At 42.2% G+C, this 72,089-nt stretch overlaps 2 protein-coding genes and 1 long non-coding RNA gene across 8 annotated transcripts; all 3 read left to right on the forward strand.

Annotated features, from left to right (window-relative positions):
- The first annotated feature begins 37,854 nt into the window (after positions 1 to 37,854).
- On the forward strand, positions 37,855 to 47,175 carry LOC105033188 (GTP cyclohydrolase 1). 6 transcript variants are annotated; one of them, XM_073261194.1, is made up of 3 exons: positions 37,855 to 38,491; positions 42,714 to 42,819; positions 45,585 to 47,175. In XM_073261194.1, exons 1-3 carry the CDS (start codon positions 38,257 to 38,259, stop codon positions 46,822 to 46,824), a joined length of 1,581 nt encoding a protein of 526 aa, XP_073117295.1. In that variant the 5' UTR covers positions 37,855 to 38,256; the 3' UTR covers positions 46,825 to 47,175. The 6 variants fall into 6 exon arrangements, with proteins under 6 accessions (XP_073117295.1, XP_019702130.1, XP_010906179.1 ...); XM_019846571.3 differs by having other exon boundaries at positions 37,856 to 38,491; positions 42,714 to 42,770; positions 45,578 to 47,175; XM_073261196.1 differs by having other exon boundaries at positions 38,359 to 38,491; positions 45,578 to 47,175.
- Positions 47,176 to 69,881: 22,706 nt separating this feature from the next.
- On the forward strand, positions 69,882 to 70,426 carry LOC140859423 (uncharacterized). The gene is made up of 2 exons (XM_073261130.1): positions 69,882 to 70,071; positions 70,155 to 70,426. The coding sequence occupies exons 1-2, from the start codon at positions 69,888 to 69,890 to the stop codon at positions 70,409 to 70,411; spliced, it is 441 nt and encodes a 146-aa protein (XP_073117231.1). The 5' UTR covers positions 69,882 to 69,887; the 3' UTR covers positions 70,412 to 70,426.
- A 635-nt stretch (positions 70,427 to 71,061) lies between these two features.
- LOC140859436 (uncharacterized) lies at positions 71,062 to 71,775 on the forward strand. The gene is made up of 3 exons (XR_012142926.1): positions 71,062 to 71,138; positions 71,232 to 71,590; positions 71,692 to 71,775. It is a non-coding gene; the product is annotated as an uncharacterized lncRNA (long non-coding RNA).
- Positions 71,776 to 72,089: the final 314 nt, after the last annotated feature.

A 72,089-nucleotide genomic window follows, 5' to 3' on the forward strand; every position in this document is an offset into this window, starting at 1 on the left:
CTGTACCCGATCCACGTGATCGAGAGATCCATGGCTGGGCCTGTGGACCGCATGGGCATTTTTCATGCATTTTTACGGTCCACGACACTATTTCATGGACCGATCACGATCGGATGGCTCGTGGAGTTTCCGATGATGATCCAACAGTTCAGGGATTGATTTGGATTGATTAAGGAGTCTTAAACCTAATCTAATTGGGTTTTTTAGCCTTTAAAAGGCCTGTGCCTCGTAGAGAGAATTGTGTGGTCTGCTGTTTTGCCACAGGAAACGCCGTACAAACCAGTGAGGAGAGAAACAAGAGCGCGCGTCACTGAGAGAGAAAGAGCAGGAGGCTCCTGGATAGCGGATGCGATTGCTTCAGTGTTCAGGGGGGTCTTCCAAGAGAGAGCTTTTGTGAGGAGAACTTCTAGTGAGAGAGAAATTGGGTGTACGAGGTTGAGGGTGAGATCTCCTCTTGTAAATTTTTTTTTCATAGTGAATTTGTATGCCTGTGGAGGCGAGCCCTTTTGTGACTGATCCATGTATTTTGATTATTTTTTTTTATTTCTTCTATCTTCCTGCTGCATCACATGGTACTGAAAAGGTCCTGGGAGGGGTCCTGGTCAACATCCACCCAACAACTGGTATCAGAGTGAGGTGGTACAAGAACGCAGATTGCAGCGGTGGTGAGCAAAACTAAAGATAGAGAAGACAGGATCAATCAAGATGGAGATCAACAAGTTTGATGGTAAGAGCAATTTCTCCTTGTGGCAGGCAAGGATGAAGGACGTGCTCATCCAACAGGGGTTGATCGATGCTCTCTTATGCAATGAGAAGCCAACCACCATGGAGATGCACGATTGGAAACGGCTACAAATACAGGCGGTGAGTACCATCTGTCTGTACCTGACGGATGAGGTAGTGATCCATATGCTGAGCGAGACTTTTTCGACGGTGCTATGGTCGAAGCTCAAGGAGTTGCACATGACGAAGTCTCTCACCAACACTCTTTTCCTCTCAGGTAATTTTACCAACTACGGATGGCTGAAGGACAGAGCGTACAAGAGCATCTGAGCCACTTTCAGAAGATCCTCACCGACCTCTTCAGTGTTGGCGAGAATGTTGAGGAGAAGACCAGGGCGCTGGTTTTGCTAACATTGCTTCTACCTTGTACGAGTCCTTGATGACCGCTCTTCTAGTGGGGAAGAGCACTATCAAGATAGATGAAGTCACCGCGGTGATATTTCAGAATGAGGTCCTCAGGAGGGAGAACCCAGCTTCGCGCTCAGGTGGCGGTAGCTCAGCTTTGGTGGCTTCTGGAGGAGTAGGAGGTAGTAGATGGAGCGACAGGAGATCGCGACGAGGGCGATCCAAGTCCAGGAGGGACTTGAGCAAAATCAGGTGTTATCGGCGTGAGGAGTTAGGAATCTAGCCAGAGATTGCCCTCAACTCAAAAATCGGACGGTGGCTACTGTAGCAACGGTCGGCAGCAATTTAGATGGAGATGTCCTGGAGATATCTGATGAGGTATCTACTTCTTTCTAGCAGTGGATATTAGATTCTACATGCCCCTATTATGTATGTTGCAGAGAGGAGCAGTTTGACTTCCTGAAGAACAGTGAGGGCACTGTATATCTGCCGAATAGATCAAGCTGTGCGATCAGAGGCATTGGGACGGTCGGCTGGAGGACACATGACGGTGCAATGAGGAGATTGGGGGAGGTCCGATACATATCCGATTTCAGGCGAAATCTTATCTCACTTAGCAGACTGGATTTGAGAGGCTATAGGACGGTAGCTGGTGGAGGAATCCTGAGGGTGTTACGCGGCGATAAAATTATGCTAGAGGGGAAGAAAGGGAGCAGAGAACATTATTACCTGACGGGGAGCCCAGTACGAGGTGCAGCTTCGGGAGCCAGGTGGAGCCCAGAGTGAGGTAGAGCTCTAGGAGGTGGATCGGGCATGAGACAGGAGACTCGAAAGGATGAGAGGCGGCGTCGCAAGGTGAGATTTCTATTACCGCAGGACGATACCCCGAGCAGGTCTCAAGTCAGGAGGAGCACAGCATACGATGGACATGGGATCAAGCGGTCTGGCTCGACTCCCATGTTTATTCATCCATGATCAGCAGGCGATTGCCCTAGGACATGGGGGCGAGGAGATTCAGAAGCTCTCGGAGTTAGGAGGAGGCCAAATATCGAGTCGAAGTGGAGATTATTAGGATTTGACACCTCAAAATTTAGCCCACATTGAGCTCACAGCAAGATCTATGGTGAAAAATGGAGTCCAACAAGACCAAGATCATCCTAAACGGAGCTCGGATGGAGGAGATACGAGCTTTTGAAATCGATACGAGATCTGAGGCGGTGGAGAACCGCTGACGACCGACAGTGGGCCGGGGGAGCAGCGGCGGCGTGGCCGCAGGCGGCGGAGCGTGGCCCAGGCAGGGCCAACGTGTGGGACATGCGACCCAGGTGCATGGTCCAAACGGGCGCACGACCCAGGAGGGCGGGTCCGTGGGTCGCGGCCCGGGCCCAAGTGCCCGACGCGGGAGAGGCCCAGGCCCGCGCGCGTGGGCCAGCCCAGGCCCAGGCACTGTGCCTGGCCCTGTACCCCCATCCACCATGGAGCGGGAGGTCCACCGTTGGGCCTGTGGACTGCGTGGGCATTTTCTACGTGTTTCTCATGGTCCACGGCACTATTCTAAGGATCGATCGCGATCGGATGGCCTAAGGAGTTCCCGATGATGATCCAACGGTTCAGGGACTTGATTTGGGTTGATTAAGGAGTCTTAAACCTAATCTAATTAGATTTTTTAGCCTTTAAAAGGCCTGTGCTTCACAGAGAGAATTGTGTGGTCTGCTGTTTTGCCGCAGGAAATGCCGTACGGAACCCATGAGGAGATAAACAAGAGCGCGCATCGCTAGAGAGAAGGAGCAGGAGGCTCCTGGACAGCGGACGCCGATTGCTTCAGGAGTTCAGAGGAGTCTTCCAAGAGAGAGAGCTTTTGTAAGGAGAACTTCTAGTGAGAGAGAAATTGAGTGTACAAGGGTTGAGAGTGAGATATCCTCTTATAAATTTTTTTTTTCATAGTGAAGTTTGCATGCCCCATGGAAGCGAGCCCTTTTGTGTCTGATCCACATATTTTAATTATTTTTATTTTATTTTTTTTTCTATATCGTATGGTACTGAAAAGATTCTGAAAAATGATGTTCTGACCAGACATCCATCCAACATAAAAAAAAGATCAATATTCCACTTTTGGGTTAATTAAAGATTGAAGATGGTACCTAAGAATCAATTCCTGCCTCACCCTCAAATTGAGCCCTCCAAGGCAGCGTGTGAACCACTTGGGCACCAGTTTTATTTTTCTAAAAAATGAAAATGAGGCCCACAGGCATAGGAGACGAGTATGGGTATGTACGGAGCCTTAAGGTGGTTGTTTTTTTTATCCGTTTTTGACTCACATACTTAAATTCAAATATTTCTTTAATTTTTAATTTAATTTTTGAAAATAATTTTTTATTTTATTAATTTTCCACCCTTGGGACCAAAAAAAATTATAGAAAATCATCTTTAAGAGAGATTAAATTTTGGAATTTTTTTTTATGTCAGCTGGGGTTTGATATAGTGGGATGAGGTTTAGAATGAGCAAATCAAAGCTTCTAGATACCTAACTTAATTTCTTCATACTAAAGTGTAATAAAATTTAATTATAAAATTAAATTTTGTGATTTGTTGGATCATAATTTTATTTTCAACATATAATATGATATCTTAATAATATTTTAGCATGTCATGAGTATTTTTGTTAATGGCATAACATGTGTTATTCTTGATCCATGTCAAGTTGTGCTTATTAACATAAAAGTATTCTTTTTTTTTTGTTAAATCATGTCAAGATGATGATCATAATTTATACAAAAATGCCTTTGAGGTTTGTTCAATATCTATTGGAGCCCATCATGAACTATAAGATGGATCCTAATCATGACATAAAGAAATATATTAATATTATTAATCAAATCAATTGAGCATCACAATTATGTCATTGATGAGTGCCGGAAGATGTCTTTGCGTAAAAGAATTTTACTTAAATGTTGAGCCACAAAATTACAAGAAATAATGACTAAACATCAATGGAGGCCCTATCGCACCTTGGCATCAGACATTACATACGAGTATGATAAACATACTTGTTTTGTGAAGAGAGTTACTAGATGCACTGCTATATTGTCTAAGCTCCAAAATCTCCATAGTGTGAGATATGCTATAGATGGCCAACATGAGGAAGGTCTATGGCTATAAAGAACTAAGCTAAAAATTGTGAGGGAATTGAACCAAGGCATAATTGAGTATTTTTTAATATATTATAAAAATATGTTTCTTGTCTAGTAGAAAATGTTGGCTTATGATGTAGTTATATATTAATGTGTTAATTATGAGTGATGTGATTATATATTATGAACATATTGTGGAGATTAAATGTTAATTAGTGTTCATGATATTAGCATATATTTATATTATATGTATCGTTTAAGTAATCATTATATATTTAGCATACATAAATGTCGCTATCAATTGGGAGTTCATGGGTTGGTAGAAATTAGGAATTTCTTACCTAAAAACTAAATCTTATGAAATTAGTGTTAATTAATAATAATTATATATTAGAATGTGGATGATGTTTGGGAATTTTACTAACATTTGATTCTATATCCAATGTAGAGTTATTATTAATCAACTTGTAATTTGCAACAAGAATGACATAAGTATAAATTATATTTAATTCTAATTAATTAAATATGTAGATTTCTCTATATATTTGTTTCATTATGGCAAGTGCATCTAAAAATATTGTGACTGAATTAAACAAAGGAGAAAAAAATTGAATGATGATAATTATGATATATGGCACCATAAAGTTTAGTATATTCTCAAGAAGCAAGAGGTCAAAGAGACCGTAATCCATATCATAGTTTAGTTTGATAGGGATAATACTGCCCAGCATAGGAGAGACAGTGAGGTAGAAGAATGGAAAAAGAAAAACAGTGGTGCTCGCATCACATTGCTGAGCAATATAAAAAATGATATCATGTGTGGATATAAGAAATATGAAACGGCTTATGAGATATGGTAAGCTCTCAAGGAAGCCATTGGAGGTACCTCTACTTCTAAATTAAGAAGACCGACTGTAAAGTTTAACAATTATAAAAGCACCCAAATATTTTAATGAGGCAGCATCTGCGAGAGATGTCAAACATGATAAAAAAGCTTAAAAGGCTGCTAAAAATACTGTTATTGATGAGCAACAAGTGCAAGTAGTTATCCATTCCTTGAGAGCTAGGAGCATATGTTCATCAATATGATGTACAATAAAAATGTCAAGAATTTTTAAAAATTAGGCATTATTTGGACCTAGAAGATGAGCACTGAGAAGTGACAAAATCTTTTGAACAAGTTTATGTGGCTGAGACTAGTTCAAGCAAGGCTTTCAAAAACAAGCACAAGAGAGACTGAAAGTTCTACAAGAAAAATAAAAGAAAGGGTAAGGGATCCAAAAAGGCTAAGAAATACCAATGCAAGAGAGAAAAGCATGGTGGCAAGTCCTTAGATGACCTATTATGTTTGTGGCAAGTTGGATCATTTTGCTCGTGAATGTCTTAAACAAAAAACAAGTATTAGTTTTATCTAATTCCACAAAATTGTATTATGCTTGTGTCTCTACTAGCGCATTGTTATTTGAATCTCATTTATTATAGACTATACACTTAAGGGCGATAAATCATGTAGCTAGAGATTGAGGAGCATTCGTACAGTATCATCGAATTAGTCCAGACACAAGATAGATATATGTTGGGAACAACTTAAGGATGGAGGTCAAGGGTACTAGCACCTGCAAGTTGGTCATATATGCTGGCTGTATCTTATTCCTATATGATGTGCTATATATTCCAAATTATTCAACGAAATTTAGTATCTATTCTAGTCCTTCTTAACTTAGGTTTTAGTTTGAACTTTTATAGTTCTAGTATGAATGTTTATTTGGAAACTACTTTCTATGGTTCTGATTATGTATTAGATATTTTTGTAGTATTGGATATTAATGATAGTAGTTATGTTAATTATCTAGAAAGTTATGTTTCTTTAACTACATCTTCAAATGATGTGAATGTATGGTATGCTACATTAGGACATATTAGGTATAAAAGAATGAATAGATTAGACAAAAAGGGATTATTATGTATCCTTAAAAAGGTTAACTTGCCCACTTGTGAGCATTGTCTAGTTGAAAAAGCAATAAAAAAAACCCTTTGGTAAAGAAACTAGAGCTGAGATGCCATTGTAATTAATCAATTCTGATATTTGTGACCCAATGAGTGTGAGGGCAAGGCATGGTGCTGTCTACTTTATCATACTTATAAATGAATTTAGATGTTTTAGTCATGTTTATTTTATCTCCTACAAATATGAAGCATTAAATTACTTCAAAAGATATGTGAACTTGATTGAGAATCAATTAAGTGAAACAATCAAAACTTTAAGGACTAACTAAGGACATGAATACCTTTCTGAGCAATTTAAGGTATTTTGTGATGAAAAGAGAATTGATAGGTAACAAACCATTTTTGGGACTTTGTAACAAAATAGTGTTGCTGAGAGAAGAAATAAGACTTTGCTGGAGATGGTTCAATCTATGATGGCAAAAGCATATATATCCATTTCTTATTGGGAAGATGTATTATTGACTACTGCTGATATACTCAACCACGTGCTTTCTAAATCAGTCACATTACCTCTACATGAGTTATCGATAGATAAAAAATTTGATCTGGCAAACTTACAACCATGGTGGTCTGCAAGTTAAATTTATAATTCTTTCCATAAATATAGAAAGTTAGGTTCAAGGGGGAAGATGTGTATCTTTATAAGATATTCTGAATACTCAAAGGGATACATTTTCATTAGAGAGTATCTAGATGAAGATGTGACTAAAATTGAGTCATGAGATGTTCATTTCTTAGAAGATTTTTCTACCAGGGATAAAATTGACAAAGATCTTATTTTTATGAAATGGAAGATCTTGATGATTTCTTCCTCCAAGACAAATAGTTGAGGAAAAGTGAGAACTACCTTAAACTTCTGAGCATAGTGGGAGTGACATACTTCCTCATGATCAGTTTCACAAGATTTACAATTGCATAAAAGTACTTATAAAAGTGTACCTCATCGTTATTTTGACATTAAAAGAGAAGCTTTTATGGTAGCTCTGCATGATAAACCTTAGCAAAAAATAGTAAAAAAGGCTCTTGTATGCCCTGCTAAAGAATAATGAAAGAAAATAATGAAAGAAGAGATGGAGTCTATAAAAATTAACCAAGTATAGGACGTGATTGGTCTTCCGCTAGGTTGTAAGGTCTTTGGAAATAAATGGGTCGCAAAATTAAATAGAAAGCTAATAGATCTATTGGAAGATATAAAGCTGGCCTCATAGTGAAAGATTATATTCAATAAGAGGGTATAAACTATGAAAAAAAATCTTCTCTTCCATAGATTTAAAATTACATCAAATAGATGTAAAAATAGCTTTCCTTATTGGGGATTAGATAAGGAAATCTACATAGAACAACTAGTAGATTTCATAGTATAAGGCCAAAAGTGTAAAGTTTGCAAGCTCAAATAATTAACATATGATCTTGAACAATCATCCAAGCAGTGGTACTTGAGATTTCATTGAGATGTGACTTCATTTGATTTTATAATCATCAATGAAGATCATTGTATATATGTTAAGTGAAAAGAGAAAATTTATGATCTTGTCTCTATATATAGATAACACTCTATTAGCTATGAACGATAAGGAGTTTTTGATATCCATAAAAGAATGGTTATTTACTAACTTCGAGATGAAGGATATGGGAGAAGCATCTTACATACTTAGAGCTATCAAAATGGGCCAGGGCCCATGGGCCAGTCCATTTGGCCCTAAAAATGGGTTGGGCCGGTCGGGCCAAAAAATTTTGGCCCATTTTTGCAAGTGGGCTTTCTGGCCCAGCCCCTGTAGCCATGGGCGACTGAACCGGGTTAGGGCCGAGTCAGCCCATGGGTCGGCCCACTTGAATTTTTTTTTTTGGGATTTTCTTTCTCTCCTCCGATCTCCCCCTCCTTCTTCTGCTTCGGCCACGATACAGCTGCAGCGATGTGTCATGCCCGACCTCCTCCATGCCCTCCCCTCCCTCTCCGATGGTCCCACCTCCTTCGCACCTCCCCCCGTCGGCGTGGCATAGAAATTTCAGAAAAGCTTCAAATTATTCGAGGGCTTTGGAAGGATAGATCATCATTTTGAAGTCTTCAAGAATATTGATGAGATTCTCAATCTCAAGGAGGGCGGGCTTCTTTTGCTTAGTCCTCTCCATGTCCCCTGTCTCAGCAGCAACAGCCACGACGATCGTGCTAGCCTTGGAGACAACAGTCTAGGCCCAGGAGAGGAAGCGGAGTCCGACCGTCTTCCTCCTTTTGTTGTGGTCACCACCAGGAGAGGGCAGCAAGCCAGAGGCAAAGAGGTAACCCAAGGCGAAGCATCCGGCACTGACAAGGAGGGTGGCAGAGACAACGAGTAGAGAGATGGAAGACCCCATGAGGAACGACGTAGCCACTATCGACGGTGGTGGATTCGCACCGCCGGCAATCACAAGATGGGGAGGTGAGGGCTTGATTACTGGAATGGAGAGAGATCTAGTTGTTAAGTAGAGAAGTCAAGGGTCGAAATGTATCCCCCCCCCACCGGCACCTCCCTCTCCGATGCCACCGCCACCTCCTCCCCACAGGTGGCATGCCGAAGAGGGGTGGGTGCGGGTCGGCCACCAGCAGAGAAAGGTGAGGTGAAAGATCAGCCGGGGTTGGAGGGGTGGGACTTGGAAGAAAGAGAAGGGAGAAATCGAGAAACGAGAAAAAAAAAAAGAAAAAAACAAGTGGACTAGTCCGGCCCTAACCCATAGCCCACGTGGACTAGGGTCGGGTTGGATTTTTCCAGCCCATTTTAACAAGTGGGCCGAGCCTAGCCCGGCCCCCATACTCACAGCTCACATGGGCTAGAGTCGGGTCAGACCAGCCCGGCCCAGCCCATTTTGACAACTTTATATATACTTAGAGTTAAGATCCAAATAGATCATTCAAGAAAATTAATTGCTCCTTCACAAGAGCCTTATATTAGAAAAATGCTTAAACAACTTAACATGCAAGACTACAATCCCATTGATACTTTTATAGCAAAAGGTGAAGGTCTTAGTCTTAATATGAATCCTAAAACTCTAGAAGAAAAGAGTAAGATGGCAAAAATTCCCTACTCAAATGTTGTTGGTAGTCTTATATACACCACAATGTGCATAATACCATATATATGTTATGTCTTAGGATTGGTGAGTTGTTATCAATCAAACTCTGGAAAAAAGTATTGAAAAACAGTCAAGAGGATCTCGAGATATTGGAAAGGCATAGCTGACTATTTCTTGTGTTATCAAGGAAATGAATTATGCCTATGGGATATTTTAATGCTGATTGGGCTGGATATTTGGATGAGTGCAAATCTACTTCTAATTATATTTTCTTGCTTAATAAATGTGCTATTTTAAGGAGCAGCAAGAAACAAAGTTATACTATATTATCTATAATGGAGGTGAAGTTTATAGCTTGTTCGGTCATAGTGTAAGAGATAGTTTGGCTTAAAAAATTCTTCCAAATTTAAGAATCGCAAAGAATGCAAATGAACCTATGACTATTCATAGTGATAGCCAAGCAGCTATTGCCTATATCGAAGATCCAAAATATCATGGGAGGACAAAGCACATTGATATTAAGAATAATTTTATTTGAGATATTATTGCACAAAAGTAGTTCTTAAATATATTTCTACACATCTGATGTTATTAGATCCATTTACTAAGCCCATACCTAGAGATGTATATTCATCTCATGTTGAGTCTTTGGGCTTGCATAGAATATGACTTGTAACATATACATTGTGAAGGATCAGTTTGTTAATTATTATTGAAGTATTTTTTCATTTGATGTAATATGACATGAATACTATTGTTAACATAAATATACATACTTTAAAAGATATGTCATCAGGTTCATCAGTTAGCTTTCTCACATTAACGACTGCCTCAAGCACTAACATAGCAAGCCGAGTTAGGATATTTAGTATATTATTTAATTAAGAGAGAGTTTGAAATGCACATATTTTGAAATAATATATTGTCTTGATGTACATCAAGATGAAGTCAAATTCTAAGATCGAGCATGAGATTTCCACTATCATGTGAATCTGTTTTAGCCAGATATGAGATCTTTAATACAAAGTAGGCACTTTGAGAAGAACTTGAGCTAGGCACCTGGTGGGCAACTAAACTGAGATCTGTACATTGTTTATAATTAAATGTAAGAGATAATGCTCTTGGTTGGAGATATTACATCATAGCACATGTTCAATACCATGTGTGCTAAGCATGAGGAAAATGAGTAAACGCTATACGAGTTCTTAAGGAAAAAATATTATTTTATCTTTTTTGTGCCTTTTGTCACTTTTGACTCTCTTTTGATGTGATGGGCTAATATCTACTACTTTAATATATTTTCGATGGTGATGAAATAATTTAGCCTTAGGATACATATCTACAAAAGCAATTAGTTCAAAATTGAAAACCATAACGCCGGAAAGGAAGGCTATTTAGATTACACTGATTATGTATACACTGATTGATCAATTATATCATTTAGTATCAGTTATGATGTAATTGTGAATACATAATATGTGATTAAGGGTTAAACATAATATTTTAGGGATTAGATTTGTTTAATCTAATATAACTAAACATGTCTAGGGCATAATGAAATTTTATTTTAAAAGGGTAGCGGCCACTATGTTAATCATAATAGATACATACAAGAGCCCCCAATAGAAGATATGTGCATGAGTTGCATGACTTATTTACCTATATGAAATCATAGAGACTATATGTATGCTTATCCATTATGTGCGAGTCAGAGATGTTGGATATAAACTACGTTGGGCACCCATGATAGGCAAAATCCGACCCATGTCCATTTGAAAATAGATGCAAATAACTGCTACTTACAAATTATATAAGATTTAATAACCACCCAATCAATTAGAAGTTTTTCATTCTTTACACCATTCTCAATATTCTTCTAATATAACAAGGCACAAATCTCTCTCCTATTTTATCTCTGTGAATTGGTACTTAAGTTGTGGTATTTGTGTATTTTTTACATTGTGATTATACACACGATCCATTGGAAATATTGGTATGATTAATCCTTGAACTTGTGGATTAACAAAGAACAAGAGGTTTTCATAAATCCTTGTGTATCTCTGTTTTCACATAGTTTTTGTTGGGTATAAAAATACCTCCCAGCTGAAGTTCGTGACAGGAGTGACCCTCCGGGGATTCTATCGACTTCCGACCTTCGGCGGTATCTTTTCGAACCTCTCTGACGGTCGAGCCTCCGCAACACTCCCAAGTTTTGCCGACGGATAAGCCCCCACCAGCGTCAACTGGATTCTTCACGACGGATGGACTCCACCCAAGTTTCTACGATGATCGACCACCTTCTAGACTGCATCCGGACTCCTACGTGAGCCAGACTTCGTCTCCGACTCCGACTGCAGGAAGACTTCATCCGGACTCCTACGGGAGCCGGACTTTGTCCCCGACTTCAATTGCAGGTAGACTTCGTCCGGACTCCTACGGGAGCCGGACTTTGTCCCCGACTCCGGCTGCAGGAAGACTTCGTCCGGACTCCTACGGGAGCCGGACTTCGTCCCCGACCTCAATTGCAGGTAGACTTCGTCCGAACTCCTAAGGGAGCCGGACTTCGTCCCCGACTCCGACTGCAGGAAGACTTCGTCCGGACTCCTACGAGAGCCGGATTTCGTCTCCGACTTCAATTGCAGGTAGACTGTCCGGACTCCTACGGGAGCCGGACTTCATCCCCGACTTCAATTGCAGGTAGACTTCGTCCGGACTCCTACGGGAGCCGGACTCCATCCCCGACTCCGGCTGCAGGAAGACTTCGTCCGGACTCCTACGGGAGCCGGACTTCGTCCCCGACTTCAATTGCAGGTAGACTTCGTCCGGACTCCTACGGGAGCCAGACTTCATCCCTGACTCCGGCTGCAGGAAGACTTCATCCGGACTCCTACGGGAGCCGGACTTCATCCCCGACTTCAATTACAGGTAGACTTCGTCCGGACTCCTATGGGAGCCAGACTTCATCCCCGACTCCGACTGCAGGAAGACTTCGTTCGGACTCCTACGGGAGCCAGACTTCATCCCCGACTTCAATTGCAGGTAGACTTCGTCCGGACTCCTACGGGAGCCGGACTTCGTCCCCGACTCTGACTGCAGGAAGACTTCGTCCGGACTCCTACGGGAGCCGGACTTCGTCTCCGACTTCAATTGCAGGTAGACTTCATCCGGACTCCTACGGGAGCCGAACTTCATCCCCGACTTCAATTGCAGGTAGACTTCGTCCGGACTCCTACGAGAGCCGGACTTCATCCCTGACTCTGACTGCAGGAAGACTTCGTCCGGACTCCTACGGGAGCCGAACTTCATCCCCGACTTCAATTGTAGGTAGACTTCGTTCGGACTCCTACGGGAGCTGGATTTCGTCCTCGACTTCAATTGCAGGTAGACTTCGCCCGGACTCCTACGGGAGCCGGACTTCATCCCCGACTCCGACTGCAGGAAGACATCGCCCAGACTCCTACGGGAGCCGGACTTCATCCCCGACTCCGGCTGCAGGAAGACTTCGCTCGGACTCCTATGGGAGCCGGACTTCGTCTCCGACTCCGACTGCAGGAAGACTTCACCCGGACTCCTACGGGAGCCGGACTTCGTCCCCAACTCCAGCTGCAGGAAGACTTCGTCCGAACTCCGAGCTTCTATTGCAAGCGACCCACTCCGAGTTTTCGCTGCAAACGACCTACTTCAAATTTCTACCACGAGCGGTCCGTACCAGATTCCCACCGTAAGCCTTCACCTGAGCTTCCATTATGGACGAATTCCTTTCCGATCTTTGTTGCAGACAGGCCTTGGCCGAGACTCCTCGACAAATGATCCCCATCCGAGCTTCTACGGAGATCGGACTCCGATCGAACTTCTACAAGCGGGCAAATACCGTGCTCACGGGATCCAGTAGCTGGACCCCTCCGACGGATGAACCTCTCCAGCGCCATCCGACATCTACCGTCAGTCGACCCTCTGTCGAAGTCTGCACGAAACCAGACTGCGTCTGCAGAAAGCCTCTGACCGAGCTCCCACGGCAAGTGGTCCTCGCCTGCAGCCTTAACGCCCAAGGCACCCAACAGGATTTGCAACATCCGAGCTCCTCTCGGATGGATGGCTACCTCTCTCCGCTAGGCACCTCAACCGAACTTCGGTCGGCAGGCCCGGACCCCCTGGCAGCCTACAGTAATGGCCACGACTTTGCTCCACTTCCTGCGATGGATCCCACGCGGCCCCATCACTCCCTGGCAGGCCTCAGTAACGGCCACGACTCTGCTCCACTTCCTGCGACGGATCCCACGCAGCTCCATCACTCCCTGGCAGACCACAGTAACGGCTATGACTCTGCTCCACTTCCTGCGACGGATACTGCACGGCTCCTCCACCCTATGGCAAGTCGCGACAATGGACGCCGCTCCACTCCCCACAACAGACTCCACGTGGCAGGTCCCGGTGATGGCCACGATTCCACTCTACTACTCTTCACAACAAACTCCTCCTGACCCCGAGCGGCCCACTGCTAGACGATTACAAACATCGCTATCAGTCTGTTGCACCCTCCGCCTATAAAAGGGGGACCCCAGATACATTATTCTCTAAGCTCTAATTTCTATCCCAAAACTCTGCTAAAATTTTCGTTCGAGCACTCCATTCTTGTTGAGGCAGAGAACTGACTTGAGCGTCGGAGGGTCTTGCCGGAGCACCCCCAACTTCGGTTTAGACTTCTTTTGCAGGTCCCGACGGCGACCGTGACTCCCTCGACTCTAGCTTCTCCAACGCAGGCAAATTTTTGCACCAACAGGATTGACGCTAGAGGAAGGGCTGTGTCTTCGCAGTACCCTTGTTCTTAAAGGAGCGCTCAACGGGACCGCCTCCAGTCATCTTTTCCGACATCCACTCCTCCTTCCCCCACTAGGTCTTCGCCTGATGCCTCCCCGCAAAGCATCCACCACCTCCGCGGCCAGATCTCAGGCTCCGGCCTCACCTCCAATTTTCCAACCTCTTCCCCCTCCTCCGGCAACGGCGGTTGGCGCAGAGTAATTCGACCTACTGGTGCAGCAGGTCAGAGGCCTCACTGAAGCTGTGCAGGCATACAACAGCAGCAGCAGCCGTAGGCATCAATGCAACTGGAGAGAGCATCACCAGAACTCCAAAATCCGACGGTAGGACGGGCCACTTGGGCCAGCCGCCCCGTCTTTCCCGAAAAGACGAATCCAAGGGTGGAGAGCCCTCAGTCAGATCACGATTCCATCCCTGGAAGATCTCTACCTCCATTCTGCCAGAAGACCCTCGAGACCCGTAGTCGAGAGGATTTCCTGGACCGAAGGCTCCAGGAGATGAACCGACGGATCGAAGAACTCCGCCACGCTCCCTCCGCTTATGGTGAGGACATTGTACTGACCCTTTCTTTTCTCAAATGATCATGCAGGAACCCATCCCGTCGAACTTCAAGCTCCCTCAGTTTAAGAGTTATGACCGGACTTCGGACCCAGTTAACCACCTGGAGGCCTTCCGGACAATGATGCTACTTCATGGCGCACCCGACGCCATCCTGTGCCGAGCTTTCCCATCCACCTTGAAGGGAGCGACGAGAAATTGGTACTCGACGCTGAAGCCGGACACCATCTTTTCCTTTGATTAGATGAGCCACCAGTTTGTGGCCCATTTTGTTAGCAGCCGGCTTCTCCGGAGGGGTTCGAAGTCCCTCATCAACATCAAGCAGAAGGAGGGGGAGTCCATTCGGGCTTACGTCAACCGTTTCAATATCGCTGCATTGGAGGTCTGGAACTTGGACCAATCGATCGCGATGGTCGCTCTAAAAAGCAACCTTTAGAAGAACGACCTTCTATTCTCCCTGGAAAAGAAGTACCCCAGAAATTTTGTTGATTTGTTGGCCCGGGCTGAGGGGTACGCCCGAGCAGAAGAAGCCTTCAAGATGAAGGACGAGGAGACTGCGAGAGAGCGGCAGGCGGGGGACTCGAGTAAGCCCACAGTCGAGAAAGGGGCGAGAGAAGCTCGGCCGCATTCTCGGACTCCCCCCGGGCACAAGCGCGCCCAGACTCCTCTCCGAGCGTGCAAATAGAGAAGCCCGGAGCACCGAGTCCGCCGGGGGTCTCTCCTAGGGAGATTCTGCAGCTATGCCCCCCTCAACGCATCGAAGACCCAGGTGCTGATGGAAGTCAGAGAGCAGCTCCCAAGGCCAGAAAGGATGCGCACGCACCCTGGGAAGCACAATCCTAATAAGTTCTGCCTCTACCATCGTGACCACAGCCATGACACGGAGGAATGCATTCAGCTCCGAGATGAGATCGAGGAGCTCATCAGACGAGGTCGGCTCGACAGGTTCATTCGACGCCGGCTTAAGGATAGAGAGGATCGACCAAGGGTCCTGCCGCAGCCTGAACCATCGAGGAGGGAAGAGCAGCCCGGAGATCGGCCTCCAATTGGGATCATCAACTCTGTCTCCGGAGGACCTTGACAGGAAGCAGACCTTCTACAGCCCTGGAATTTGAAAAACTTGTAAATGTATTACGAACGATCCCGCTTTAAATCAAGATTCCTTCCATACTTGCACATCTTTCCCTTTTTGGCATAGACTTGTAACGACAGGGGATGACCCCATCGGACAATGAAAACAAACCCTTATGTGGGCAAAGTTGAAAGTCCGGTTACTTTTAGACCGGATGGGGGGAGAGGCCACACAGTGCCCATATGCGCCCCCACAGTCATGTTAGGGACAGGAGGAGAACCTCGCCCTAACATGAGCAAGGTCGAAGGCCCAGTTACTTTTAGATCGGATGGGGGGAGAGGCCATACAGCGCCCATATGCGCCCCCACAGCCATGCTAGAGACAGGAGGAGAACCTCACCCTAACATGAGCAAGGTTGAAGGCCCGGTTACTTTTAGACCGGATGGGGGGAGAGGCCACACAGCACCCATATGCGCCCCCACAGCCATGTTAGGGACAGGAGGAGAACCTCGCCCTAACATGAGTAAGGTCGAAGGCCCGGTTGCTTTTAGACCGGATGGGGGGAGAGGCCACACAACGCCCATATGTGCCTCCACAGCCATGTTAGGGACAGGAGGATTCGCCCTAACATGAGCAAGGTCGAAGGCCCAGTTACTTTTAGACCGGATGGGGGGAGAGGCCATACAGCACCCATATGCACCCCCACAGCCATGTTAGGGACAGGAGGAGAACCTCGCCCTAACATGAGCAAGGTCGAAGGTCCGGTTACTTTTAGACCGGATAGGGGGAGAGGCCACACAACGCCCATATGCGCCCCCACAGTCATGTTAGGGACAGGAGGAGAACCTCGCCCTAACATGAGCAAGGTCGAAGGCTCGATTGCTTTTAGACCGGATGGGAGGAGAGGCCACACAGCGCCCATATGTGCCTCCACAGCCATGATAGAGACAGGAGGAGAACCTCGCCCTAACATAAGCAAGGTCGAAGGCCCGATTACTTGTAGACCGGATGGGGGGAGAGGCCACACAGCGCCCATATGAGCCCCCGCAGCCCTGTTAGGAACAGAAGGAGAACCTCGTCCTAACCTGAGCTGAAACCGATCACATCAGAAATAGGGAAGAACCTCGTCTCGACACCAATTAAGGTCTGACCGTTCGAGACCCAGTAAGAAAGAAGAAAACCTTCTCGGTGATCCTTCTACGCTACCGCGACTCCGTAAAAAGCTAGGGAGAATCCTTGCCTAAAAAAAAAAAAAAAAAGGGAGGGAGGGAAATGTGAAGGAACAGCAGCGAGCTACCCCAGCAAAAAATGGAGATCGAACTACGCTAAAAGCACAAAGGACCTCATCTCCATGAAGGAGGAAGAGAAAGTAAGATCTACGATCACGAACAAAAAGGCAAATCAACACGACGATGGCTAGAAACCTCCAAGCGGTGTCGACACCGAACCAATCAAAAGCACAAGAAACTCGGTAATGACGACCTAACACAAAGATGAACAAGAAACCTTCGAACAACATCGACATCGCACGGGACAAAAATGAAAGAGGTCCGACGCACGACAATTCAACACGACGTACGGGTAAGGTAACAAAGACCTTTTCATTTCATTAGCAAAATATGCGTTATAGAGCTTGGAAGGCTAGAAAAAAAAATAAAAATAAAAATAACGACAACAACAACGACAACAAACAGACAAGCGACAAAAGAAGATACTTAGAGGGACGAAAGATAAAAAGAACCCTAAGGGGCCCGGCTTCCTCCGACTTCGAACTTTCGGCTTCGACCCTCATCAGGGAGTGCCTTAAGCTCTCGACTTCTTCTTCCAATTCCTTCTCTCTCATTAGCATTTTCATATATCTCCGATGAAGCCACTGGTTTTCATTCTCCGCCTCTCGGCACCTTTTTCTCAGGACCTCAGATTCCGCCTCTGCGTCCTTGACTGCCCGCTGCTCGTATACCAGCTGGATCTTCAATTGCTGCAGTTCGGTCTTTCCCTCCCCATGGGCGACAGATAGCTCTTCTATGGTTCTTCTCAGGGATTGAAGTTCATCGGAATCCCGAACGGGAGCAAACTGAGCTCCTTCAGCTAGCTGCCTTTGAAGGCGGGCAACCTCGTCGATCGCCATCCTGAGCTTCCCCCTATAGTCGTCTACCTGCTTGCACCAGCCGGTCCGGTACGCGTTATAGCTCGCCTCGGCATCCTGGAGCTGTTGCTGAAGGTCAGAGAACTTCTTCGACCATTCTCGATCACTGTCGGCCCGAGTCGAAGGCCGGGACGAGCTTCCTGCCAACTGGCTAATCCTCTCCTGTACAGCCGACAGCTCCACTCTGAGAGAGCTGATCTTGGCAGCTTGGGCCCAAGATCGGTCGCTGGTGTGCTTCTTATGTTCCTCGAGCTCCTTCTCGAAGTTTGCTTTCCTCCGACTGTACTCCATGATCCCCTTCACGTGGAGGTTCCGAAAGTAGGTGGCCTCCGCGATGGCCTCAGAGTGGCTCTCCCTCAACTTGCGAAGTTCGCCCTCCATCTCCTTCGCCCCTTTTGTTAAATGACGAACCTTCTTCCTCAGACGTTGGATCGTGGACTTCAGTGGAATCCCCTGCGGCAGGGGAAGCGCTTCGGCAGGACACTGCCATCGAGAGACAAAAGCGTCAAGGTGCGTCTCATTGCAGAAAGCAACACAAAAAAAAAAGAGGGAGAGCAGAGTGGAGAAGCCCTCCAAAAGGAGAAACCCAATTTTATTGATTGAATATTTCTTAAAGACAAGAGGAAAAAGAAAAATTACAATAAAAGAAAAATACAAAGTCAGAGGTCTCAGACCTATGAAATAGGAGTTGGGGAGCTCGGTGTTCCCAGAAGGGGGGCTGCGGTGGCAGTAGCAGTGGGAGAAGGACCGGCTTCATCTTCAGATGCCTCATCCAAGAAGCTGAGGTCGAGCTCGAAAAATTTCTTGACCACCTTCTCTTGACAGAGCTCGAATCCTTTGATGAATGCTTTTTGGCCGAACTTGTCATTCAGGTCCCTCATCTCCGCAGAGACCTTGAACTCCTCCACCGCCAGAACCTTGGCCTCCGAGACCAGGACCGAAATCTGCTCCGTCAAATTTGCGACCTCATTCTCCGCCTTCCTCACCGTCTCCTCCGAGGCTTGCTTTTCTTTCTCAAGGGCCTCTTGGAGGTTGACTACCTCGGCAGCCTTTTCTTTGAGGCGAGCAACTTCGGCCTGACGACTCTCCTCTGCCTGGATGGCATCCCTCCTCATCCGGTTCGTCGCCTTGATATTGACGAGGAGCTGGTGCCCGATCTGCAAGGACGGCTAGGAGGTCAGAACAGAAGTTGAGAAGCTAATCAAATGAAGGTGCGAAGGGAAGGAAAAAGGTGAATCTGTTTACCTCGAGAAAGGACCCTAGGGAGTTCCAAACCCGCTGTTCGGGATCAGCGCGATCAATCCTCTGGACGACTTCGGACAGGATGCAGCCGTCGATCAGTCGCTTTATCAGGTCCCTATCATTAAAGGGATTCTCCCCCGACTCTCCTTCGGAACCAAGAGACTCTTCGATGGCGGCTCGGTGGCTACTCACCCTGCGGGCCACCGACTTTCTTCTCCTCCCCCTCTCAACCCCTAGCGCCTCCTCGAAGCAGACCCCCGAAGCAGGAGCCTCAGCGGGGGAACTCCTTGAAGAGGCCCGGGGAGTCGGAGGTTCGGCGTCTGAAGGAATGTCAACCGTGGGGGCCATCCGGGCAGGCATGGCCGAGCTCGTCTCCTCCATTCTGGCCTTCTTTGCCGATCCAGAGGCCGCGGCGCCTTTTCTTTTGTGAGCCTTGAGGCCCCTGGCGAGCATCCGTGCTACTTCGGCATCCATTCTTAAGAAAAAAAAAGAAAGAAGAAGAGAGAGGAAAAGAGATCAGTAATGGAGTGAAAAAGGAAGAAGTGATGCATAAAAAAAAAAAAAGAAGAGAGAGAGAAGAAGAGCAGGAGAAAAAAAGGAAAGAAAAGATGGGATACTCGCAGGGTCCAAGGGGCTCAAGCTGATGTTGAACAAAAACTGCTCCTTCAGAAGGGTGGGAAGAAAAAAAGTTGAGTAACTAAGAAGTTTTCGGATGGCCTGAAGGTCGTCCTCCCCCAGGCTAGGAGCCCTGCGGACAGAGTCCCTTAGGGAGCCCCAAGGGGGCAATCCCAGCCTCAAGGTCGGACATTGGACGAAGAGGTACTTCCCCTTTCAGTTATGGATTGAAGAGGGAGCACCTTTCAACAACCCCCTTGCCAAACTGGAGGGAGAAATACCACCAGTCCTTTGCCGAGGGGTGGCGCTTGAAGGTGTAAAAATACCTAAACAAAGAAAGAGATGGCTGAACTTCGACTACGTGGCTAAGGGAGAGGAACCCTATCAAAAACCTAAAGGAATTCGGTGCAACTGAAGCTAAAGAAATGTCTAAAAGATGAAAAAGGGCGATGACGAAGGGCGGAAGTGGAAGCCGGAGTCCGACACGGAAGGCCTCCTGATACAGGAAGAAATGGCCAGGTGGGGGGGTGCTAGCCCGGTCGGCGGGATCAGGAAGCTCCAGATCGTACTCCGGAGGAACTCCATACTGAACCCTTATCAGTAAAAGTTCATCCGAAGTCAGAGAACAGGGAATGGCATCCGGCGCAAAAATCGGGCGAGGCCCAGCCCTAGATATGGGTTCATCTACAGTGTGGGGGTTCGGGGGGACTGAGGTGGACGAACTCTTGGAACCACTAGAGGCGGAGGTGCCAGAAGATATTTCAAACAAAGACCCTAAAAATTTCGGAGAAATCAGACGGGACAAGAGGCGAAAGGTTTGCGGGGGACCAAACCAAAGGAATGCGGCAGAAGAAAAATGGAGGAGAAAGGGCACCTAGATGGCAAGAAGAGAAACGAAAGTTTCGGGACTAACCTAGATCGCTCCGAAGGATGCAGAGGGGCGAGGACAGGGATGACTCGAAGAATGCTTAGGGCCAAGGTGGATGCCAAAGAGGGTCAGAGCTCTCGGAGAGAAGGCAGACACCGATAGAACTCTCAGGCGGAATGAGACTCTTGAAGACGGAAAGGCGGGTTTAAATAGACCCTGGGATCCGACGCTATAATGATCGTGGATCTCCCCAGGCCGACCCATGCTCGCCACGTGTCCCACTCGCCACTGCAGGTAACTAAAAGTGGCTGACAGCTGATAGAGCCATTACTGCATCGTACCTGGGCCAACGCTCCAGTGGGAATTCCGAAAGGTTCCTTCGGATCACCCCGATTTGAAAAGACTCCAGCACGCACGCATTAAATACCAGAATATCTGAGGACGATCGTGCATAGGATTCAAGGGGACAACTTCGGCAGTGAAAATTTCTCTGTAATTCTTTCATTCGAAATTCGAACTCGAAAGTAGGGGGACTGATGTTGGGTATAAAAATATCCCCCAGCCGAAGTTCGTGACAGGAGTGACCCTCCGGGGATTCTATCGACTTCCGACCTTCGACGGCATCTTTTCGAACCTCTCTGGCGGCCGAGCCTCCGCAACACTCCCAAGTTTTGCCGACGGATAAGCCCCCACCAGCGTCGACTGGATTCTTCATGACGGACGGACTCCACCCAAGTTTCTACGATGATCGACCACCTTCTAGACTACATCCGGACTCCTACGGGAGCCGGACTTCGTCCCCGACTCCGGCTGCAGGAAGACTTCGTCCGGACTCCTACGGGAGCCAGACTTCATCCCCGACTTCAATTGCAGGTAGACTTCATCCAGACTCCTATGGGAGCCGGACTTCATCCCCGACTCCGGCTGCAGGAAGACTTCGTCCGGACTCCTACGGGAGCCGGACTTCGTCCCCGACTTCAATTGTAGGTAGACTTCGTCCGGACTCCTACGGGAACCAGACTTCATCCCCGACTCCGACTGCAGGAAAACTTCGTCCGGACTCCTACGGGAGCCGGACTTCGTCCCCGACTTCAACTGCAGGTAGACTTCGTCCGGACTCCTACGGGAGCCAGACTCCATCCCCGACTCCGACTGCAGGAAGACTTCGTCCGGACTCCTACGGGAGCCGGACTTCATCCTCGACTTCAATTGCAGGTAGACTTCATCCGGACTCCTACGGGAGCCGGACTTCGTCCCCGACTCCGGCTGCAGGAAGACTTCGTCCGGACTCCTACGGAAGCCAGACTTCGTCCCCGACTTCAATTGCAGGTAGACTTCGTCCGGACTCCTACGGGAGCCGGACTTCGTCCCCGACTCCGACTGCAGGAAGACTTCGTCCGGACTCCTACGGGAGCCGGACTTCATCGCCGACTTCAATTGCAGGTAGACTTCGTCCGGACTCCTACGGGAGTCGGACTTCGTCCCCGATTTCGATTGCAGGAAGACTTCGTCTGGACTCCTACGGGAGCCGGACTTCATCCCCGATTTTAATTATAGGTAGACTTCGTCCGGACTCCTACGGGAGCCGGATTTCATCCCCGACTTCAATTGCAGGTAGACTTCGTCCGGACTCCTACGGGAGCCGAACTTCGTCCCCGACTCCGACTGCAGGAAGACTTCGTCCGGACTCCTACGGGAGCCGGACTTCATCCCCGACTTCAATTGCAGGTAGACTTCGTCCGGACTCCTACGGGAGCCGGATTTCGTCCCCGACTTCAATTGCAGGTAGACTTCGCCCGGACTCCTACAGGAGCCGGACTTCGTCCCCGACTTCGGCTGTAGGAAGACGTCGCCCGGACTCCTACGGGAGCCGGACTTCATCCCCGACTCCGGCTGCAGGAAGACTTCGCCCGGACTCCTATAGGAGCCGAACTTCGTCCCCGACTCCGGCTGCAGGAAGACTTCGTCCGGACTCCTACGGGAGCCGGACTTCATCCCGGACTTCAATTGCAGGTAGATCTCACCCCGAACTCCTACAAGGGCCGGACTCCGAGCTTCTATTGCAAGCGACCCACTCCGAGTTTTTGCTGCAAACGACCTACTTCAAATTTCTACCACGAGCGGTCCATACCGGATTCCCACCGTAAGCCTTCACCTGAGCTTCCATTATGGACGAATTCCTTTCGGATCTCTGTTACAGACAGGCCTTGGCCGAGACTCCTCGACAAATAATCCCCATCCGGGCTTCTACAGAGATCGGACTCCGACTGAACTTCTATAAGCGGGCAAATGCCATGCTCACAGGATCCAGTAGCTGGACCCCTCCGACGGATGAACCTCTCCAGCGCCATCCGGCATCTATCGTCGGTCGATCCTCTGCCGAAGTCTGTGCGAAATCGGACTGCGTTTGCGGAAAGTCTCTGACCGAGCTCCCACGGCAAGTGGTCCTCGCCTGCAGCCTTAATGCCCAAGGCATCCAACAGGATTTGCAACATCCAAGCTCCTCTTGGATGGATGGCTACCTCTCTCCGCCAGGTACCTCAACCGAACTTCGGCCGGCAGGCCCGGACCCCCTGGCAGCCCACAGTAATGGCCACGACTCTGCTCCACTTCCTGCGACGGATCCCACGCGGCCCCATCATTCCCTGTTAGGCCTCAGTAACGGCCACGACTCTGCTCCACTTCCTGCGACGGATCCCACGCGGCTCCATCACTCCCTGGCAGACCACAGTAACGACCACGACTTTGCTCCACTTCCTACGACGGATACCGCATGGCTCCTCCACCCTCTGGCAAGTCGCGATAATGGATACCGCTCCACTCTCCGCAACAGACTCCACGTGGCAGGTCCCGGTGATGGCCACGATTCCACTCCACTACTCTTCACAACAAACTCCTCCTGACCCTGAGCGGCCCACTGCCAGACGGTTACAAACATCGCTATCAGTCTGTTGCACCCTCCGCCTATAAAAGGGGGACCTCAGATACGTTATTCTCTAAGCTCTAATTTCTATCCCAAAACTCTGCTAAAATTTTCGTTCGAACACTCCATTCTTGTTGAGGCAGAGAACTGACTTGAGCGTCGGAGGGTCTTGCCGGAGCACCCCCAACTCCGGTTTAGACTTCTTTTGCAGGTCCCAGCGGCGACCGCGACTCCCTCGACTCCAACTTCTCCGACGCAGGTAGATTTTTGCACCAACAGTTTTAAATACTGATATCATAACAATCTGTTAAGTATAATTAGCACATATACTACTCAATGCATGCAATACCCCCTTACAAGGAAAAGGAAGATTCGAGGGAAAAACTTTTTTCTTTTTTTTGGCTAATTACTGGTTTTACTAGGCTAATGGTTCAAAGTGATTTGCTAATTCTAGTTAGCATTTTTGCATGAGACTAAGAATTTCCCTTGACCTTTAAGTCATCTATGCAAGATATACAAGTATTTCTTCAAAGATTTCAGCAATGTAAAGATTTATATGTTTATAGAGACACTAGTACTTGGTTGGTGGCCAATGCAACACGAACAGGAAGAAATTAAGATTAGAGTTTTGTATTTCCTTCTAAGGTTCTATAATTATATAATGATAATGTGGAAGCTTCTATGGTGCACCATCACTAGTAGGTCATAATAACCTTATTCTTTATTAAAAAAAGTTTTTGCTATAGTGCTTCCAAATTTATGTACAAGTATATGGTCTTGATCATAGATTCAAGAGTGGACTGTCTCAAATGGATGATCAAATAACCAATAATACAAGTCACCAGGATCATGTTTTTTTATAATTAAATCCAAATCTATGCCTCTTTTAGTTAGCTCTCTCTTCTTTGACCCCTTGTTTCCCCGCCTTTCTTTCTCCTCGATCTTGGATTGCAAGGCTCCTTTTCTCCTCTTCCCTATATCCTCTCGCATCAATGCACCTCCATTGTACGATGTCTCAACCTTCTTCTCTATTGGCTCCACGTCTCCTCCATGGCAATGATGGTAGAACTTGCCTTGGTAGCGGCATTGATGTGGCGCTTGCCTCTATGAAGAACTAACGACAAATAGATATTTATCCTCCAATTCTATATGGTGATAGTAAATTTGGGCCAGAGAAGTCCGAGATCCTGAAGTTTCCATCTTGATTCTTCTCCACTGGTAAAGAAGGTGGGGAGAGCGTGAGGGGATATCCTTTCTGGGAAAGAGAAAGTCAATGGTGAGAGCATTGGTGGCAGTGGCAGGACTGCAAAGTCGATAACATCCATATTTCCAAATTTGGATTTTAGCATCTAGCCAATGGTGATGAAGTCATCAACGATGATGTACTTGAAGAAGACACCAAATTAGATGATGGATATGAGGCAAGAGTTTGGCATTTGGCCATCAATGAGCTCCTAGAAGCTCTCCTTGCTAGAAAATCCCTTGAGAGTTAAACTCCTCCTTTGAGGAGCACTAGTCATCAGCATTCCTGTACCTACGGCAAGCATGGTGAGACAAAAGGGGAAGTACGTGGTGCTCCAATAAGTTGAGCTTGCAGTTGAGAGTTGTTGGGCTGGGTGATGGCAGCAACAATATCGAACCGACCGTTGTAGGCACCGGCACTGTAGAAGTTGATGAGGTCTTGAGGCAGAGGAAGTTGAATGTGGTGACGAGGGCCTTGTAGGCATCGAAGACAGTAAAGCTTAGGGGAGAAGATGGGTGGTGTTAGAGTAAGCGACCTTGTTGTTGGACTGTGATGGCTGCAAAGAAAAAAGATAAGACAAGGGCAAGGAGGCGAAGGGTGACGATGGGAGATCGGGGTGTATCTTTTGTACAGAAGAAGGATTCATCTTCCTTCTCGAGAATCCACCACTTGATCACCCATTACATAGATCTCAAAGCAATTCAAGTTCCGTCATTCATCCATTTGCATATATCTCAGATTGTATTTGATAGCTAGTGTTGGATATAAAATACCCCCCAGCCGAAGTTCGTATCAGGAGTGACCCTCCAGAGATTCTACCGACGTTCGACCTTCGGCGACATCTTCCCGAACCTCTCCGGCGGCCGAGCCTCCGCAACGTTCCCAAATTCTGCAGACGAATAAACTCCCACAGTGTAGACCGGATTCTCCACGACGGGCGGACTCCACCCAAGTTTCGGCGGTGGACGACCACCTTCTAGTCTTCATCCGGACTCCTATGGGAGCCGGACTTCGTCCCTGACTTTAACTGCAGGTAGACTTCATCTGGACTCTACGGGAGCCGGACTTCGTCCCTGGCTTCAACTGCAGGTAGACTTCATCCGGACTCCTACGAGAGCCGGACTTCGTCCCTGACTCCGAATGCAGATAGACTTCATCCGGACTCCCACGGGAGCCGGACTTCGTCCCCGACTCCAACTGCAGGAAGACTTCATCCGGACTCCTACAGGAGTCAGACTTCGTCCCCGACTCCGACTGCAGGAAGACTTCATCCGGACTCATACGGGAGCTGGATTTCGTCCCCGACTCCGGCTGCGGGAAGACTTCATCTGGACTCCTACGGGAGCCAGATTTCGTCTCCGACTTCAACTGCAGGTAGACTTCATCCGGACTCCTACGGGAGCCGGACTTCGTCCCTGGCTTCAACTGCAGGTAGACTTCATCCGAACTCCTACGGGAGCCGAACTTCGTCCCTGGCTTCAACTGCAGGTAGACTTCATCCGGACTCCTACGGGAGCCGGACTTCGTCCCCGACTCCGAATGCAGATAGACTTCATCCGGACTCCCACGGGAGCCGGACTTCGTCCCCGACTTCAACTAAGGAAAGACTTCACCCGGACTCCTAGGGGAGCCGGACTTCGTCCCCTACTCCAACTGCAGGAAGACTTCATCCGGACTCCTACGGGAGCCGGACTTCATCCCCGACTCCGACTACGGGAAGACTTCATCCGGACTCCTACGGGAGCCAGACTTCGTCCCCGACACCAACTGCAGGAAGACTTCACCCGGACTCCTACGGGAGCCGGACTTCGTCCCCAACTCCGGCTGCGAGAAGACTTCATCCGGACTCCTACGGGAGCCGGACTTCGTCCCCGACTCCAACTGCAAGAAGACTTCATCCGAACTCCTACGGGAGCCGGACTTCGTCCCAGACTCCGACTGCAGGAAGACTTCATCCGGACTCCTACGGGAGCCGGACTTCGTCTCTAACTCTGACTGCAGGTAGACTTCGTCCAGGCTCTTACGGGAGCCAGACTTCCACCCTGAACTCCTGTTGCAGGTAGACCTCACCCCGAACTCCTACGAGGGCTGGACTCCGAGCTCTTACCGCAAGCGACCCACTCCGAGTTTCCGCTACAAACGATCTACTTCAAATTTCTACCACGAGCGGTCTGTGCCGGATTCCCACCATAAGCCTTCATCCGAGCTTCTATTGCGGACGAACCTCTCCAGCACCATCCGACATCCACCGTCAGTCGGCCCTCTACCGAAGTCTGCGCGAAATCGGACTGCGTCTGAGGAAAGCCTCTGACCGAGCTCCTACAGCAAGTGGTCCTCGCCTGCCGCCTTAACGCCCAAGGCACCCAACAGGATTTGCAGCATCCAAGCTCCTCTCAGATGGATAGCTATCTCTCTCCGCCAGGCACCTCAACCGAACTTCGACCGACAGGCCACAGTAATGGCCACGACTCTGCTCCACTTCCTGTGACAAATCTCGTGCGGCTCCATTACTCCCTGGCAGGCCACAGTAACAGCCACGACTCTGCTCCACCTCCTGCGATGGATCTCGCGCGGCTCCATCACTCCCTGGTAGGCCACAGTAATGGCCACTACTCTGCTCCACTTCCTGTGACGGATACCACGCAGCTCCTCCGCCCTCTGACAAGTCGCGACAACGGACACCACTTCACTCCCCGCAACAGATTCCATGTGGCAGATCACGGTGATGGCCACGATTCCACTCCACTACTCTTCATAACAAACTTCTCCTAGCCCCGAACGGCCCACTGCCAAACCGTTACAAATGTCGCTATCATCTATTGCACCCTCCGCCTATAAAAAGAGGACCCCAGATACGTTATTCTCTAAGCTCTCATTTCTATCTCGAAACTCTGCTAAAATTTCCGTTCGAGCACTCCATTCTTGTTGAGGCAGAGAACTGACTTGAGCGTCGGAGGGTTTTGCCGGAGCACCCCCAACTCCGATTTAGACTTCCTTTGCAGGTCTCGGTGGCGACCGTGACTCCCTCGACTCTAGCTTCTCCGATGCAGATGAATTTTTGCACCAACAGGATTGGCGCTAAAGGAAGAGCCCTGACCTTCGCAGTACCCTTGTTCTTAAAGGAGCGCTCAACGGAATCGCCACCGATCATCTTTTCTGACGTCCTCTCCTCCTTCTCCTACTAGATATTCGCCCGATGCCTCCCCACAAAGCATCTACACGGCGATCCACGGCCTCCGCGGCCAGATCTCAGGCTCCGGCCTCACCTCCAGTTTCCTAGCCTCCTCCTCCTCCTCCGGCAACGGCGGTTGGCGCGGAACAATTCGACCTACTGGCCCAGTAGGTCAGAGGCCTCGCTGAAGCGGTGCAGGCCATGCAGCAGTAACAACAGCCGCAGGCGTCAGTGCGACTGGAGAGAATGTCGCCGGAACTCCAAAATCCGATAGTAGGACGGGCCACTTGGGCCAGCCGCCCCGTCTTTCCTAGAAAGACGAATCCGAGGGTGGAGAGCCCTCGTCAGATCACAATTCCATCCCTGAAAGATCTCTACCTCCATTCTGCCAGAAGACCCTCGAGACCCGTAGTCGAGAGGATTTCCTGGCTCCAGGAGATGAACTGACGGATCGAAGAACTCCGCCACTCTCCCCCCGCTTATGGTGAGGATATTTGTACTAACCCTCCCTTTTCTCAAATGATTATGCAGGAACCGATCCCGCCAAACTTCAAGCTCCCTCAATTTGAAAGCTACGACGAGACTTCGGACCCAGTTGACCACTTGGAGACCTTCCGGACAATGATGCTGCTTCATGGCATGCCCGACGCCATCCTATGCCGAGCTTTCCCATCCACCTTGAAGGGAGCGACGAGAAACTGATACTCGACGCTGAAGCCGGGTACCATATTTTTCTTTGATCAGATGAGCCACCAGTTTGTGGCTCATTTTGTTAGCAACCGGCGTCCCCGAAAATGTTCGGAGTCCCTCATCAACATTAAGCAGAGGGAGGGGGAGTCCATTCGGGCTTACGTCAACCGTTTCAATGTCGTCGCGTTGGAGGTCCGAAACTTGGACCAATCGATCGCGATGGCCGCTCTGAAAGGCGGCCTTCAGAAGCACGACCTTCTATTCTCCCTGGAAAAAAAGTACCCCAGGGATTTTCCTGATTTGTTGGCTCGGGCCAAGGGGTACGCCTGAGAAGAAGAAGCCTTCAAGATGAAGGATGAGGAGACCACGAGAGAGCGACAGGCGGGAGACTCGAGTAAGCCCGCAGTCGAGAAAGGGGCGAGAGAAGCTCGGCCACGTTCTCAAACTTCCCCCGGGCACAAGCACACCCAGACTCCTCCCCAAGCGCGCAGACAGAGAAGCCCGGAGCGTCGGGTCTGCCGGGGGTCTCCCCCAAGAAGATTCCGCAGCTATGCCCCCCTCAACGCATCAAAAATCCAGATGCTGATGGAAGTCAGAGAGCAGCTCCCAAGGCCAGAGAGGATGCGCACGCACCCCGGGAAGCACAATCCTAACAAGTTCTGCCTCTACCATTGTGACCACGGCCACGACACAGAGGAATGCATTCAACTCCGGGACGAGATCGAGGAGCTCATCAGACGAGGTCGGCTCGACAGGTTCATTCGGTGCCGACCTGAGGGTAGAGAAGATCGGCCAAGGATCCTGCCATAACCTGAGCCGCCAAGGAGGGAAGAGCAGCTCGGAGATCGGCCTCTAATTGGGATCATCAACTTCGTCTCTGGAGGACCTTGATGGGGAGCAGATCTTCTACAGCCCTAAGATTTGAAAAGCCTATAAATGTATTGTGAACGACTTCACTTTAAATCAAGATTCCTTTCAGATTTGCACATCTTCCCCTTTTGGCATGGACTTGTAATGGCAGGGGATAATCCCTTCAGACGATGAAAACAACACCTAATATGGGTGGAATCAAAGGTCCGGTTACTTTTAGACCGGATGGAGGGAGAGACCCTACAGCGCCCATACGCGCCCCCACAGCCATGTTAGGGACAGGAAGAGAACCTCGCCTTAACATGAGCAAGGTCGAAGGTCCGATTATTTTTAGACCGGATGGGGGGAGAGGCCCTACAGCGCCCATACGCGCCCCCACAGCCATGTTAGGGACATGAGGAGAACCTCGCCCTAACATGAGTAAGGTCGAAGGCTCAGTTATTTTTAGACCGGATGGGGGGAGAGGCCCTACAGCGCCCATACGCGCCCCCACAGCCATGTTAGGGACAGGAGGAGAACCTCGCCCTAACATGAGCAAGGTCGAAGGCCCAGTTATTTTTAGACCAGATGGGGGGAGAGGCCCTACAGCGCCCATACGCGCCCCCACAGCCATGTTAGGGATAGGAGGAGAACCTCACCCTAGCATGAGCAAGGTCGAAGGCCCGATTATTTTTAGATCGGATGGGGGGAGAGGCCCTACAGCGCCCATACGCGCCCCCACAGTCATGTTAGGAACAGGAGGAGAACCTCACCCTAACATGAGCAAGGTCGAAGGCCCGATTATTTCTAGACCGAATGGAGAGAGAGACCCTATAACGCCCATACGTGCCCCCACAGCCCTATTAGAAGCGGGGGAAGAACCTCGTCCTAATCTGAACTGAGATCGATTACATCAGAAGTAAGAGAAGAACATCGTTTTGGCACCGACTAAGGTCCGATCATTCAAGATCAGATCAGAAAAAGAGAACCTTCTCAGCAGCCCCTTCACGCTCCCGCGACCCCACCAAGAGCAGAGGAAAAACCCTCACTCGAAAAAAAAAAAAGAAAAAAGGGGAGGGAAGTTAAAAAGGAAAGCGACGAACTGCATCAGCGACGAATGGAAAACAAATTGCATTAAAGATGAAGGGAACCTCGTCTCAGCGAGGATTGGGGTTCTTATCAAAATCCTTGGCCTTCAAGAAAGCTCTCAGCACAGGCCAGAGATAAGACGACTTCCTCAGGGTGACGAGAAGCTCGGATCTTCGAGCTCAAACTCTGAAAGGGAGCGTCAAACCCGAGCGGCCCCAGATAAATCTGCGGCCACGAACAAAAGGACGGGTCAATGCGACGGCAATCGGGTACCTCCGAACGGTATCGATATCGAGCAAGGCAAAAATCGAAAGAAGCTCGGCAAACGACAATTCAACATGCGAGTAAAAGAGGTAACAAAAAATTCTCTTCTCATGTCATTAATTAAGTATACATTACAGAGCCCTTGAGGCTGAAGAAAAAGATGACAAGAAAAGCAAGCCAACGCGGCAACGATCAAGAACCTCCAGACGACATCGGCATCAAAAAAAAAAAATACACAACAACAACGACAACAAACAAACAAGCAGCAGAAGAAGACACATAGAAGGATGAAAGATGAAAAGAGCCTAAGGGGCCTCGGCTTCCTCCGACTTCGAACTTTCGGCTTCGACCCTCATCAGGGAGTGCCTTAAGCTCTCGACTTCTTCTTCCAATTCCTTCTCTCTCATTAGCATCTCCATATATCTCCGATGAAGCTGCTGGCTTTCGTTCTCCGCCTCTCGATGCCTTTTTCTCAGGACCTCGGATTCCGCCTCCACATCCTTGACTGCCTGCTGCTCGTATACCAACTGGATCTTCAATTACTGCAGTTCGGCCTTCCCCTCTCCAAGGGTGACAGATAGCTCTTCTACGGTTCTTCTCAGAGATTGGAGTTCGTCGGGATCTCGAACAGGAGCAAACTGAGCTCCTTCAGCTAGCTGCCTTTGAAGGCGGGCAATCTCGTCGGTCGCCATCCTGAGCTTCCCCCTATAGTCGTCCACCTACTTGCACCAGCTGGCCCGGTACGAGTTATAGCTCGCCTCGGCATCCTGGAGCTATTGCTGAAGGTCGGAGAGCTTCTTCGACCATTCCCGATCACAGTCGGCCCGAGTCGAAAGTCGAGACGAGCTTCCTTCCAACCGGCTAATCCTCTCCTGTGCAGCCGACAGCTCCGCTCTGAGAGAGCTGATCTTGGCAGCTTGGGCCCAAGATCGATCGCTGGCGTGCTTCTTATGCTCCTCGAGCTCCTTCTCGAAGTTCGCTTTCCTCCAGCTGTACTCCATGATTCCCTTTACGTGGAGGTTTCGAAAGTAGGTGGCCTCCGCGGTGGCCTCAGAATGACTCTCCCTCAACCTGCAAAGTTCGCCATCCATCTCCTTCAACCTTTTTGTTAAATAATGAACTTTCTTCTTCAGACGTTGGATCGTGGACTTCAGCGGAATTCCCTGTGGCAAGGGAAGCACTTCGGCAGGACACTGCCATCGAGAGACAAAAGCATCAAGGCGCATCCCATTGTCGAGAAAAAAAAAAAGGGGGGGAGAAGAGTGGAGAAGCCCTCTATAAGGAGAAACCCAATTTTATTGATTGAACGTTTCTTAAAGACAAAAGGAAAAAAAATTACAATAAAAGAAAAATACAAAGTCAGAGGTCTCAGACCTCTGAAATAGGAGTCGGAGAGCTCAGTGTTCTTGGAAGGGATGCTGCGGTGGCAGTGGCAGTGGGAGAGGGTCCGGCTTCATCTTCAGACGCCTCATCCAAGAAGCTGAGGTCGAGCTCGAAAAATTTTTTGACCACCTTCTCCTGACAGAGCTCAAACCCTTTGATGAATGCTTCTTGGGCGAACTTGACGTTCAGGTCCCTCATCTCCACAGAGGCCTTGAACTCCTCCACTGCTAGAACTCTGGCCTCCGAGATCAGGATTGGAATCTGCTCCATCAAATTTGCGACCTCGGCCTCCGCTTCCTCACCGTCTCCTCCGAGGTCTGCTTTTCTTTCTCAAGGGCCTCTTGGAGGTTGGCTACCTCGGCAGCCTTTTCTTTGAAGCGGGCGATTTCGGCCCGACGACTCTCCTCCACCTGAATGACGTCCCTCCTCACCCAATTCATCGCCTCGATGTTGGCAAGGAGCTGGTGCCCGATCTGCAAGGGCGGCCAGGAGGTCAGAATGAAAGTTGAAGAATTAATTAAACGAAGGAGCGAGGAGAAGGGGGAAGGTGAACCTGTTTACCTCGAGAAAGGACCCTAGGGAGTCCCAAACCCGCTGTTCGGGATCGACACGATCAATCCTCTGGACGACTTCGGGCAGGATGCAGCCATCGATCAGTCGCTTTATCAGGTCCCTGTCATTAAAGGGATTCTCCCCCGGCTCTTCTTCGAAACCATGGGACTCTTCGATGACGGCTCGACGGCTACTCACCCTGCGGGCCACCGACTTCCTTCTCCTCCCCCTCTCAACCCCTGGCACCTCCTCGAAGCGGACCCCCGAAGTGGGAACCTCAGCGGGGGAACTCCTTGAAGAGGCCCGGGGAGCTAGAGGTTCGGCGTCTGAAGGAACATCGACCGTGAGGGCCGCCTGGGCAGGCGTGGCCGAGCTCGTCTCCTCCGTTCTGACCTTCTTTGCCGATCTGGAGGCCGTGGCGCCTTTTCTTTTGTGAGCCTTGAGGCCCCTAGCGAGCGTCCGTGCTGCTTCGACGTCCATTTCTTTAAAAAAAAGAGAGAAGAAGAAGAAGAAGAAAAAAGAAGAGAGAGAAAAAAAAGATCAGTAATGGAGTGAGAAAGGAAGAAGTGACGCATAAAAAAAAAAGAAAAAGAAGAGAGAAGAAGAGCAGGAGAAAAGAAGAAGAAAGGAAAGATGGGATACTCGTAGGATTCAAGGGGCTCAAGCCGATGTTGAACAAAAACTGCTCCTTCAGAAGGTTGGGAAGGGAAGGAGTCGAATAACTAAGAAGCTTTCGGACGGCCTGAAGGTCGTCCTCCCCCAGGCTGGGGGCCCGACGGACAGAGTCCCTCAGGGAGCCCCAAGGGGGCAGTCCTAGCTTCAAGGTTGGACACTAGACGTAGAGGTTCTTTCTCTTCCAATTATGGATTGAAGAGGGAGCACCCTTCAGTAACCCCTTCTTGCCGAACTGAGGAAAGAAGTACCACCAGTCCTTTGCCGAGGGGTGGCGCTTAAAAGTATAAAAATACCTAAACAAAGAAAGAGATGGCTGAACTTCGACTACGTGGCAAAGGGAGAAGAACCCTATCAGAAACCTAAAGGAATTCGGCGCGACTGAAGCCAAAGAAATGTCTAAAAAATGAAAAAGAGCGACGATGAAGGGTGAAAGCAGAAGATGGAGCCCGGCACGGAAGGCCTCCTGGTACAGGCAGAAACGGCCAGGTGGGGGGATGCTAGCCCGGTCGGCGGGATCAGGAAGCTCCAGATCATACTCCGGAGGAACTCCATACTGAACCCTTATCAGTAAAAGTTCATCTAGAGTCAGAGAACAAGGAATGGCACCCGATGTAAAAATCGAGCGAGGCCCCGCCCTAGATGAGGGTTCGTCTACAGTATGGGGTTCTGGGGGGCTGAGGCGGACGAACTCCTGGAACCACTAGAGGCAGAGGTGCCAGAAGACATTTCAAACACGGACCTTAAAAATCCAGGAGAAATCAGGCGAAATAAGAGGCGAAAGGTTCGCGGGAGACCAAACCAAGGGAATGCGGCGGAAGAAAAATGGAGGAGAAAGGGCACCTAGATGGCAAGAAGAGAAAGGAAAGTTCCGGGACTAACCTAAGTCGTTCCGAAGGATGCAGAGTTACGAGGACAGGGATGACTTTAAGAACGCTTAGGGCCAAGGTGGACGCCAAAGAGGGTCAGAGCTCTCGGAGAGAAGGCAGACACCGAAGAAACTTTCAGGTGGAATGAGACTCCTGAAGGCGGAAAGATGGGTTTAAATAGCCCCTGGGATCCGGCGCTATAATGATCGCGGATCTCCCCAGGCCAACCCGCGCTCGCCACATGTCTCACTCGCCACAGCAGGCGGCTAAAAGCAGCTGACAGCTGACAGCTGTCCCTAGCTTCAACTGCAGGTAGACTTCATCCGGACTCCTACGGGAGCCGGACTTCGTCCCTGGCTTCAACTGCAGGTAGACTTCATCCGGACTCCTACAGGAGCCAGACTTCGTCCCCGACTCCGAATGCAGATAGACTTCATCCAGACTCCCACGGGAGCCGGATTTCGTCCCCGATTTCAACTAAGGGAAGACTTCACCCGGACTCCTACGGGAGCCGGACTTCGTCCCCTACTCCAACTGCAGGAAGACTTCATCCGGACTCCTACGGGAGCCGGACTTCGTTTCCGACTCCGGCTGCGGGAAGACTTCATCCGGACTCCTACGGGAGCCAGACTTCATCCCCGACACCAACTGCAGGAAGACTTCACCCGGACTCCTACGGGAGCCGGACTTCGTCCCCGACTCCGGCTGCGGGAAGACTTCATCCGGACTCCTATGGGAGCCGGACTTCGTCCCCGACTCCAACTGCAGGAAGACTTCATCCGAACTCCTACGGGAGCCGGACTTCGTCCCAGACTCCGACTGCAGGAAGACTTCATCCGGACTCCTACGGGAGCCGGACTTCGTCTCCAACTCTGACTGCAGGTAGACTTCGTCCAGGCTCTTACGGGAGCCAGACTTCCACCCTGAACTCCTGTTGCAGGTAGACCTCACCCCGAACTCCTACGAGGGCTGGACTCCGAGCTCTTACCGCAAGCGACCCACTCCGAGTTTCCGCTACAAACGATTTACTTCAAATTTCTACCACAAGCGGTCTGTGCCGGATTCCCACCATAAGCCTTCATCCGAGCTTCCATTACGGACGAACCTCTCCAGCGCCATCCGACATCCACCGTCGGTCGGCCCTCTGCCGAAGTCTGTGCGAAACCAGAATGCGTTTGCGGAAAGCCTCTGACCGAGCTCCTACGGCAAGTGGTCCTCGCCTGCCGCCTTAACGCCCAGGGCACCCAATAGGATTTGCAGCATCCAAGCTCCTCTCAGATGGATAGCTACCTCTCTCCGTCAGGCACCTCAACCGAACTTCGGCCGACAGGCCTGGACCCCCTGACAGGCCACAGTAATGGCCACGACTCTGCTCCACTTCCTACGACGGATCCCGCGCGGCTCCATTACTCCCTGGCAGGCTACAGTAACGGCCACGACTCTGCTCCACCTCCTACGACGGATCCCGCACGGCTCCGTCACTCCCTGGCAGGCCACAGTAATGGCCACTACTCTGCTCCACTTCCTGTGACGGATACCGCGTGGCTCCTCCGCCCTCTGGCAAGTCACGACAACGGACGCTGCTTCACTCCCCGCAACAGACTCCATGTGGCAGATCACGGTGATGGCCACGATTTCACTCCACTACTCTTCATAACAAACTCCTCCTGGCCCCGAACGGCCCACTGCCAGACGGTTACAAATGTCGCTATCATCTATTGCACCCTCCGCCTATAAAAAGAGGACCCCATATACGTTATTCTCTAAGCTCTCATTTCTATCTCGAAACTCTGCTAAAATTTTCGTTCGAGCACTCCATTCTTGTTGAGGCAGAGAACTGACTTGAGTATCGGAGGATCTTGCCGGAGCACCCCCAACTCCAGTATAGACTTCCTTTGCAGGTCCCGGCGGCGACCGCGACTCCCTCGACTCTAGCTTCTCCGACACAGGCAGATTTTTACACCAACAGCTAGCAATCTATTCAGATTGCTGCAATTTAAAGGGGCCTCACCAGATTATCACGTTTGGTATGCTTTTTGGATTGATAATCCAGCTTATCAGATAATTCAGATTACCTCCCATTAGGTAATCTGAATTACTAAGAAAAGAGGTGGCTATCCAGATTATCACGTATTTGGTAATCTTGTAATAATTTTTTTAGATAAAAATATCCTCAAAAATTCAGACAATCTTCTTCCTCATGATAACAACAAAAAGAGGGGGGCCAAAACTGGTGCCCTCCATAAAATTCGATCGACAGTAGTCCCAAAATCGATGAATCAGCGGGCCGCCGCTGTCTCCCAACCACCAGCCATCGGTAGCCATCGAGAAGCAAAGAAAAAATACTGATCAAGGCGGGATTCGACGACCTCTCCTCTCTCTCCTTTTTTTCATTTGTTTGGTTAACCAAGCCATCGGCAAGCCTCATTCGGCACCACCGGCTGCCCAGATGTTGCCATCAGAGTTGCCGCCGCCTCTCCGAACGGCGATTTGCAGTCACTACGTGGAGAAGGAGGACACGGCATGGAGGAGCTGGCGGTGTCTTTCTCCCCTCCCCTCTTTTTTTTTATCTGATATGAGGAAGGGGAAGATTGGGCTCGGGGGGATCAAGCGATGCCAATCGTCGCCGGTGGCACCGTTTCGGACGTCAATAGGGGGTGGGGTGCAGGAGACCGACGGTGCGGGTGAGGGCGGCAGTGCGGGTGGGAAAAGGCAATGATGGAGGTGGCTGCGAAAGATGCGAGGTGCAGGTTCGTCGGGGGATCAGAGGACGGTGCAAGAGGTGGCATGGACGGTCGAGCGGCTGGGGCCTGTGCCGAAGATGCGACTCCCGAGGGGGTCGGGGCCAGAGCAGTCGGGGCTTGTGGCGTGTGGGAGAAGGAAGGAAAAAAAATAAAAATAAAAATATATTATATTATACTATATATTATATATAATATATATTATAATATATAATATATTTTTATTTTTTTATTATGAAAAATTAAAAATTTTATGTATGAGATGTGTTTTTTAATAAATTTAATTTAAAAATATTTTAAAAATTTGATGTTATATTATCAATAATCTACTTATCAAATCAAACATGTCCATCAAGATTTTCAGTAATTTTACTGCAACATTACCTGCATGTAGTAAATACAGTAATACATTACTACTAATCTATTCAAATTATAGATAATTTAAATTATCAAATAATTTAAATTATTATTGTCCAATAATATATCAAATGTAATTTTACAGCAGCCAATGAATGGTCGGACGGTTGATTTGTACAAAGGAAGATGAATCTTTTTTTAGCATGAACGATAAATAGTAGATACATAATCGATAACCACCGCATGGTAATAAGTTATCAATAATTTTTTAAAAAATAGAAAAAAGGTACAATAACAAACGCTCCAAAAAATATCAATTTAACGTCCAAATTCACCTACCAACCCATCAATAAGAACTTATACCCTGCACCGCGTGCACGATGCTAATTACCTCATCGCTTATCTATGGGCCCCACGATGCTTGGTCCATACGAAGGAGACGAGATGACTGGCCTCCCTCTCTCCCCCGTTCAACCCCTTCCGCCGGGAGACCCCGGCCAAGCAATTCTTCTTTGCTAAACGACGCCGCGGGGGCACACTTTTACGGCTTCATCCCCTCCCCTTCTCCTCCTCTCCTCTCACAAAGAAACAAACACCACCGGGGCCACGTCGATCCACACCTCCCTAGGAGCAACTCCATCCCTCCGTTCTTTCGGTGGCTCTCCTTCCAACTCCCTATCCCTCTCCAAATCCGCCCCTCCCTACCTCTTGTGCCCACCTTCTCTCTCTCTCCCCCTTGCTATCTCTCTGGCCTCCTTGTCTGGCTGTGTGGTTTCCTAGGTTGGATTCGATTGTTATTGGAGATCGGGGCGGCCGCGCATGGGAGCTCTGGAGGAGGCGCGGTTCGAGGGGGAGCTGGAGAACGGGGTGGGGCTGGACGAGCCGGAGGAGGAGCTGGACGCCGGGTCGGGATTGGGATCCAGGCCTGAGGCGACGAGGGCCATCGAGGAGGTCATCAGGGTCCTTCTGCAAGGCCTGGGGGAGGACCCCGAGCGGGAGGGGCTCAGAAAGACGCCGCTCCGCGTTGCCAAGGCCTTCCGGGAGGGCACCAGAGGTTCGCGTTCCTTAGTACTGCTTATCTGTTCGTTTCTTTTCCCTGAATCTTTTTGTTGCGTCTTGGTGCTTCGTTTTATCTAAGAAAGGTGAGATCTTTAGCTTAACCTATGCTGTTCTTCGACGTTGGTTTCATGGTTTATGTGAAAAAGATGGAATTTTGAAGTACGATTTTGTAAGGTTTTTGATTTATCGGGGTTTGGGTAATCCTGGTCGTTTGTCTTATGGATTTTGGTATGGATTTTACGGTGTTCTTCATATAGAGATTGGAATTTCTAGCTATATTTCTGCATGAGTTCCACTTTCGTAGTTGCTTGTTGGCCCGGTGAGGAAAACCAGACCTTCGCTTCCTTACAAACGCGGTTTATCTAAATTAGAAAAAAAATGGAGACTCGAGCTTATTTATACCACTTCAATGGATCCATATGAGTAGTTATTTATCGGTGTCACTTATAGAATTTTGCTTGTTTTTTTCTCTATCAACCATATCCTTTGCACTAATTTGAGTGTTGAGGATTTTTTTGGGTGGCTTCATTTTTTCTCATTTTCACCAGTTGCAGATTAATTTTCTTTGTTGTTAGGGTATGATTGTTTCGTACTCTTTACCCTTACCCTAAGAACTATTTCTTTATGAGAGGCGTCCATGACCTTTTCTTATGGTCAAGGATGTTTTGATAGATCTAGTGGTGCATTCCTCAAATTCTGTTTACTTTTCTAAATTGATGGTCAATGATCTTGATAGATTTTTCAGTGGTTGCTATGTTTCTATTCTTTGTTCCAGCGTTTTAGGTTAAGCTAGCCTTTTCAAGCATCCAACGGTCAAACCATGTCATTGTCAAAATGTATATTCACGGCTGCAGACGAAACACTTGGCATCATCGCATATATTTCTTTCAAAAGCAATACTTCACACACCTACTTTTGACAACTTGTAAAACTATATTCTCTTACCTACCTCTTGGGACCACGTAGTGTGAATCCTTGCCACTAAGAGGTTTCACTTTTGTCAAAAGTGGGAGTAGTAGGATATCCTTCTTCATGGTTCTTTTGCTGGTTATGCCAACCGTGTATAGTTGGCTAAAGGATTGTTGTTTATTGTTATGTCTTTTTTTTTGTGTCTAAAATACACTTTTTTTTTTTGGCAAGAAATGAGTTTCAAGGACAGCTCAATATACTTGTACCTTTTGTTTGGTGGAGGGAGTGATATAGTGTTAGCTACCTGTAATTTATAGATCTTTGCAAGTCATAGATCTTTGCAAGTCATATCACTTGCATGACACAAAATAATTTTTTTTCCATTGAACTGAAGTCCATTCAGTAAATTGTACTGTAACGATTAACTCTCTGAGATGAAAGGCCGTGAGTTAGTTGCATTAGGATTTACAAGTAAAAGTCGACTGAAGTATAATGCACTGCATGTTATTAGTTTTTAGTAAAACTTCACATTTGTGATTTCATTTATAGGCTATACAATAAAAATTTATGGTGATGCTTTTCCAGTATATGAGTATCTTTTCCGACTTTCCTGGACAGAAAGAAACACAAACTGAATAGGCAGATCCATAATTAAGGAATTTCCTTTCTTGTCATTTTTTTCTTTTGCCACTGGAGTCATCCCAGAAACAACAAGAGAACCACTAACTTTCTTTTAATGAATCAAGGGCTGTAGGGAATGATTTTCATGAGGTATATGGAAGCGCTCCTTTGCCAATTTTGGGGATATTGTGAAACGACTCATATATGCTGTAGAATTGATTTTGCTTAGGGAATTTATAAGATGCACATGTATGAGTGAAAATATATCTGGAAATTAAGTGAATTTTCAGTCATCTTCAAGGAAAAATGTTTGTTACATTTGTTCTTTGTTGCTTTTTGGACATTGTTTTAACATTTCCAATAGAATATTATGATTCATCTTGGAAGCTATCACTTATCATCTAGAAGGCACCCTAGTTCATTTTTAATTTTCCATCTGCAATACAAGCAGCAAAGCATGAAATGATAGGGTTATAAAACAATGCTTAGAGTTTCTTCTGCCTTTTCTCCCTTCCTTCGATCTTAATGACGGTTGCAAACCAAACAGACAACTTAGACCCTTCTTTTAGTGATAAAAAATGTTAAGTGTTGAAGATTTTTTTTTTGGCTTCAACTGGGCTTACAAAGTCACATGTCCACCTCCCTATAGGTGTTCTTTTTATGTAGTGGGGCATGTTGCGTTCAGCTTCTCTCTATTCCTTTCAATTTAATTACACCATTGATTAATTGCCCGCTTTCTTGTCCTTTATTATGACTAGCACCACTAAGTTGTGATATTTTCTACAACTTTATAATCTGTTTAATATTTATTTCCAGAAATGAAAATTTGTCAGTTTTAAATGGGTTTAAATATTCTAAGAAGAATTTAGATCAAGCATCACGTATGCTAAAATTAATATTTCCATTCACCATCAAACTCTGTGACATATCTTCTATTTACAGTTTGTAAAGCTATATAAAGACATGCAAATATAATATAAATGACAAAAAAGCACTTGCAGTTACCAAGAAAAATACAAGTAAATGATGCTATTCCATTTTGCTTCTTAAGCTGGTAGGTTAGACCAGTTTGGGCAAAACCAATCACTTTGTACTCCACTAAATTGGGTTTGCTAGAGGCTAAAAAGACTTGGTTTCATCATTGACTAGGCTCATGAGTTTTGGTTCTGGCAGCTGTGTTGGTAGTTTCATCTCTAGTTTTGGTAGCGTCAACCAAAAAAGTTATAAAGAATTCAGGCAGTGTCAATGCATCAAAAAAGGAATATCAAATAAAATCATGAGCTAAGAAAATAATGAAGCATCTTATTGAAGATTATCAATGGACCTTCAGGTGTATCATTTTGGCAATTTCATCTGGGAAAGAAAATTCAAGTCATTTGAGAGTATAAGTTATCATTTTGTTGTTCATAGCAAAATACCACATAACAGTCTAAGTATTTTATGAGATTCAAGCACTAGGATACCCAATCCTCTGTTGAAAATAGACTTCTCTTATTTTTTTTAGAGACCCATTATAGCATTGCTTCCAAATATGCCAAAACTCTTGCAGTTTAATCTTGATAAAATGCTTCATGAGATTTGAAGAAATGGAATGCTAAAAAAGGCATAGTGCTTTTCTTTTTTAATGTATATACAGTTAACTTGGTCATGTAAATTTATTTGGGTCAGAACTTTGAAATTTACCATGACTTTGGATTGGTTCAAGTAGAAGGTGACCTTTTTTTTTTTCTTTCCTTTGGAGTTTCAACTGAGAATCCAGAATCATGGTCTTAACTAATTTTCATCAAACACTTCAATCACATTTTAGCTTGCCTTCAAGCTGGACTAAACTTTATTCAGGCTCAAGAAAACATTACTAATTAAACACACCTTTTAATTGTATATTTCACAACCTTTTAACTATTAAAGGGCGTCATGGAGTTGTTGCTAGGATCTTCACAGATCCCAGTATTCTCTCACATAAAATCAGGTACCAATTTGACTGGATGATGAGCAAATGTCAGTTGTAGGATGGTTGATGTGCTGAACACTTGAGTAAAGTGTTGTCATATGATCGGAAAACCCCTAGTAAGCAAGATGTACTATGTGGATGGATTGAAAGAAAAAGCATGCTCGGATAACAAGCAAGAAAGGTCAGTTCAGCTTGTTTGGAAGGTCTGTTGCATGGGTATCTTATCAAGAGCCAAGGAATTGATAGGAGTGTTTGATCTTGTAGTAAATCACACCTTTAAGTGACAAGATTATCACTAATAAAATGTTGTAAGCTGTACACTAAAAACTAAATTCATGATTCTATACTCATCTTGTGAAGAGAAGTGCACTTTTTTGAGTCTTTTCAATATTTGATCAACTAATAATATTGTGGGATCTTTTAATGTTGGAAGTATTTCTTTCAAAGACAATTGTTTATGGCATGATTTATGCTATTGTACCCTTAGCAGTGACCAATGCAAGGTTTCAAAGCTTGGTCTTGGACCCTGTATCATGTGTTAGCGAGGTGGTACCATATCAACACTTGTGATGGCCCGACATCTTGGTAATTCAGTGGAATGCCATTTTTTTTCTGTTATTGTATTTAATGATTGTTTAGAGGTTTTCTTGGGTTGCTTTGTCATAATAGAGAAGTTTTTGAAGTCGGTGATTAAGTTTATAGTGTTGATATCAGTATTGGGATGGTGTTTCTTTAGGCTGTTTGCTTCACATGCAAGATGAAGACAGAGAGAAGGAAGGAAGAAAGAAAAGAGGTAGATCCAGTTTTTATTGCTGGCATTTGGCTCTTCAAAGATCAGTCAGGTTAAAACCTAGTGATTGCTGCGCCACATATTTTGTTGCCTTTTTTATTTCAAAAATCAAAAAACTTGGTATCAATACCATAACCCCACTTATTACCCGAAAAATATTCCCTAATCCTATATTATGACATAATCAAACCTTAAAAGCCTTGAAATAGAAGCTAAAAACAAAAAAATAAAAGAAAAAATCAAAAGAAAAAGAAGGCAGCCCTGTGAATTACCAGGATGTCAGGCTGTCTCAACTGTTGGTATGATGGGTATCAGACATCCTGGTCACTGTCATAGTTCATATTAGTCATTACCAGCTAGGGAGACCCAGTTTTTCATGTATCAGGATCGTGGACTCTTGCTAGGACCGTATGTCTGCAAGTCTGATCTAGGATGAACGGGATAGATCAATACAAACTGAAACTTCAATTCTTAGACAAATGCTTGAAGCTTTCCTCTTTTGTTTCTTTTAGGAGATAAAGTTGACAAGTGGTTGGTAGGCATACTTTAGATCCTATATTTTCAAGATATTAATTGGTGTTAAACAAATAGGTAAGGGTTGGTTGCCAAGTTCCATAGGAGATTTTCTTTCTTATTTTAAGGGTCCTAGTTGTAAGTAAAATCTTAAAAGTCTGTAAAGAGGTCTTCTAGGGTTGGAAGAAAGATCATCCTGCAGGGTTTATTTGGAAGGAAAACAGGATTTGTTTCTAAGCCAGGTTTGGTCCTCCACCAACACCCCACACCTCACCAAAAAAAAAAAAAAAAGATTTCTCTTCTGTTATCTTTGATCTCTGCTGGTGTTATGTTTATTCTACATTTACCTTATGCTGAATTTCATCTATATGTTAACTAAAAATGCATGTTTCTTGCCTTTAATCTTAAAGTTTGATCAATAATGTCCTGCATGCAGGTTTGGGACAACAAGAAATCAAATTAACACAATCTTTTCCCTTGGTTGTTCCATGCATTCATGCATCATCTGTGTCTTGTATCAAAATATCTCTCATACCTTTTTCCTTTTATTATGACTTTCAGTTTAGTTGCTCTCCATGTGTTACCATAGGATTGGAAGCAAAATTACATTCATGCTTATTGTTGCATATCTACAATTATATTTGTAAAATTCTGTTGCCAAATCCTCCTGAAATGTATAGCAGAATAGGAGTCACAACTAGGGATGGCAATGGGTAGGGTTTGAGTTGAGTATTGTACTATCTATCCCCAAATCCGAACTTAATACCCTATATTCAAACCCTACCCGATACTTGATTGGATAAGAAAAAGGATACCCATCCTTATACCCAATGGGTTCGGGGATACCCACGGGTAATCCATTTTCCCATACCTATCGCATACCCAAAAAAATAAACAATCAAAATAATTTTATGCATATTATCAATCAAAACAAAATTACCAATTCAACATGGAATATAATTTATAAGTCCAGATTTATAGAAATCAAACATAGAAATAGAATTACAATTCAACATTGAACATATAAATAATCAAAATAATTTTATGTATATTATCAACCAAAACAGAATTACCAAAATAGAATTATAAACATATGTATTCGGGTATGGGTTCGGATATTACCCATACCCATGGGTTTAGGTCGAGTTCGAATTTGGGTAGAAAACAGCACTACCCATACCCTACCTATATCCGTGCTACAGTTTTCAGATTTTACCCAAACCCGAACCCAAATCCGGTCAAACCCTATTTTTTGGGTTGACCGGGTTTGGGTAAGGTGCATACCCATCGGGTTAAGTCGATTTTGCCATCCCTAGTCACAACAAGTTTGGTTGCCACAGAAGTGAGTGAAAAGAAAGTTATTTGGATGGTATTATTTTATCTAATCATTTAGTAATGAAAAGAAAATGCAGGGAAAGAAAAATAAGGAGAAAACAAGGGCAAAAGTTCTGTTGAAGGGCCATAATTTTCTTGGGTAGAAGATAGTAATTTTGGAAAAATAGCAAGAAAGCAAATCTATATTCATAATTCAACTATATCTTAAGAATTTAAGTATTTTTATCTTGCCTCTTATTAGCAACAAAACAGACCCTGTGATCAAAGGAGTCCTTTTTAACTTTTACATATTTCTTCTGCTGTACCTGCACCATCACCTATCTTGCTTCCACATTTCAGTACCTAAAACCATGCCCATCCCACCCAAGGCATCTTCTTCCCCTTAAGCTGAGGCACAACTAGACCGTATGAGAATTGTAGGGTGGAATTTGTGTCGGTAAAAGTTGGAAGACGGACAACAATGTAACTTTATTCTATCGTCTTTCCTTACCATCGGGCAGTCTGTAAAATATGCTTCAAATATAAAGCTTACCTCTGTTTCAATAGCCTAATTTTTAGAAGTCTCAGGCTATAAGCATTTGTTTTCTGTTTACCATCCAATCTATAATTTTAAGAGGGAAATATGACATTGGTATTATCGTTGTGATCTTTGGATTGCAGTCATTTGATTAAATTATTAAGGTCAACTATTGGTGGCTATGTTTTTTTAATAATATGATAGTGGAATTAAGATGTCTATTTTATTTACACGCTATGTTAATGAGCATGATAAATGCTAAATGTATCAAACATGCAGGAGCATAATGCTGCTAGTGAATGCCTCCTAGTAGGTGTATCATGTTGCATCTTATTTATTATTCAAAAAGTATTTTGTGTAATTATGTGTCATTACTGATTAAAGAGAAAAGCTCGATTTGAGATCATTTCAGCAGATCCATTGACTCGGATCACTTTTGCTTTAGGTTACAGACAAAAGGTGAAGGACATTGTTCAAGGTGCTCTGTTTCCTGAAGCTGGTTTGGACAATGGGACAGGTCATGCAGGAGGAGCTGGTGGGCTGGTGGTTGTTCGAGAAATCAGCCTGTTCTCGTATTGCGAGTCTTGCCTGCTTCCATTTAGCATTCAGTGCCATGTTGGTTATGTCCCATCAGGGCAACGAGTTGTTGGCCTAAGCAAGCTTTCTAGGGTTGCAGATGTCTTTGCTAAGAGGCTTCAAGACCCACAGAGGCTGTCTGATGATATCTGTGCTGCACTGCAGAACAGCATCAACCCGGCTGGTGTGGCCGTTGCTCTTCAGTGCTGGCACATCCAGTTTCCAGAAGTTCTAAGGTGCAATCCCAACCCAAAACATCTTTCCAAATCGGACATGCAGGGCTGGGTACAGGCATCAGTCTGTTCTAGTTCTGGAGTTTTTGAGGTTAAGGGTAACTCTTTCTGGAATGATTTCTTAGCTCTTCTGAAGTTCAGGGGTATAAACTTGGAAGGGGGCAGTAAAAGCTGCTTTCCTGTTCAGTCTTGGTGCCCATCAAGGTCTTTGGAAGTGCCTCTATGCAATGGGCATAGCACAAAAAGTCCCAATAATGGTAAGGTTTCTTCCAAGCCAGGGCATGCTTATGCTGCCATGGTTGCTGCGGTAACCTCAATTCTCTACTCCCTTGGTGAAGACCCAATGAGGAAAGAACTCATTGGCACCCCTTACCGTTATGTGCAGTGGCTGATGAATTTTAAGAGCTCTAACCTGGACTTTAAGATGAATGGTTTCAATCTTGGTAAATTGTGTTTGCATAAGACAGGAGATGTTGTTAATAGCCAATGTCATATTCATTCTGTGTTGAATTTGCCTTTCTGCTCTCAGTGCGAGCATCATCTACTGCCATTCCATGGAGTGGTGCACATAGGCTACTTTGACGAGGAAGAAGGCAAACATATCGAGCGGTCCATTTTTCAGTCAATGGTTCATTACTATGGTTGCAAACTCCAAGTGCAAGAGAGGCTCACGAGGCAGATAGCGGAGGCAGTTCATGTTGTTTTCCGTAGGGGAGTGATGGTGGTTGTAGAAGCCAACCACATTTGTATGATATCTAGAGGGATTGAGAAGGTGGGAAGTAGCACGGCAACAATTGCTGTTATGGGTCAGTTTTCAACTGATCCTGCTGCCAAGGCATTGTTTCTTCAGACTATTTCGAACAGTACTGCATCAGGTGGATGATCTTGTTTTGTTATTTCAGAGTTTTGATCTGATTATGGTCAACATTTTTCCCTGTCCACATTTATATGGGCATGGCAGGTTCAATTTGTGAGTGGAGATTTTCTCCAACTAGCATGAATGATTATAATTTTTAATTTCCTTGAATTTTTTGTTCGATGCACCTGAGCAGCAACCAGAAGAAGTCTGTCATTCTAGGAGCAGAAGGGTGTGGCATGGGAGAAACAGCATGAGGTTTGATATGCGCTGTTGTTACCAAAATCTATAAGAATGATGAAGAACTTCAAATTTTTTTCCCTGATGTATTACTTTCTTAAAATATAATGCATTCTTATCAAGTTAATGATTCCTTCATACAGGAAAGTGAAAAAAATGGGCAACACTTGTTTTATTATATTTAAGTTTAATTCAGTAATTCTTTTCAGAAGTATTGTCAGTTAATTCTAATAGTTGCTGGATCTCTATAGAAGATTTTGCTGCCTGATAATTTGGCTAAACTAAATACATATCAATAAGAACTCAATTAGATTAAGTTTATCTTATGGGTGATCCAGATTAAGTTGTTGTTTTAAAACCTGAAGCATGAGTCAATGGTGAACGCAATTAGATTCCAGTGGCGCAAATTGCTGCACTGAGAAAAGAAAATTCAATTGGTTTTAATTTGATATAGGTTGCATTTTGATGCTAATAGCAAGTAACTCTAGATATAAGACTAGACTGAGAGAAGCTAGATTTAAAAACAGATATCTTAAAACAAACTAATGATATTTCTTGTCATTAAATCTCTTGTGAGGATATTTGCAATATTATTTTCTAGAGTTGACATCAGGTTGATGGCACGTCATGGAATCTGCCCAATCCTTCAAGCAGCCTTTTGAGTTTTCTGTGACACCCTATATCATTACAGAAAAAGGCTTAGAAAAGGAGGATGCTTATGATGATATTTAAATCCTCCACCCAAATGAAGTGTGCCCTAAATGCACTATCTTCTTACAAGTTTTATGGTAGGCCAAATCAAAGATATTGCAGGCCATGTTATGCTCTTTTTCTATAGACACTCTTAACCCTGCCAGTTATTTGAGTTCTAAATTTGAAAAAAAAAGGTGAGTTTCTCAATCTCAGTAGTTCTGCCACTCTCAAGAGGGATCCTAATTTCTAGATTTCTAAGTTGACCTGGAATATTACATCAAACAGTTTACATGGTTTGTAAGACCTCTGATTCCTAGAAACAAAATGCATAGAATGGAAAATTCAATATTGCTCTAGAAGGGGCATAACCGAGCCAAGCTCGAGTTAGCCGGGCTTTGCTCAAGCCAAGATGATAGTTCTATGCATTGAGCTGGAGCTTAGCATGATGTTAGCTTGGAAGTCAAATGTCCAAACTCAAGCTCAGTCCTTCTATTGTCAAAAACATGAGTGTCCACAAGCAGAAGTCTCCAATACACCCCCCTAAGTCAGATTTTCTTTGCAGCATTTCAGCCATCCAATTGGTAAGTCCTCACATTTGGTGCCAAAACACTGTACTACCATTTCTCACAACAAACTGAACTCTGCTGCTAGATCAGCCTTCAGCACACAAAAATTGTTTGCAACCATAAAAAATATTTCATCTACGGGCAAGAAAAATTTCCAGTGAGACATGTATGATCATAGGTTTCGGATTAAGATTATTATTATGCAAAATATGCTAACATTAAGTAAATACATAATAGGTTAACTATCATTAAGCATGTTTGAGTTATTAAACTAGCACTGTAAGATATAAACATTTAGATGAGATAGAAATTAAATTCTGACAGTTTTTGCAGCATGATCTTAATTATTAGACTGAGAAGGAAAAAAAAAAAAAAAAACTTTACAATGTGAGCATTTGACGAGGACCTTCCCTTTTTATTTCACATGACGACTTCACAGATAACGTTGTTCCCATGCATGAGCCACTGAAAAAGGGGAAATACCTCCAGGTCACACAACAGTACACCTGGGAGAAAGGAACGCGAGTCTTTGGATCAGATGCTTCGTTGAATTGTGAACCAAGGACAAAAGGAGATGGATTGGCAGCCTAGATTTTTCCCTGGAATGAGTGGTGAAGCTTCCAAAGATGACTTTGAAGGCACCTCTGTCCCCAACTACACCAAACTCATTCACTGACCGCACCCATGTGAGGCCATTAGTCTCTGGGTTTGGGCTGTCTGGAATCTCTCTTTTTTTATGATTGAGTTGAACCCTCGTCACCACACACACACTCTCTCTCTGTGCGCGTGCGTGTACGTGTGTGTTAGCCAAATCTTAAAGAAGACCAACCCTTTCATGTAGTTGAGAGGTCAAATTTTTTCCTATTTCCTTCTGTACTAGCTCACAAGTGTGTTAGGGCTATCCTAGGAAAGTAAAGATGATAATCGAATCGGATCGGATCATAAATAGATCGGAACAATACAGATCGGATCAAAAAATCATCAATCCAAATTCGATCTATTTATTAAATAGATCAAAAATTCAAATCTGAACCTGACTTATTTATTAAACTGATAATTCGATCCGATCCATTTAATCTATTTATTAAATAGATCAAATTAGATTAAACGAATTAAACAGGTTAAACATATCGGGTTAAATGGATCAGAAACAGATTAAACAGATTTTAAACAAGTTAAATGAATCTTAAATGAATTAAACATGTTAAATAGGTCGGATTAAATGGATCAGAAATAGATTAAATAGATTAAACAGCTTAAATGGGTTATCTGACTCTACTCGACCTGAATATTAAATGAGTTAAACGAGTTAAATGGATCAGATATTTAAAATCCAAATCCGACTCAATTATTAAACGGGTTAAACATATCGATCCGTTCATGACCCAAACACATTTAGCCTAAACCCAAACCTATTTATGACAGATCGAATTGGGGTTGGATTGGTGGGTCAGGTCATATTTTGCCAGCCCTAGTGAGAAGTAGGGTTGGCAAAATATAAACCAATCTGTCAATTCGATTTATGTTCGACTTATCATAAACAAATTTGGATTTAAGCTAAACTCATAAACAGATTGATCCGTTTAATCCATTTAATATTTGGATCAGATTTGAATTTTAGATATCTGATCCGTTTAATTCGTTTAATATTCAGATCAAGTTGAGTCAGATAACCTATTTAACCTGTTTAACTTGTTTTTGATTTATTTAATCCGATTCGTTTAATCTGTTTAATCTGTTTAAAATCTTCCGTTTCTGATCTATTTAATCTATTTAATCTGTTTAATAAATAAGTTAAATAGATCGGATCGGATTATCTGTTTAATAAATAAGTTAGATTCAGATTTAAATTTTTGATCCATTTAATAAATAGGCTAGATATGGGTTGACGATTTTTTGATCCGATCCGCATTAATCCGATAATGACCCAGACTCAATTGCCACCCCTAGTGAGAAAGCCCATGGAGTCTGAAGTCAAAGAATATGAAAATGAAGGGAGATCTGACGGATCATGTGACCATGAATGTGACCATTTGGATATGGTGTATGAATGGAGAGGATTGGTGAGGATGAGTTACATTGGAGGAATTTTTTTTTCTTTAAAAAATGATTCTATTTGCTTATTAATAAACTAGTGCTGACAACTAAGTGCCTAATTGTTATCTCAAACCAATTATATTTATTAAAGCAGTGGAGATGATTGTCGACACACTTAAAATAATATATTAAATGTTGCGATCCAAGGCTCATGGTACGATATATGAAGTATTGTCCACTCTGGTTCAAGAGTCTTACAATTTTATCTTTCAAAATATATTTCACATGGGAAGGATGGTTTCTTCCTATATAAATCAAATTTTTTTTTAACTTACAATCAATATAAAATTAATGATGTCTTTTTCTCTACACCACAACATCAAGCACCAGAAATATAATAATTGAAAGACCTCTATTGGCTTTTGATTTCACTTGAAACTACAGGGAAAAGATGTCTAACATTAGTTATATAATGCAGCAACGTATCTTATAAGCTTTTTGTATATAACTCTTTGCAAAATGTATATTTGCATCCAAGGCTTTACAAAATGTATATTTGCATATACCTTTTTAGAAATTGTACATTTGCATGTAACTCTTCTATACCAAATGTACATTTGCAAGTAATAATGACACTTCCTAATGATGACAAATATTACATTTGTTAAAAAAAAAAAAAAAAAAATCTACCAATGCTAAGACTTTGAAACAGCTCTTTTTCTTTTTACCTTCTATTTTTCCACCCCAAATGATTAATTTATCCTAAAATCCTTTTAAGCTTATGTTCTGAGATCTTCAACCACTTCAACTTTGTTCATTCCCACTTAGCAAGCGACCATCGACACAACACAACATCCTTTTAAAATCGTTACGGGCTCTTAAGAAGAAGGGTAATAATTGTCTTTTTCATCTGATGAACTAAGTTGCTGAAGTTTGATGATGGTTCGAAACAAAAGTTTTTTTTTAATTATAAGCAATCAGTTCAATTTGCCAGAGGTGCATTTGAAATTGAAGTTCATGAGGGTTACTAGGTATACTCATGGATTGGGCCAGACCAGGCTTTGTCCAAACATCGACCCAATTTATTCAGAGGGCCTATCTTCTAGAGCTGAGCTGGACTCTTAGTTAGGCATTATGACTATCTTTAGTTTTCATTTTTGAAAATATATAAAACACTTAAAATAGTTTTTAAAAAGATAAATATGAATAATTAAATATTTTTAATAACCTATGATATGTCTATTATCTCATTAAATTTATATATCAACAAAATCTACAAACACATCAAACATAAATGACTAAAATAAGAGGAAGAGAAAAATTGAGCCAGATCGCATTTTAATCCCCAATCTCGAGGGTGGCCCATTTATTAAATAGCTCTATTTTCTAGGCCTATCTCTGCTCGGCAGCCCTAAACCTTTGGCCCGAGCGTGGCCAAGAGGCTTCGGGCACAAGTGGGCCACCTAGGCCATCCGGCCTATGAATAGGTCTAGGGTTATATATAAAATTCTTAGTTTTTAGAGTGTCCCAGCATATCTTTGACCTATAACAATGCACCCGGACATTAGAAGCATAACAAAAAAGGAAAATGATAACAAACAATGCATTGCTAGTAATCTAGAAGGGAGAAATCAATTGAGAAAGGATATCTAGATTCAAGCTCCAAAAACTGGTCCAAGGCACATAAGTTATTGTCATGGTTGGGAAACTTTAGTAATACTATTTTAACAACCATTTGCTTTCCTATCAAAAAAAAAAAAAAACCCATTCCCTCAAAACAAAAGTATCTTATCTCTAAAATCATATTCAAACTACTGCATCCTCCACCCCACACCACCCCCCCCCCCCCCCCCCCCACAACACACAACACACACAAAAAAAAAAAAAGAAAAGAAACCATAACACATTCTTTATATCACCCAAATATCTTTTTGATCAATGATGGGTGATATCTTTTTGATCAATGATACAGAAAACTTATAAACAATAACTTTTGCATCAAAAATAAATCATATAGGTTTCTTCTTGATATGCATAAATTTGAGAAGTTTCCAATTAAAATATTATTATCTAGCTAGGGCATGTTTTGCAACATCTTGTTGGATCTACCAAAAAAAAAAGGGTAGAAGAATGGCCGTAAGTGGGCTCAAACTGTCCTAAGGCCTGTCAAGTCAGACGGACTTCGAGATAGCCTACGAGTTAGGCCTTAGTCAATTTGTATTGGGTCTGGACTTAAAATTTGGGCCAATAGATTTTTCAGATCAAGCTTGAGTTGATACTTGGCCCGATCTAGACTCAACTTGAGCCTGAATTCGAACTACGCTTCAAAAATAGATCTCGAATAAGACCCAAAAATCAAGTCTGAATGAGATTCGAAATCTATTGTAATGATTTTCATTCCATATCCTTGAGAATCACTAAGGTGGCATTTGGAGAGTCAAAGGGGATCATTAAACTGATCTTAAATTATTGATGATCCGGATCCTTATTTTAGGATAATATCATCCTCAATAATCTAAGATCACAAAATTTGATATACTATATTCTAGTAATTAAAAATCATCATGTATTATGAGTAAAATATCTGGTGTTCTATAAGAATTCAAGATAATGGACTGTATAGTCAATCTACCCCAGATATATTTCATACAATATATTTATTAATCCTATAAAAATATTTTAATTGATCCTATAAAATTCATAGTTTCATTTATACTTATAATATATTACTATTTTAATTTTAATATTTAATTTGACTAGGAAACCAAGGTAAAAAGAAGTAATATATTAAATAATTCCATAATATAAATATAAAATATAATATTATACTTCTATTTTATTTAAAATTATTATTGAGTAATAAGATGACATTATATTATAATATAATATATATCATAAATAGAATATATCTAATATCTATATAATATAGTATATATAATATTCCTATAATATATTAGGATATTGACATACCAATTTTTCTAAGGGCAAGTAATATATTAAATAATTTCATAATATAAATATAAAATATAGTATTATACTTCTATTTTATTTAAAATTATTATTGTGTAATAAGATGACATTATATTATAATATATATCATAAATAGAATACATCTAATATCCATATAATATAGTATATATAATATTCCTATAATATATTAGGTATATTGACATACCAATTTTTTTGAAGGTAATTTTATTTTCAAATTTTAGTCTAAAATCACTGTTCCAAGATGATCTTGAATGTCCAATCTCAAAAACATATTTTCCATCACCGGTGGGCGGTAATCTGAAGAGGAATTAATTTTGGATTGTTGCTGTATATGATCATCATAGTGCAACTAAATATAGTAAACTTATCACCTTCATTTACATCATCTTTAATTTTGGAATGATCACTTCATACTAAGTGCCTCCTAAATGGATATTGAAAGTTATATGTATGTATGTATGTTTATATGTGTTTGCAAAACAATATCAATTTGTTAGTTCAATAGCTTTTACAGAGATTTGAGTGTGGTTATGGCTAAAATACAATTTTTATATGCTTTATATCCCTAGCATATGCTTTATCCTATCGAGCCAAAAAGGGCAGAATTACATCGGCTCATTTTTTAGTCGAAACAGGCTAATTTGGAATGGTCTAAATCAGTTTTAGGTTAGACTTGGGCTTGCATTTGAGTCATGCTTAGGCTTGGATTTTCTAAAATTTTTGGAGCTAAGCCCGACCTGAAGCTTAAGGAAAAATTATAGACAAGTCTTAGGTAGGGCATGGCCTTTCGACCATTTCAAACCCTACGTGTCAAGGGGAGAAAATAATGGAGTGACATGAGAGAGAAAGAGTAGAGATTGCGGGGCCTCATGCCTGTTTGAGAAACAAAAATAGATCTCTCGAAGTCTTTTCTTTCATCCAGTAGGGATGATGTCCCATAATCTGTCGATGCTCTCTCTCTCTCCCCCCCCTTTGATATCATCGTCCTTCCTCTCTCAAGCCTATGCTATTGTATCCTGCTAGATTTAGTAGGATCGTAGCTCTTTCTGAATAGTTCTAGTTCAACCCATAATCATCCTTTCTACTCCTAGCTTATTAACAATTTTTATTTCAAATTATCTAAATTCTTGATATATAAAAAGTTTAGGAGATTATAATATGACAAGCATATAACAACAAAGATCTTAACAATATATGCATGTACGATGGTTAACAATAAATTACAATTAATCAAAGGATGTTAATTAGAAAATAGCTATTCCCCTGATTTCCTTTTTTTTTTTTAGAAATCTGATTTTTCGTAATATTAATTGAGTTACATTTTGAAGAATATTTATAAATCTAGTTGTACGATCATTCACTAAAGTCAAAATTAGTAATTTATAGCACAAAATAAGACCACATAAAAAGAATTCTTCAAACCCTAAAGCTATTTAGAAAGCTAGAATACTTGCTAAAACTTGTGATCATTTCTAGATTCTACACATCTCTCTTTCTTTAGAATACCTTGAAACATTTTTTATACCTCTTTATAAGTTTAAGCAATTTAATTTATGTCATAACATCCAAACAATTCTAAAGTAGTTGCAAAATCTGCAAATGTTTATAAAGCTTTTTAAAATACATCAAATCGAATAACTTTGCTTATGCCATATGAATCATAAATGCATTGATCAACAATTTTGAGTACATTATTAAAGAAGATAATAAACAAAGAGTACTTGATTTTTGTCTTATTATTACCTCCTTGAATTGTTGACAATAAGCATTTAATACAGTATACTACGTAAACTAATCCACTTATTAGAAACCATCTAGCTAAAACCGGATGCATAGATTTATGGTTAGCACGAAGCAACTGGACTTGTATGAACCAAATGGGCTAAGTTTCCTCTTAGACCTCCAATTTCACGTCAAAATTTTAATTTTAAAAAAAAAAACAGATCCAATTTTTTTCTCGATTTTCGATTAGTAGACAGAGTCAAATGACAAACAAACTAAATGTGACCTTCAAATTCGTGCCCATAACATTACTCTGAAGTAAATTCTGATGCTCTCTCTCTCTTACGCAATTTTATGCCCATTAACAGGAAATAAATGACAAACTGACGATGATCTAGCATGAACTAAATCAAACCACATATTTTTCAAAGCTTTGTATTCATTGGAGGAAATAAATGCTGAAAAGATAATGAGCTTGGCATGAAACAAATGAAATCAAATATTCTCAAAATTTTAGGATCATTGAAATAAATATCAAACTAGCAATAAGCTTGGTATAAAACAAATAAAACCATGCATTTCTCAATGTTTCACTTTTATTCACATAGAATAAATGACAAGCTAACAATGAGCTTGGTATGAAACAAATGAAATCATGAATTCTATTTGATAATTACCTCAATCAGTTTGAGCCAATTGAATTAAGTATTTATTAGATTTGCAAAATCATGCCCCAATATTATGTAAAAGTAAATCTCATCACTCTTCCGGCCTCTTTATTTTGTTTAATAAAAGCTAATGACATGTTGAAAAAAAGTTATATAGAGACAATAAATTTTTTTTTTAATATGGCCGAATGAGTCCGTGAAGTCAAAACAGCTCCCGCAATCCCTTCTTTGGACAACAATATATAGAGCTATTGGAGGAAATTGATTGTGAAAGAGAAACTAATACATCAAAATTACTTTCTTTGATCTCGTTAACTTGATTTTGTCCGCATCAAATCTTTTAGGAGTGAGATTTGTTCTTGATGCCAAGGATAGAGCTGTTTATGTTTGGCCTGACCATAGCTCTCCAACATTATATAAGATCCCCTTGTTTGATTTTAAATATTTTAATTACTGACATAGCCAATTATTGATTGAGTGCTACACATTTATTTCTCAATTCTTAATTGTACCTTATTTATAACGATGCTAAAAGGATTCTAATACAGTATGTAGCAAACTTTGAGATAGATTTTAATTGAGATTTAAGGCAAATATTCTATCTTTAAGAACTAAAAAATTTCAATGCTGGCTGCACGGTTGTTCCATCAAAATGATTAGATCGTGAGTATGAATTAATGATGAGACAAGAGTGAGGAGAAATATAATGTCCAACCAAAATGGATATATCTTAAGTGAAGAAGTGTCGGTGACAAAAGCAATAATATTAGTGAGAAACAGCTTTCGGGAAATAAATTAGCAAGGTGCTTTATTAAAAAAATCATGCTGGTGATTAGAAAATCAGTATTTTCATTAGTTACTTTTATTTTAACCAGTTGCATTCAGCATTATACAAAATACTTTATATAAAATATTATGAATACTTGTTTTTTTGAAAAAAATATTATGACAAATATTGTGATATTTGTACAGTCTATCATCATTTATATTCAATGGTTAATGTAGTTGATCATATAAATATCGGATGCATCAACTTGTAGATTTGCGCAAAAGCTTAATTGAAAGGTCAAATCTATCTTATGAACATTTTTCTCATACTAATTTTGTCAAAGAAAGAGGCTAAAAATAAATTTAATAGATCAATTGATCTAAAAAAAAAAAAAAGTTTAGATCCACCTGACACCCAATTGATAATTTTTTCGATATTATGCCATATAACCTTACCGGATCATTCTTCATCGCATCGATGCATACCATCCCATATCAAACAATATCATATCGAATGGGTACCGAATCAATATTTGATAAGGGGCATATCAAATCTTAATATGCCGACCCAACTTCAATAGTAGATATACGACCGTTGTACCTTTTCTTTGAGGTAAGCATCACAATATATACGGTCAAGGGTGACTTTAAGAGAATAATACTGGTTGTATCTATTGTGCGGAAAAATAATTGATCTTCTTCCATGATATCAAATATTGAATTACACTTTGCGTAACTTTCAAAGTATTGTCTCAGCTTTGTGATCTATACTATGATTGAAGGGAGAGATTTATTATGCTTTAAAAATTGTACCAAGCATGCTTTAATATTTGATGCCGTGAAAGAAAATCAATCATTCTTTCGTGAAAAATATACAATCTGAACCCTGAAGAGAATGGCACGGTCAAGAAGCGAAAACCTATTCGACTTTCATCACCATATGTTCTTCCTTTTTATCTCCTTAAAAGTCATAGACAATGACGATGGATTACAAAATATCATAATTCGAAAACAATGTTCTAGATGGTTATGAAAAATTATGTTCTAGAATTCTACCCATTGGATACCATCCGGGCGGGCTTGACGATAATGCTCCACGTCTCATGCTTTAGAAAGTCTGTTTTCTCGAACAACTTTTTTTAAAAAAAATAGACCGGTGAAGTTTTAAACAAGTAAATGGAAAGCAATGTTTGGTTTGTGAGGCACAGCTTTATTTCCCAATAAAAGAAGCCAGCCTTGGTTTCATCCAAATAGAAATTCTTTGCACATCGCATGCAATGTGAAAAAATATATTACTTTATCTGATTGGATCATATAATGATCATTTTTTAATATATATTTATTATCTATAATTTTATTTTTTATTTAAAATTTTGAGTGACGAAAATTTTTTTCTCTTTTTAAAAAAATTATGATATTTTATAATAATATTATGACATTCCACGTTGAAATTATGATTTTCTACATAGGATATTCTTCAACGATAAAAATATTTTTTTATGATATTTTATAAAAAAAATTATGACATCTTATACATCATAATTTTTTTTAAAAAATATTAACATCATTCAAAATTTTAAATAAAAAAATAAAATTATAAATATTAAATATATATTAAATATATATTAAAAAATAATAATATTTAATTAAATATAAAGATGCATCTCACGTTGGATTTTCTATACCGCGGACGGTCTGTAAAGAATTTCTCGTAAAAGTGACACCGTTCGACTTGTCTAGACGGTACAAAACAGCGGCTTCATTTTTCAACACCCACGCACAACCACGTCACTCTTCCGAGGCCTGTGGACTTCCCCAAATGGGCCAAGTGGCACCGACCAAAATAAAAATAAAAAAAGATATAAGTCCGTAGAATATATATCCCACAAAAAATAGAATAATTTAAGCCTTCAGACCCACCATACGAAATCAATTTCCATTCTCTTCTATAAAATTATCGATGATTGATACACACATTGCATTCTGTTGATGTTTCTTCAGGAAAACTAATAATGCAATTGATAGGATGGCAATTTATGTAGCCAAGCCTACCGGATCTATGTTGGGGGGTTCTACAACAAATCTTCTTGATCTTTTGTTCAGTATTTTGTTAATTCGATGATTCTCATGAATATATTTATACTGAAAGGATTTAATTTATCTATTTTATCGAGAGATAAAAGGAATAATTTTTGCCCCCTCAGACCTTCAATCAAACCAAGGGTGAGATCATGGCCACAACACACAGCAACACGCAGTGAACGTACTTTAGAAGTTTTTTTTTTTTTTTTTTTCTCTTTTTCCTCCCAATTCATTTCAAAAAGGCTCAAGATTCTCTTGTAGAACATGTATTTCAAGGGTTTCACACAAGAAGTTCCAGCGTCACTATTTTTTGAAATGATTGGCAGCACTCTCATTGTTAATTAAAACAACAAATAAAAACGAGAAAGCTTTGCTCAAATCATTTTCTAATCTTCAAAGTCTGCCGAGAATCACCTTCAACTCTAGCTGAAACTCTCAATTTTCCACCACATGGTAGATCTAAAACCACTCACCCTAAGCCTCACATTAGAAAACAACAAGAACATTCCGCTATATGCTATGTGGTACAAAACCACAATAATCTCATTCAACACATGAAGTCCATACTGCAAGACAGTTGTAGTTGGTGTAGCCACCACTCAACCTCACCATCGATAAGTCCAACTGAGAGCCCTTTTAACCTAATCGCCTCTCTGCCCTGCGACATCCTGGCCGGTGGTGGGACCCACAGAAAGCGCGTACTAGTGGGCGCCCACGGCAAACGCGTCATGGCTTGCCATCTCGTGAAGCAGATCATTTCCTTTCTGTTCCTTTCTACTCCTTTTCTCCTCCACCTTGCCAAAGTTTTAAACAGCGGCATGATGAAAATTAATATAATATTGGCCCACTTGCGTTGCGGTATTAAACAAAATTATTTCTCAAAAGACAAAAAAAAATTGTTGGGCACGTGCGCTGCATGCGGAGGGAAAGAGCACAAATGAATTACTGGCACCTCGATCAGATTTGGAACTAAATCCGGTTGAATTTCTTATCACCCAATCTCCCCAATCCATACAGATCTCCATACAAAAATTAACGGCTACTTTTCCTTATATTTAAATTAAAATATATAAAAAATTAAGTCATTAATGCAGATGGAAGAGAAAAAATATTAAAAAAAGATCATTAATGCAAATGAGACGGGTAGGATTGAGTTTTGATTTATTCTAAAATATTTTTGTTTATCCCATAAAATTTATATTTATTTTAAAGTATTTCTATTTATTTTGAATTCGTTTGGATTTATTTTAGACATATTTATATTGATGTTGAAGAGGTTTGTATTTAATTCATTCAAAATTTATATTTATCCAACATAGTTTATATTTATTGCGGAGAGATCGATCAAATATTTTTTATTTTTCTATAATGAATATAAACTATCCAGAATAAATATAAATTTTGAATGTAATAAATATAAATATTTTCAAAATAAATATAAATATATTTAGAATAAACATAAATGAATATAAATAAACATAAATAGAATAAACAATCACAAACTCAAACTCACACTGATCCCATCTATATTAATGATCTATTTTTTAAAATTTTTTAACCCATCCAAATTAATAGTCTGATTTTTTTATATTTTTCATCTTATCTATATCAATGATCTGATTTTTTTTATATTTTTCATTCAATTCTCATTAATGACATGATTGTTTTTATATTTTTCTATCTCATCTATATTAATGGTCTAATTTTTTTATTTTTTTTAAATCTAAACGGATCGAAAATGATTGTTAACTTTTTTTTTCCTCTACACGAAGATTTATGCAAATCGGATGGTGAAAAATTAATCAAATTTGAATTTAAATTTGATCGATCGGAGTCTAGTCAATCTTTATACATTCATTCATACATACATATAATATATATATATATAGAGAGAGAGAGAGAGATGTAGATAGATTCAAATCAACTGGATTTAGCTTCAAAATTGATTAGAATCTCCATCTCCTAGCCACACGGATCTCCATACAATAAATCAAAAAGTCAATAGCCACTTTTCTATACATTTGAATTTATAAAATATAAAAAAAATTATTAATATAGATAGGATAGAAGTTCACACACCATTAATGCTGAGGGGATAGAAGTCCATATATACTAAGAATTGGAGATTGAATTTGTATTTATTTTGAAATATTTTTATTTATTTTATTTATATTTATTTTGGATTCATTTGTATTTATTATATATATATATATATATATATTATATATATATATATATATATATATGTGTGTGTGTCGGTAGATCAGAAATAAAAGATAAAATAAAATTGATAGTATTTATTTTGTTAATTAAATATAATATAAAAAATTTTAGATGGATAGATAAATATCGATCGCTAACATTCATAATTTAAAAATTTTAATAAAAAAGAGTTTTTTTTTCCCTAACCATTAAATGAGGATTAGTTGGTTTGGTTGACTCCTAGTTTTTTATAGATAAAACCTACGTACACTTCATCGAACAAGGGTAAAAAAGGATAACATTGAAGATAATAAACTTAAATTAAATTTTTAAATATGTTATCATCTAACATAAATATTTCGTGATAAGATGCTATTGGGAAACGCGCTGCCGTCCCTGGCAAATGTCCATGAAAAGTTTATTTAACACGCCACCCGCTGGCTCGTCAATAATTAAACCAACGGTGTTTTAAATCTCGGATCAACATCACTGTCTTTCGACTACATGGCATGAGAAACTTTTCAGGGACACATTACCAAAATCTATTGCGTTTGGCAATGATTATTACAATATTGCACAATTATTATTTAATAGAAGTTATAATTTTTTTAACTTGAGTTAGTTACTTACGGTTCTCTGTTGTTACTGTTCAAAAACCTGCAGCTACCCTAACATAAGAACAATTTCTTTATGAAAAATTCTCTATTCCTTTGAGCCAATTACCATGCAATTACACATGCCAAGTCATTGTTATTGTCGTTGTTGCTATTATTATTTGTTTTGGTATAGCAGCACAAGCCATCTGAGCTAACCGGACATAAATCTCAACATATTTTGTTCTTTAACAAATATACTCTTCTTTATTTGTGAAGATCAAAACTAAAAATTTACATAAATAAAAGGTAAGAAATATATAGATTGCTGTTAAATCTTCCTTCAAACCGGTGCTAAGCATTGCTCCTGAAAGTGCTAGTGTTTTGTATGAGAATTATGGCTTTGCTTAAACCATGAGTTCAATATTATTTCATCCATGGTTCCATCAAAAATATTTCAACCATGGTTAATTTTACACAATATAGGATTCTGATCCCCTAATGATGATATGTTGACACCAGTGGGACCGGGGATGTCTTTGCTTATCAGCCAAACAAAGGAAGCTTTTGAAAGCCTAAGCTTCAAACAGTGCATGTTTGGTTGGTGGAAACTAAAATGTGGGATGAGCCTGTGGGCCACATCAAGCCTAGCTTAATGCCACCACACCCTAGTTCAATGATACTCTAGCGGAAAGATCATGAAACTTAGTGTAAGTTTGCCTTGGTGAGGCTCAGTGCCTTGAGACCTAATATCATTGCTCATCTATTTTACATCTATGAAAAGATCGATCCAACCTAGATAGCACAAGTGTAAAGCACATGTAATGTCTCTGAGTATAAGAGAATTTATCTGTTGCAGAACATAGAGTGATGATTGTCCAAGTGGCATGTAAGTTAGGTGGACAAAGATATATGCTAGAATGATAGCATGCCATGGCCAGATTGGTCCAACATAGAGTACACAATTTAGAGTTGTTTAGGGTCCAAGATATTGCACAAAGACAACCATGTGAGTTGGTGTATTGTCATGATCCCATACCCTGTGACATGGATCACAAGAGACTGCAAGCGATGACTTATAAAAATGGCTTTCATAGGCATCAACTTGCTTTAGAATAGAGTTTCATTCTTTGTTGATTATTTTAGCCCTACTCTGGTCCAACTCATGAATACCGGTGTCGGTCGTAGATTCCTAAACTATTATCTATAAGGGAAGGATTGGCAAAGGCAATCGAAATTTATATGGAGTTCGAACACGAGATTATTGGATATATTCATAACACTCTTACCTTAACCATGATCATCATTTTGGGTAGGGACAGTCCAAGTTAGACCAATGATGTGGCAATGTGGCTCTTGACATGCTTGAACCAAGTATTCTTTGGAGAATATGTCCAGCTCATGGAACTTAGTTACGACTAATCAACATATGGGTTATTGCATACAAGCAAACACACAATCACTACAACGAAAATGGCCTGTAGCGACAGTTTTTTGCCGACGCTTTTGGAAAGCGTCGGCAAGTTGCGCAGACCTGCCGACGCTTTTTAAAAGCGTCGTCGTTTAACGACGCTTAAAAGCGTCGGCGTTGAACGCCGACGCTTTTAGCAAAAGCGTCGTTAAATAAAGCAAATGCCGACGCTTTTGTACAGTAATTTACGACGCTAAAAAGCGTCGTTAGGTTCGTTTAATACCTTCTTCCCCCGTGCCCTAATCCATCTACCGCCGCCCTTTCCATCCTTAATTTCTTCCGCCGACCCCGTCTCATCTCCGCCGCCGGCACCGCGCCCGCCGTCCACGCGCATCCGCCGTCCACGGCTCACCGCCGTTTGCCGCTCCCCTCTGCTGCCGCGTCCGTCGACGCCGCACCCGCGCTGTCGAAGCCGTACACCGTCCGCTGGAAGCAGCCACCCCACCGGCCCTCCTCCCCTCCCCCCTCCCGGCGGCCATCTTCCCATCACGATTCCCTTCGATTGCCGTGCACTTTTGCTTGGATTTTGTTTGGCGCAGACTGATTCGTGTTCGACCGATTCAATTTCGGCCCAAAGGTTCGATCTCTCTCTCTCTCCCCCTCCCTCCTTCCCTGTGTCATGACCGGTAATCGCATCTAATATGTGTTTACCATTTCTCAGAGCGGAAATCCTCTCCGTCATCGAACATCGACGCGGTCTCCGGTCGATCCAGCTCCAGCATCGGATCCACCGCCTGGAAACCCCAGAATCCGAGAAATCCGCAAATCGAATCCTCAAGGTGATGAGATATCCGTGGATTCTGGTATAATTCCCCTGTTCTTTAGTATTTCTTCTTAATTAGTTGATATTGTGGAGCTTGGAAGCTCGAAATTAGGGTTCTTTATATTTAGAAAGACGGACAGAGGATTTACATTGCGAGTTCTTTTCTTTGGAGCTCCGAATTTGGTCTAGAATTCTTTGCTGTGGATGCTAGGTTTTAGGGAGTGTGAGGAGATCTTCACATGACTGGTTTTGATACGCCTAGGTCTAGGAAAGTGAGAGAGTTCTTCTCTGTTGAAATTTGATGGTGCAAGTTGTCCATCAATTGGTTTCTCTCTGTGCATGTCCATGTCTGCCTTGTGCATGTGCGATGTGCATGTGACTCATCTTCCATTTCAAGTAGGTGTGTATTCTGCAGTATGGTTCATGTTGCCCGTATCGGCTTATATAGAAAGTTTGATCTGGTAGTTGCTGACTAGTTTGGGCCGGCAATGGGTCATAAAAGGATTCGAAAACCCTTTATTTGGGTTCATTTTCATCTAATGCAAGAGAGGGAGATGGGATAATTTTATACCAAATCTTATGATTCTAATTTACTGGAGATGTGCTACCATGATGTTGTGATACACATTGCTATTTAATGCCTATATAGCGCTAATGTAGAACGAAAGATGAAAGGATACACTGCCTAATATAAGGAAAACAAATAATGAACTTTTGGAGTTATCTGTATTTCGTAGTTTTTTTCTTTTGTAACGAAATGCAAATGCTAATATTATGATCTTCTAGAGTTACACCTTCATAATATTCTAGTTAAAAACAATATGACGTTATTAGTGCTGCATGGTTTTCTTTCACAAAACCTGGCGTCCTAAATCCATGTTTTCTTTCATTTTGAAACAAGTATGATGTTAGCAGTGTTGTGTTTTGATTATTTTGTGATTACTTGAGCATGACTCATCTATTTGTCATTATGTTACTTTCTGTGGATGATGTTATTTAGTCTCTTTGGATCAATGATAGTATTATTATATTTCATTTTGGCCTGTTTCAACCTTCCTGCTGTAAATCATACTTTAATCTTGTTTAGCATCCGTCATCATGTCATGCTCTAAATACATGAAACCTTGAATTCATTAATGAAAGTTTTTTTACTGCAATGTTTATGAAGTGTGGTGAAATTTATCCTGACATTTTAGGATGGACCCTGAAAATCTCTTTGATCGGTGAGTATGTTGCTCTTCTTGCTACCAATCCCCCTTACTTATGCTTCTGCATCTATTTTTCACTCACTCTGTCTTCCAGAATCTTCTCTGTGTTTGTTTCCTCTGATCAATGGCATGCTTATATATAGTTCTTTTGAAGTTTCTATTTTACTGTGCTTGTGCAAGGATTATAATGCAAATATGTGTAACAGGAAAATTTTAATTTAGTGAGTAGGCTTGTACTTCATGTATGTCTGTGCTCCAAATTATGCAAGTCATACTCTTTTGGATTTGGTGGTTAACAACTGGTTGTACATGATCAATTTACAACCAGTTATCAAATATCAAATATGGTAAACCTGTGTAGCATAAAATAAATGATATAGAGCTAGATCAATTTACAACCACACCCTCTTAGTATCTCTCTACGAGGTTCACCCGAAAATATGTAGTACAATTAATTAAGGTTGTGATACATGGTTGATGAATGGATAATTTCATAGTTTCATGAATCCTGATCGATTGCTTATCTGACATGTGGCGCTCGTTATGTGGCTGGACCCTGATATCGTGTGGCCTACGTTATCCTTATCTTCGTGACTGATGAAGACTAAGCATCTGGATTAAGCTGGGCCAAGTTTCTTTGTCCACTACTCTCCAAGTTAATATCAGGTATTAAATCAAATTAATTATGAATTAATTTTTCAAAAATTACATTGCATCGAAACATAGACCCGTCTTTTGATTAATGTACATATTCTATTATATCCGTACATTTATTTATTTTTGTACGGATAAAAGAATTATGTACATTGATCAATTGATTGTCCAGTATGGACAGTTTGAAAAATGTGAGTAATTCTATAGGTCATTACCATAATCAAATGGTATGCTAAGAGGTTCGGAAAAAATTTCGGATGGTATTTTCCTTTTGTTCTTCCTATACGGAAGAACTAAGGGGAAATGCTGTCGAAATTTTTTTCGACTCTTGTTGCATATCATTTGATTTTTGTAATTGACCTATAGAATTAATACATTTTCTGAATGGGATAGGACCTTCTTTACCTATTAGTTGATGATAGCAAGCATTTACTATGTAAACTTTATGTAGTTGTTATTTTTTTGGATTTTATGAAATGACTGATATTTTTTACTCATTGCATTAATATAGATTGTATAATTTTTTTTTATTTTTAGATAAATTGCAAGTTTGGTCAGTTTTATCCTACAATGGACAAAAGTTGGATAAATAAACCAAGGAATAGTAAAGAATATTTAGATGGAGTTCATGACTTCATTAAATTTGGTATGGAGAAAAGTAGTTTGAATGGAAAGATTTTATGTCCATGTCGGAAATATTAAATAGTTCTTCTTTAGATCCACAAAATGTTGAAGAACATTTGGTATGGAATGGTTTTTTAAGAGGTTATACCGACTGAATTTTTCATGGAGAATCTATGTTGCCATCATCATGTAACCAACCCCTGACTCATTGCGGATCCACTAGCCTAGAAGACAATTCTACAAGAGATGATGATATAAGGGGTTTGATCACAGATGCTTTTGGATTTGATGTTCAAAATTTAGAAGAATCCAGTAGTATACAAGAAACAGTTGGGATGTTTGATGGATGTACGCATACGGAACGTATGCATATTGAGGAGCCCATACATACATCTAATGATGAGACAGCTCGTTATCACACCTTAATGAAAGATGCAGACGAAGAATTATATCCGGGTTGTACAAAATTTTCTAAGATTTCTTTTCTTGTTCATTTATTTCATATCAAATATTTGAATGGATGGTCTGGAAAGAGTTTTACCATGCTGCTCAAGTTATTAAAGGATGCATTTTCAGAAAGCACTCATTTACCACCATCGTATTATGAAGCCAAGAAAGTAGTAAAGGAATTGGATCTTGGATACGAAAAGATTCATAGTTGTCCGAAAGATTGTATGTTATATCGGGGTGAAAATGCTAATCAAGAGTCATGCAATGTATGTGGATCTTCAAGATGGATAACACAAAAAGAAGATCGAGATGATGTACTGAATGAATTGGATGCAACGCGGAGTAAAAAGAAACCGGCCAAGGTATTGCGTTACTTTCCTCTTATACCTAGATTGAAAAGGATTTATGCATCATCAAAAACAGCTTCATCAATGAGATGGCATCATGAAGGACGTACAAAGGATGGAATGTTGAGACATTCAGCAGATAGTCTTCAATGGAAAGCATTTGATGATAGACATCCTGATTTTGCCTCTGATGTTCGCAGTATTAGGTTTGGCTTAGCTTCTGATGGCTTCAATCCATTTCGGACCCTGAGTTCTACCTACAGCACTTGGCCAGTCGTTTTGATACCTTACAATTTGCCACCGTGGATGTGCATGAAACAATCATCACTTATCTTGTCAATGGTTATTCCAGGAGATAAGGGTCCAGGCAATGATATTGATATTTTTCTACAGCCTTTGATAGAAGAATTGAAACAGTTGTGGGAGGGTGTTGATGCATTTGATGCTTCCAACGGCCAAACATTTAAACTACGGACAGCATTGTTATGGACTATTAATGATTTTCCAGCATATGCCAATTTATCTGGCTGGAGTACAAAGGGACGGGTCGCATGTCCTTGTTGTGGAGATTCAACACATTCAATTTGGTTAAACATGGAGGTAAATTTTGTTACATGGGACATCGTCGATGGTTGGAAGCAAATCATCCGTTTCGATTTCAGAAAGATTTGTTTGATGGTACTATAGAATTGGGATGTGCCCCTATTCCACCTTCTGAAACTGATGTTCATAGACAAATGGATGGCATGAATTACAGCTATGGTAAGCACTCAAAGTCCTCTAAAAAAAGAGGAAGGGATGATGTTGAACGCTCAGTGCATGAAGGGTTACCAGAGGAAGTCAGTATCAGTACTATAGATGCAGAGTTGTTTCAAGATCCAGACAATTATTTCGAGGATGAAAATGAGGAAGACACACAGATAGCATCTACACAACAGCCAAGTAAATATTTATGGAAAAAACGAAGTATCTTTTTTGACTTACCTTATTGGAAACATAATCTTATTCGGCACAATCTTGATGTCATGCATATAGAGAAGAATGTTTGCGATAATTTACTTGGAACATTTTTAAACCTTGATGGAAAGAGCAAAGATAACATGAAGGCACGTCTTGATTTAAAAGAAATGGGTATCCGACAGGAACTTCATCCTAAAATGCTTGCTAATGATAGAATTTATGTGCCTCCTGCATGTTACACAATGTCTGCTCGAGAAAAGGATAATTTTTTGGGAGTTTTGAAAAGTATCAAAGTATCCGATGGATATGCATCGAATATTTCACGATGTGTGCATCTAAAGGATCGAAAACTTTCAAATCTTAAAAGTCATGATGGTCACATATTGATGCAAGATATTTTTTCAATAGCTTTAAGATCGTCATTGCCGAAACAAGTTGTTACAATTGTACTTCGATTATCGTCATTCTTTAAGGCATTATGTTCCAAAGTTATTGATCCTCGGGAACTTGATCAGTTAGAATCGGATATTGCAATTACACTTTGCCAGATGGAAAGATTTTTCCTCCTGAATTTTTTACTATTATGGTACATCTGCTCGTTCACCTAGCTTCAGAAGTTAAAGTTGGTGGACCGGTACATTATAGATGGATGTATCCTATTGAGAGGTATTATTACAAACCTTAAATCTTTTGATAATTTTATTAGAAACAACAGCATACTGATATTTTAATAAATATTTAATTCTTGAAGGTATCTTGTGCGTCTTAAAGATTATGTGCGAAATAGAGCCTATCCCGAAGGCTCGATTGCTGAAGCATATATTGCGGATGAATGTTTGACATTTTGTTCAAGATATCTTCAAGGTGTAGAGACTATTTTTAGTCGACCTCAACGGCATAATGACTTTGTGGAGAATGCAGAACTGTATAAGTTCTTAACTGCTGGAAAATTCTTGGGAAGAGGTGAAGGTATTGTACTTGATCAAAAATCCTCAGCACAAGCACATCGTTATGTGTTACTTCATAGTGACATAATATCTGACCATCGCAGGTTAGTATATTTAAGGAATGACATCAAAATTTAAATTTTATATTAGATATAATGTTCTAAATGATATATTTATATTTTATGCAGTGAATTTTTAATTTATCAGAGACGAGCCAATCATAACATTCGTCCTAATGCAAGGATTGAACAGCGATGGTTGGTCGAGTTATTCCCTATGTGGCTTTCGAATCAGGTATGATTTATATTTAATTATTGGATATATTAATTTTTGATACATATTTAATATCAGATAACTCAACTGCACTTCGTCATATCATTTTTTGTTAGGTATCAAAGATGATGGAGACAAATAAGTCAGATGAACTAATAGCTCTTGCTCGAGGACCTAACAAGATTGTGAATAGATATAATGGTTTCATAATTAATGGCTTTAAATTTCATACTAGAGAACGGGAGAAATTTAAAAAACACAGAATAGCGGTGTTATGGTGGAAGCGGATGGAAAATTCTATTATGGTGCACTTAAAGATATCTATGAGTTGGATTATTATGGAAAATTTAAAGTAGTACTGTTTAGATGTGATTGGATAGACATAAACTCACCAAGGGGTTTGAAACAAGATGCAAATGGATTTACACTTGTAAATTTTTCAAGGTTGATACACACTGGTGTGTTATTGAAGGATGACCCATTCATTTTTTCATCTCAAGCTCGTCAAGTATTTTATGTACAAGATGCAAAAGATAAAGATTGGTTTACTGTCATCAAAACAAAACCTAGAGACTTATATGATATAGGAAACCAAGTGGAGGATGATGACGATGACACTTATACACAATGTATGCCCTACAATTTTGTGCCAGCTGATGATTTAAATGATACGACGACGTTGGTTAGAACAGAATTCGAAAAAAACACTACTGCTTGATTGTTACTGGTAATAATTATTTATGATGTATATATTTTGCATTAATTATTGTGTTATTTTACTCCATATATTAACTGATTCTACCTTTTATTATATAAATGCTAGGTGACATCATGCGTCGCAGGGGACGATATGCTGGTGTGCAGTTTCAGTTTTCACAGACAGAGGCCGGTACGTCTTCTTCAGCACAGCAGCCTGAGGCCAGTTCAGCTGCACAGCATTCTGAGCCCTGTCCTTCATCATCAGCACAGCACGATCCTCCTGTTCATCAGCCAGATGATGAGATACACGTGCAGGGTATATATTGTCTTTCATGTAAATTTTTTTTATTTCATTTTATGTATATTTATGATATAGTTACTTTTATGTATTTTTTGCAGACGGATCCGGGAGAGTACGCCCCAGACGCGGACCCACAGTAGTACGAGATGTGTGGCAGATGCGTGAGGGCGAGAGGATTGTTGTGGAGTGCAATCAGCTAGGTCAGCCAATTAAGAAAGCTGGCTGCTTATTGACTTCATTTTTGGGGACTGTTGCTCGGAGGCCTCAGCTATGTCCGTTGGGCTATGCAAAATGGAATGACATGCTTCCAACGTACAAAGTTGAGCTCCTCCGAGTTATAGAGGTAATGAATTGATGTTCATACTGTATATTAATTGTTAATCATTTATATAATTTATTTCATTTAACTTTTTTTTTTATAGAGCAAGTTTGTTCTCCCTCCATCCACTCATGATTTTGTAATGAAGTCTCTCAACCGCAATGGAAAGAATATAGAGCGCAATTGAAGAAGGACTATATGAGACAGGGTATGACAGAGGAGGAGGTTGCTAGGAATTGTCCTCCTGATGTACCCCCTCATCAGTGGATGGAGTTGGTTCATTATTGGTTCTCCGAGAGGGCACAGGTATATTATCTGTTTATTATCTTTTTTTTCTAAATATTTTATAAAAATATTGATTTTTATTATATATTGTATATATAACAAGTTCTTTACTTTATTTTACAGACTTATTCTGCTATTGGTAGAGCTGCACGAGCAGCTCAGTCTGTTCCTCATACATCGGGGTCGAAGAGTTATGCACGACTCCGACAGGAGTTTGTATGTTCCTTAAACTTTCATAATTAACTTTTAATTTTTATGTTCAAATATTTATATAACTAATATCATTATGTATCGTGGACCATGTCTGTATCATGATACTCATATATTTTTTTTAAATTATCATAATTGTTTGCTTAAAATTGAAATTATTTGTGTAGGAGGATGAGCATGGGAGGAACCCGGACAAGTGGAGTTTTACCGGATGACTCATACTCATCAGGATGGTACTTTTGTTCAAGATGAGTCGAGAGATTTATATGTACGGCATTATTAATATTATATTTTTTGCAATGATTTAAATTTAATTTTGTTAGCTATTAATGTATAACTCTTGTTTTCAAAAAAAATACAGGAGAGGGCTACATCTCTCATTGCGGAGCGTGACGACGAGTCCGCAGCATCTACGCAGCAGAGCCGTATCGAGACCGAGGTCTTCACAGAGTTGATGGGACCAGAGCGCTACGGCCGAGTGAGGGGTTATGGAGTAGGAGTCACCCCACTCAGTTATCTGAGGTTAGTAGATATACGCAGCATGCTGCAGCAGATGCTCAGGATTCACGCGTTCGCAGACTCGAGGCGGAGATACAGGAGATTAGACAGAGTCGTGCCGCTGAGATGGAGGAGATGCGACAGAGCCGTGCCGAGATGCAGGCCATGAGGGGACAGATTGATCGCCTTACATCTTTATTAGAGATGTATGGTTCATCTCAGGTAAACACATAATATTAAATATATATTTTTGTATTAATTTAATGATTTATATATTTTATTTATAGATATGCAAATCATTGCTTTTGATATGTTTTTTGTAGGCTCCTGGCATATCAGGCACCCGTCGAGATAGCGGCACGTCACGTGGAGACAACGACGACCATCCGCCTGCAGATTGATGTTATTTTATTTTTATTATATTTTTATATTTATTTATATTACTCTTGATTGTAATGGACGATTAGTACTTTATTTTTATTTATATAAAATATTATCTTTTGGTTTGATTAAATTTTCTATTTCAGCTTGCTTTTGATGTGAATGATGGTGATTGTACAGGTGTGAATGTGAATGTGGTGATTGTACATGTTTATTGTATTGTACAGGTGATGTGAATGATGGTGATTGTACAGGTGTGAATGTGAATGTGGTGATTGTACATGTTTATTGTATTGTACAGGTGTGATATGATTTCGTACAGGAATGTATTGTATTATTT

The sequence above is a fragment of the Elaeis guineensis genome, chromosome 7, assembly GCF_000442705.2.
Source record: "Elaeis guineensis isolate ETL-2024a chromosome 7, EG11, whole genome shotgun sequence".
NCBI classification, from domain to species: domain Eukaryota; kingdom Viridiplantae; phylum Streptophyta; class Magnoliopsida; order Arecales; family Arecaceae; genus Elaeis; species Elaeis guineensis.

Bases quoted from the DNA above. Each gene is read 5' to 3' on its own strand.
- LOC105033188 (XM_073261194.1), top strand. From the start codon at position 38,257: ATGGGAGCTCTGGAGGAGGCGCGGTTCGAGGGGGAGCTGGAGAACGGG. The intron at 38,492-42,713 runs GTTCGCGTTCCT...GTGTTTCTTTAG, and splicing joins CTTCCGGGAGGGCACCAGAG to GCTGTTTGCTTCACATGCAA. The intron at 42,820-45,584 runs GTTAAAACCTAG...TTTAGGTTACAG, and splicing joins GCTCTTCAAAGATCAGTCAG to ACAAAAGGTGAAGGACATTG.
- LOC140859423 (XM_073261130.1), top strand. From the start codon at position 69,888: ATGCGTCGCAGGGGACGATATGCTGGTGTGCAGTTTCAGTTTTCACAG. The intron at 70,072-70,154 runs GTATATATTGTC...TATTTTTTGCAG, and splicing joins TGATGAGATACACGTGCAGG to ACGGATCCGGGAGAGTACGC.